This window comes from Elaeis guineensis, chromosome 16 (genome assembly GCF_000442705.2).
Source record: "Elaeis guineensis isolate ETL-2024a chromosome 16, EG11, whole genome shotgun sequence".
In the NCBI taxonomy this organism is placed as follows: Eukaryota; Viridiplantae; Streptophyta; class Magnoliopsida; order Arecales; family Arecaceae; genus Elaeis; species Elaeis guineensis.
The window spans coordinates 38,176,653-38,239,676 of NC_026008.2; the positions used below are offsets into that span (position 1 = coordinate 38,176,653).

A 63,024-nucleotide genomic window follows, 5' to 3' on the forward strand; every position below is an offset into this window, starting at 1 on the left:
ACGATCTCATCGTGCTGATCTGATCGGATCAGATCAAGACCACCAAGAAGAGAAAGAAGATCCTTCTTCTTCTTTTCTTTTCTCTTTGATTTCTCTCTCTCAGATCTGATCTAGAGAGAGAAAGTGCATGAGATGTAGAGGGAACGGAGATAGAAAAGGCCGCAGCACGATCTCATCGCACTGATCGATTTGATCTTCGTAAGATCATCAAGAAGAGGAAGAAGACCCTTCTTTTTCTCTTGTTGTTTCCTTCTACTCTCCCTCTCTCTCTCTCTCTCAGGTCTAGAGGTGTGGCGTGGGATGAAGAATGAGAGAAAAAAAGGCGTTGAGATGTCTCTTATGGCAAGGAATCACTACACAGAAATCTGCACACTATCAAATAGCGCACGCCCCCTCTTCTTTTTATTTTTGTCATACAAAAAGAATTTTTCACGTCTGAAAACTGATAAAGATTTGATCTACTTCCTTATTTGAATCAAATTCAAAAAGAAGTTAAGTCAAAAAGGAAGAGAGAATCTTAGAAAAGTGGGGAGGCACCAACTTGCACCTCGTCACACCTTCACGCACACAAAAGAGAAAGTAGCATGATTTCTCACACCCCCACTCCCTTTTTTTGCATGAAAAATGAGAGAAAAGCTTAGTAAAAAGATCCTAAGACATCTGGTTTGATTGAATTTTAAGTTGGATTCGATTCGAATCTAATTTGAGCCCAATTCGAATCCAATCCAAAAAAACTGTCAACCCTGATCTAATCAGGATTGTAATCCAAATCTAACTTGGATAATTAAACCCAATAAGCCTTTAATTAAGTCAAGCTTAATTAAGATAAATCTGATTTAAATTAATTAGGACTTGATCCATAATTTAATCAGGTTCAATTAAATTGCAATACTTGCAACTAAGTCCTTTATGCTAATAATTAGCAGTTTTTAAATTTGTAACTCTTTATAAATTAATCTAAATTATCAATCTAATTGATAATTTTTGATCATGATCTAGACTATTGATCAGGACGAGCTCTTTTTGTGTATGATCCCTCAGATTCTATTATATCTGGTAGTGAGATATATCGTGATTTCTATCATCATATCATCGAAACTTCTTTTGATGGCTGAAACAATTCCAACTCACCCCATCAAGGATCGTTGATCCAAAAATAATCCTAGTGAGTTTTCACGATCTACCAGTGACGTCTAGCAGTATGTAATGGCAATCCAGTAGAACAAAAGGATGAATCCCTAGGTGTAGTTATCGTAGAATCAAGTTTCTCTATCGAAAGTTCCGATAGGATGCAGATCATGAAACCTCGTCAAACCTTAAGCATCTATCATATTTCAGACTTAATTAGCTCGAGCTTAATCATGAATCTCATGAAAACTTCTTTTTATAACAACGCTGCTATGGCCACAGACTTACGACTCAGCCTCTTAAGTCGCATAGGACTATTCTTCAACTACTAGGGCTAATAGATTCTCCTATAAGTACACTCCTACTCCTACAATGAACCTACTACGGTCAACATCCACTACAAAGATCTATATGGCTAGAGACGATGTTTGTATGTAGTCAAACTACATTAATCCCATTACGAGCAGCCGAGGTACCACAGGTCAAAAAATCACTCACACAACTACAGCATCGAGAAGTCATTGACAAATGAGTAGGTATCCATGTGACTTCTCATTCTTGATCATGCTCAGTATCGTTGTTCTCTAACAACCACCTACACTCTTGCTCCAATTTTTTCATACTGTAGACTCAAGACCTATCTACCCAAAACAAAAGTGATCTGTGTATCAGTCTATCCGCATCTATCACCATCCTCATAATGATCATCGATTGAGAGTATTTAAGAATTAATCTATAATGATACATGTCTTAAATTATTAACTCTTAAGAATATGTGTTATTGACCATTAAGTCCTTAGACGATTCTAGGATATATTATTCTAAAATAAAAATATTATCCATAATTTTAATTTCAATAAATCAAGTACCAACTTATGTATTGAAAAATTATAATGTATCAGCCAACAATTGACTTTTCAGATCACACATCAAATAATCTTCCACTTGATCTAAAGTCAATCTGTCCAAACCTAAGTCCCATCTTCTTAAGATATACTTTAATCTTTTAGTTAGCAAATTGCTTAGTCAGTGGGTCTACCACATTTTCATGAGGTCTACTCTCTTCATCTTGATCTTTTTTTTAATCAAAATATTTACATATTATTTAAAATCCTCCTTTCCAGATGCTGGGTATTCTGGTGAGACCAAGGCTCCATTAGCTAAGGGCTATGGTGCCAATATTGTCATTATGATAATATCTCATGATATCATTTTGCAATAAAGTTATATGGACCAGAAGATCTTATCTAGTACCTTTGAAAATTGTGACTAACTTAGCTTCCTGCAATGATTGGTTATTTGAAACTCTTCCAATTTACCAATTGTCACATTGCACACATCCTGAAGCAGATTCTCTACCATCAGTGCCAGACATAAGATCCGAGCATGTGTACTTATCAATCCTATATTCAAATTTTTTTTTTCAAAAATCAAGAATAAATTCTTAGTGCTTCACAAGTACTTAAGGATGTTCTTTATAGCTATCTAGTGTCATACACCTAAATTCGACTGATCTCTACTCGTGACACTCACAGTAAAATCAAGTCAAATACATTGCATGGCATTTATGAGACTTTATAAGGGATTAAGCTCATGAGCTAAATCTCCTCAGATGTGTATAGACACATCATCGTGGAGAGATACATGCCTTACTAAGGGATTGAAATCCCCTCATAGAGTTTCTATACTGAATCTCTTCAACACCTCCTTTATATACTTTATCTGTGATAAGTCTAGCATCTCATTAGATCTATCTTCATAGACTTTTAATCCAAGATACTTTTCTTTGGTCTTTCTAAATGATTTTGGGATAACTATTTCTTAACCGAAGTCAGCATGGGAACAATTTTTTCAATTAGGAGAATCTCATCTTCCCATTGATCCTTTCGAAAACTCAAGGTTTCTCCTTGTTTTTGATGAAATCAAGCTATTTGATTGCATCAATCCAACTCTGAGATGCTAGCATTAATCTAAAATTGGATCCATGCAGCTTGCAGATCTTGTGATCTCCATCACCAGAAGTGAAACCCATCAAGCTGCTCCATGTAGATATCTTCCTAAGATATCCATTAAGGAGTAGGTTTCACATCCGTCTGCATCTAGTTTCCTTTTGTAGATCCATTAACATCCAATGAGTATAATACCCTCTGATGGATCCACTAAGAATATATTTGGGTGGAATGCATCAAGTCAATCTTTGACTTTATTGCTTTCATCTATTTTTCGGAATCGATATCACACATCATCTCATCATAGATTTTAGAATCAACTATTTGATCCCTATCTCCCACAAGAAATATTTTTTCTTCATTCTCTGAAAGCATATTCAAATACCTTTCATGAGGATGAGAGGCCTTACTAAATCTATAAGGTGGTAGAGGTCCCATACTAATTGGCTGAGAATGATAGGTATAATCAAATCTCTATTTTGTTGCTCTTTAAAAACTTTCTCTTCAAGCTCAATTTTCTCTCACTACTACCAACTTAGATAAACTATTTTCTTAAAATATGATATAATGGATCACAATCACATTGTGATCCACTAGGGAGTATAATTAAATACTCTATTCAACAGATTAAAATATATTTCTAAAGAAGTAAGGGTTAGTAAGTGAATCTCATTATAGACCAGACCATATCTAATAGAGTTCTAATCCTCCTTTTCGATACCCCATCGAGCTGAGATAAATCAGGAGGAGTCCACTGTGAGACTATACTGTTTTCATAAGATAATCCAAAATTTTCATTAAGGTATACATCTCCTTGATCCAATCGAAGAACCTCAAAAAATTTTTCATCAAATAGATCGGTATGTAGTGGTCCTCTCCCCATGTCTCACCGAAGATTGTTTGATCAATTTTTCTTAAAGACAGGATCCACAAACTCAGAATTTATGTATCAAAGAGACGATCTCTTTCTAAGTTTATATATCCTGTCCTGTTTAAAATGACCTTACTTAAGGCACCACATATATTCAGATTTATCTCATCCATAGATCTCTTAGATCATACGGTATACACATTATCCGAATACATCAACATGCAAATAGATCTGACATACCTTCATAAGGTGTATCACTCTTCTTCCTTAGGCTATCTAGGTAGGAGGACATTTTTCATCTGAGTGGCCGTCAATGTTGCAGCGAAAATATTTTTTCTTGCCTGACACCTCCTTAAGAAGATCTTTTCTTCCTCAGTGATCACCAATATATTCATCAATTTTGGTATTGCACTATTATACTTATTCATATGGCAGTTTACTCTAAACTGATCAAATGAACCATTGAGAGACTACTGGATCAAATCCACTTGTAGTTCCACATGCATGGTCATCTTGAACTCATAAGATCTTTGGCTATTGTCAAACAATGATCATGAACGGACTACTCAACATGCAGTCCGATTCTGCTCATCACACAACTACTATAGGTGAGTTATCATAGCCTTGAATTCATGATGTGCTCATTCTGACATTAAGGCCAAGATATAATGCCTAACCTAATTGATATCATCCATCCATTTCTCAATCGCTGAATATTTCAGTGGTTGAACGATTTGGTGACCTAAGAGAATCCTGATCTACAATATCCCCTAATCCTTATCAGAGTCCAGAATCATTCTAAAGTCCTAAGCCAGTTCTTTGTAATTCTATTTGTTCAATTAGTTATATCTTGGACTTGATCCAATTCGATTGGGTTTGGGTTTCCAAATAAGTCAAATGCTTATCAAGTCCAATCATACTAGACTAATAAAATTCAGTCCAAGTCAAACTCAAACTAGAATCTAATCAAACTAAATTTGATTTAATTTGATGAGGATCCAATTCTATTATTTGATCAAATCAAATAATTTTTAGCAACTATTATAATTTGAGAAATTCCCAATCCATTTGAACTTAATTCAGGCTATGGAGTTTGAAGCTGAGTAATAAACTAAAAAGAGAAAAAAAATTCTAATTAAATATTTGTACTAGATTTTAAAATTTATTCTAGAGATTTTAAGAAATAAATTAGATTCCCATTATTTTTTCGGATCCTAACACTCTTCGGGTTAGGAAGTGGAAACACCTATACGGATACTGCGGTCTCACCGATTGACATACTGCCTCATCTGATAGATCTTGACGAATATGTCAACCAATTGGTAGATAACTCTTATCTAAACTTCTCAAATAAATTGTAGTAGATTTGGTCTCTAAGTTTTGAAACCTCACTTGACAGATCTTGATCTCGTTCCTTAGTTAAATTAGACCCACCATTGGTGCGAGTGAAGCCGTTATTGAATCCTTACCTGATAGATCTTAAGCCCAACCCCATCTCCATCCCATAACAGTAGAGTGGTTGCTTCTCTCCTGATGCAACTGAACCACTGTATCCAGTCAAGAACAATCAACATCGGAGAGAGCACCACACTCTACAATGGTGGAAGATCCCTCAACTTAATATTATTGAGGATGTTTTAATTTAGGTCACTTCTACATGGTCACATACAGCTCATACAAATGACTGATCTGGTTCAAGTCAGCACATCTCATGTCTGATCCAATCTAGTTGGCATGGGTGAACTCGAGTCAACAAGTAACTTAATACAAAATATAATCTCTCAAAATAGTCAGATAAGTTAAGATGAGTAGGGATTCCTTCGTTGCTTTGTTTAGATACCAACGAATTGGCCAGATCAGACAATAGAATCAATTAAATAACCACCATCTAAATACTTATCTTAGATATCAAATTGATTGATTAGAATCGATCAGATTAGCCTATTGACCTGGGTCTAAATCACTGAGCCAAATTTGATCTTGAGTTAATCAATTCATATCAAAATGTGAATCGAAACAATCAACTACAACTAAACTCAATTTTGAGTCTCTTTGGCTGAATTCTGATCAATAATTGATCAGATTTGATCAACTACTCAAATCGATAAGGGTTCTAACTTGATCTAATCAATTGATCCTAATTATAGTTTGATCACTAGACCTAATTTATTCAACCCATACCCAAAACCTTATGTATTATGCAATGAAATTAGATCTTAAATTCTCAATTTTAGATCTTTTAATTACATATCTTAATTCTCAATTAAGTACATTATGATCATGGATTTGTTTAGAAATTGAAATAATTTCAGATCTAAATAATTTATATTTTGTATCTCATATAAAATTTTTTATCCACAGTAATGAGTCAACTCACCCTAGACTCGAGTCGACTCATTACAATAACGAACAAAAACTCCATAGCCTCAGCCTGCACAACTGAGTTAGCTCATCAACCAACTAAGCTAGCTCACCAGGATCTCGAGTCGACTCAAACAAAAATTGAGTCGACTCGACTGGCTGAATCGCTACTGATTTCATGATAATCGACCCAATTATCAATCTGATTTATGTGTGATTAAATCATTTTATGGATTAGATGATTTTAATTTTGATTAACAATCGATCTAGTCTCATTCTAGGATAACCATACAGCATAACATAAGTTATGCCAAGACAACCTTATGTCAGGATAATTCTAGATTAACCCTAAAGACTATGGCTTACATAATAGATCTAATCTATAGCCATTAATTAAAATATCTAATATAAATATTATTTAATCAAGATCATACATCAGACATCACACGTATATCAGATCTAAACATCTAATGTTTCACATAAAACAGATTGTAATGATGATTTTCAGATTTATGCATCACATGCAAAAACATGATCCAATACATCTCATGCATTGTTAATATCCAATACATCTAATGTACTATTAATTAGATCTGATCTAATTTTATAATCTATTTTTTAGATCTAAAATAAAAAATTAACTTTTCATGCGTATAAAAATAATGTGGCTCTGATACCGTTTGAAAGAAACCTAGGCGATCAGCATACAAAATTTTCATCTCATGAAAATAGGGCAGGGAAAGCATAAATTAAAATAATTTTAATTTATGACATGCAAAGGATCTAATCCTAATATCACCTAAGGATCTAGTTTAGACATGCATAAAAAGTATTTAGATATGAAAAACAGAAATAAAAAAGAAAGGAAGATCGATTATCTTAATCGCTTTTCCATCTTTCTATCAGATTGGATCCTATGGACGTTCAAGATTTCTAATATAGCTGCACAAGTGTCTAGTCTCTGCTGGTATCCACACGGAGATAATTGAATTGGAGCGTCGAGGCCATCAGAGTGCTAGCACCTTACATGTCTTACTCTTTTTGCTTAGATCTGGACTTCTTCTTCAACACCTTAAAGAACAGGACTACTACGTGATCTCATCGCATTGATCTGATCAGATCAGATCAAGATCACCAAGAAGAGGAAGAAGATCCTTCTTTTTCTCTTCTTTTCTCTCTAATTTCTCTCTCTCAGATTTGATCTAGAGGGAGAAAGTGCGTGAGATGTGGAAGGAAGGGAGATAAAAAAGACTGCCACGTGGTCTCATTGTATTGATCGATTTGATCTTCACAAGATCATCAAGAAGAGGAAGAAGATCCTTTTTCTTATCTTCTTTTCTCCTTCTAATCTCCCTCTCTCTCTCTCTCTCTCTCTCTCAGATCTAGAGGTATGGTGTGGGATGAAGAATAAGAGAAAAGAAGGCGTTGAGATGTCTCTTGCAGCAAGAAATCATCACGCAAAAATCTGCACTCTATCAAATAGCACATGCCCCCTCTTCTTTTTATTTTTGTCACACAAAAATAATCTCCCACGCCCCAAAACTGATAAGGATCTGATCTACTTTCTTATTTGAATCAAATTCAAAAGGAAGTTCGGTCAAAAAGGGAGAGAGAGTCCCAGAGAAGTGGGGAGGCGCTAACCTGCACCTCCTCACACCTTCACATGCACAAAAGAGAAAGCAGTGAGATTTCTTATGCCCCCACTCCCCTTTTCTATGTGAAAAATAAGAGAGAAGCCCAGTAAAAAGATCCTAAGGCATCTGGTTTGATTGGATTTCAGGTTAGGTTCGATTCGAATCCATTTCGAGCCCGATTCGAATCAAATTCGAAAAGACTATCAATCTTGATCTAATCAAGATTGTAATCTCAATCTAACTTGGATAATTAAATTCAAAAATCTTAAATTAAGTCAAACCTAATTAAATTAAATCTGATTTAAATTAATTAAGACTTGATCCATAATTTAATCAGACCTAATTAAATTACAATACTTGTAATTAAGTCCCTTATGCTAATAATTAGCATTTTCTAAATTTGATCCAAGCTATTGATCAGGACGAGCTCTTTTTGTGTGTGATCTCTCAGATTCTATTATTTGGTAGTAAGACATACTGTGATCTCCATCATCGTATCATCGAAACTCCTTTCGATGGGCTGGAATAATTTCAACTCACTCCATCGAGGATTGTTGATTCGACAATGATCTTAGTGAATTCTCATGATCCATCAGTAATATCTAGAAGTATGTAGTGGCAATACAGCAGAATAGAAGAATGAACTCCTAGGTGTAGTTATCGTATGATCAAGTTTCTCTATCGAGAGTTCCGACAGGATACAGATGATGAAATCTCATCAAACCCTAAGCATCCGTCATATGTCAGACTTAATTAGCTCGAGTCTAATTGTGAATCTTATGAAAATTTTTTTTCATAACAATACTGCTATGGTCATAGACTGATGGACTCAGCTTTTTAGGTCATATAGGACTACTCCTCAACTACTAATACCGATAGATCTCCTATAAGTGCACTCCTGCTCCTACAGTGAATCTACTACAGCCAACATCTACTACAAGGATCCATATAGTTAGGGATCATGTTTATGTATAGTCAAACTATAGCAATCCCACTGTGAGCAGTTGAGGTACTACAGATTAAAGAATTACTCATACAACTACAACATCGAGAAGTCACTGACGAGTGAGTAGGCATCTATGTGACTTCTCATTCTTGATCACACTCAGTATCATTATTTTCTAATAACCACCTGCACTTTTGCTCCAGTGTCCCCACATTGTAGACTCAGGATCCATCTATTCAAAAAGAAAGCGATCTGTGCATCAGTCTATACAGATCTATCACCGTCCCCATGATAATCATCGACTGAGAGCATTTAGGAATTAATCTCATGTTTTAAATTTTCAACTCTTGAGAATATGTGTCATTGACCATTAATTCCTAAGACGATTCTAGAATACATTACTCTAGAATGAAAAAACTGCTCATAATTTTAATTTCAATAAAGCAAGTACAAATTTATGTTTTAAAAAATTATAATGTGTCAGCCAATAATTGACTTTTCAGATCACACATCTAACACTAAGATGATCTAGCAGACATAAATTATGCTAGGCTATGCGGTGCAAGAGCATTCCTACAACCAAAAAGAAGAAATTAGAGATCACCAGAACATGTTCAATTGGGGATCTCCGATGCTTAGGTAGAGTTTTAAGAAGAAACAATAGAGATTTGAGCAGAATGATGAGGTGAGAGCAAAGTAAAAAGTCTCTTACCTTGGAGGTCTCTTAGCTTAATATATAAAAAGGCCTTGATTTGTCTCGATTAGCATGGTCTGTTTAGATGAGCTGCTATACTCTTTAACTATCTACTAGTTTAGGCAATTACAGCCTTCCTTAACTGGCATGCCGAGATCATATTGAGTTATAACGTCTTACGCTGATTGTTTGAAGATTTATTCAGATATCGATTTTATATGAGACATGCCATGATCTCATTGGTTGTCTGTGCTGATGGGCATGATTTTTGTGAGCAGCAAATTCGAACTATATTATCAACTGATAATAGAAGGTGTAGAAAGATAGTTTTAAAATATTTTCATCAACTATCTTTGGTCTACATGAGAAGAGGAAGACGAAGATAAAGTGTTCTTTTTTTTTTTTTTTTTTTGCTTACTTATTTTTCTTTGATTAGATTTAGATGAGAAATAAAAATGATTCATTTTTTCTTTAGATCTTTCTATGCAATATTGTCCATGTCTCAATGACCACTTCTACCTTTTGAACTAGTTGCTTAGCCCATGAATAGCTAGAGAGGATGGGAATGTCCCATACAATCCACTTACATATTTTCATACACAATATTCTAGATAAATTACAAAATGTAGCTCATAAAAAATCGAGTTTCCCATGTATGCCATTTTGAGGTCATGGATCCTCCTAAGGGTGAGTAATTATGACTTGTAAATAACTTTCCATCGTGAATTTTACTATCTTTAATTTTTGAGGTTATAAAACATATATAGTAATCCTATCTAGTCATAAATCAAAGGTAATCATGTAGTTCATTCCAAATCTAGGCGACTCTAACTACCATAAGTAAATTTTAAAGAGGGAGGCTCATAAACTGGCTCAAGAGTTGGGTGAAATAACAAAGAAATTTAAAGTATGAATTTAAAATTTCTAATTTTTATGATAGTTGATTGGAAATTGAAATAATTTATTGTTCCAAATTTAACCTCTCTTATGTTGACAGAATATATGACCCTAATCTCTTTTCTATACCGTTGTTATCAACAATTATCTTTAATAGCCATGACTTTTTTTCCCTCATTTCCTTGTCTAGCAAACTAACATCCTATTTTTTCTGCCACCCTTTCGTTTGAGGACATCTTTGGCCCTTTTTCTCTAAAAATTGTCAATGCTAACATCTCCATCCAGCTCTTCACTTTGAAAACTCTATTAGTTATTTATCCTTCATATGCCTCTCCATTTAGCTAGTGATTGTTGGTGCCCTTTTCACCACAACCTTTTGGTCAATCGAAGCCTTCCAACTCCATTTTTTAAATCTATCATTGCCTACCTAAACTGCTATCACCATCAGAAAAGCAATTTTAAAAAAAGACATCTATTTTGGAGAATAACAAGTGTGGTAGTATAGGGGCTAATGAAGATTGCGATAAAAATGGTAAATAACCTATAATATAATGCTCATCCTTCATTCTTAGAGGAAGAAGATGGCAACCATGTGATATTAGTTTTATCACAGTTCAGACATGTCTATAGCTTAGATAGCATTCAAAGTTAATTTAATTTGAACTCAAACTTCTCCTAATATATACCATGGAAATGACTCGATAGAAATTCTAATAAGTTCAACAAAATTTCTTTGTTTTTATTGTTTCAAGAACGTGAATATAATGCATAGAATGATTGTTAAAAAAATTGGTGGTATTAATGCTTCTTAACTTAATTTTTAAAAGAATCTAACTAACAAATACACAACAAGCACAAGTCTCAGTTTGCTAGATGTTAATTTGCACATGCACCGGCTAACAGTGATAATAGTAGCTATTGACAATAAGGAGAGTGGATGGAAAAAATATATTTCAAATGCATACTCAATCATTGATTTTATATCATTTTGTCATAAATATAACATTTTTATTGACAAATTCATAATTGTCCCTCTTGTACTGAAAAAAAATAACTTCCCAGGGAATGTGCAAATGCAACAAAAAATAATATTAAAATTTGCAAATGCGATGAAAAATAATATTGCGATATTACTTTTAACCAATCATCTAATTAACCATTGTAAACCAATGTTTCCATATACTTTTTCCTCGTTTGTCTTCTTCTAGAAATGGCTACCTAGATACAAACAAGATCCAACCAATATTACCCCATATAAAAGGATCCCAAACATCACCACATCTGTAAATTCAATATATCCATGGAATATAACTATATATGCTATCAAAGTGCATTAACAACCAAGCAACATTAGGTTGGAGGTATAATCTCATCTTCTCTATTTTCTAGGATAAGGAAGAAGAAGAAAGGGAGTCTTTGAATCAACCTTCATTGCTAAGGACAAGTAGAAGATATTTTAAACCAAAAAAAAAAAAAATAGAAGAGAAGGAAATAAAAGCTCACTAAACAAGAAAAATATTTTATTTTAAAAATAAAAAGGGTGAAAGTGGATACCAAGAACAGGATCCCACATATTCCTCGGGCTGGCAAGCGCCTGCCAAGCCACCCATGACGCATTCATCCCAAATCATCATCATCCCCATTCTTTTCACCTCTCATATTACAATTTATTTCAGCAATATTCACTAATTAACACTGAATCTAAATCCCCAATTAAGGAAAAAACATGATTAGCTTAACAAAAAAAAAGAAAAAAGGCTAAAGGGAGCGATGGCGTGTTGGTTTTAAGGCCCGCAGGGCAAGTGGAAGGAAAAGCCCCGAGCTACCTCTCCCCTGTCCGTGCGTGCGCGAAAGAACAGTGCTCGAGAGAGAGAGAGAGAGAGGGAGGGAGAAGTCCATCCTTGTACTGATTCGTTCGTTTGGAGCGCATCTCTCTCTCCCTGCCCATCACTTTGCTCGCTCTTCGCTGGTGACACAATTCGGGAAACCTTTTCTTTGGGCCCTGTTTCCTCTCTTCTTCTCAGTTCTCCCTCCTCAACGAATCCGCCTCTCCGCAATGGCTGTTCATGCTCGGTACCCATCCAACGTTCTGCCTCTAAACCGGTGAGTGTTTCTTCGTTCTTCTCCGGTTGATGGGTTTCTTGGCTCTCGTTCCAAAAGTTCGGTTTTTTATGCAATTATGGCTGTGGGGATTCATGCAGAAGCAAGCGGGAGAGGGAGGTCGTGGAGTGTTCCCAAGCGCCCACTGGGTTCCCGGATCAATCCGCCGTGTTCTTCTCCAATGGAGGTGGGTCTGAGCCTGGTTTTCCTCTTGTTTTATCTTCAAAGATTTCTCTTTTATTGTTTCTTAAACGTGGTCGGCTTTGTTTGGTGGCAGCTTGTGGGAATCCACGGAAGCGAGGAAGGGAAGCGGCGCCCATTCCAATGGCCAGCCCGGCGCAGGGGAACACCATCGATGTCCTCTCGCTACGACCACCACCTGCTGCGTCTCTCCCCCCCCTAACGGTGATAAGCCTCGCCCAGCTCCGAGCCCCTCCTCCTCCCCTTGTCTCCACCGGCCTCCGTGTCGCCTTTGAAGACCAGCAACAGTACCAGAAACTCTACCCATTCAATCCCCAGCTTTCCTCCTCGCTCTTCTCCCCTGTTCTCTCCCACGACCTCGCTCCCCAACTCAACCAACACCAGCAGGAGTTCGACCGTTTCCTCCGCGCCCAGGTGCGCTTTGTCGTCTCTCCTATTTAACTTTCTGTGGTTTTCTCAGTGGAAATTTGCTAAAGATGGCTCCTTTTTTGGTGGCAGGAAGCGCAGCTCCGCCGGACGCTGGCGGAGAAGAGGCGTAGGCACTGTGTGGCTTTGCTGTGCGCAGCGGAGGCGGCGGTGGCTCGGACACTGAAGGAGAAAGAGGCTGAGGTGGACCGGGCGGTCAGGCGGGGGACTGAGCTCGAGGGGCAGCTTGCCCGCCTCAAGGCGGAGTCTTTGGCATGGCAGGCCAAGGCCATGGCCAACCAGGCGGCCGCCTTCGGCCTCCAAGCCCAGCTCCAGAAGGCCCAGGCCGCCGCCACTGCCGCTGCGGCCGACGAGAGGGAGAGGGTGTGCCGCGACGCGCCGGCCCAGGACGCCGAGTCGGCCCACGTCGACCCCCACCGGGCACCTCCGGTGCCGTGCCGGTCGTGCAGGGAGGCGCCGGCGTCGGTGGTGGTTCTCCCCTGCCGCCACCTCTGCCTCTGCCGCGACTGCGACTCCACCACCGCAGGCGGCGGCGTCGTCCAGTCCTGCCCTGTCTGCGAGTGCGCCACCACCGGAATCCTCCACGTCGTCTTCTCCTGAAGAGTAAAAAAAAAAAAAAAACGCTTCTGCGGCCCCTCATCATCGCCTCACACAACCCATCACCAGCCGTACAAACTTGCAGACAAAAAATAATAGAAAAATAGAAATTTAGGATAGACCAGACCGTAGTAACAGCGAAGATACTGAAGCAGACCACTGTTTTGGCTTTTTTGTTAAATTATTTTATTTTTTTTGTTGAGAGTACAGAATAATTGGCACTTATTTTGGTCAAATGCTTTTGTTTTTGTTTTTGTTTTTTTTTTTTTTTTTCTTTCTTTCTCGTGTGTGGGGAGTGAAGCCAAGCCGTTCGGTGGGTACCCTCGCGGCCTTTCGACCGCTTCCTGCGTCCGCTTACGTGGGTCACAGTTAAGATACCGCGCACCGGGCCCCGGTACCGCTGGCGGACCACGGCTCGCGCCCACCGTGCGGTCGGTCGTACCGGGTAGCAGGTGTTGGTATCGCGTCTAAAAATATCTCAGAGGATTGATGACCGCATGAAGTCTATCTCAAATAATGGTTCGTCGGTAACGTAATGGATCTTTGCTATAATGCGCAGACGATCGATTGATACCATTCGCATTATCTGTTGCCAAATATGAAAGGTTTGTTACCAATAAAAATATGGAATGTTGGTTGATTACAAAATTATCAAATCAGTAATTTGTAATCTGATAAACTTTTTATGTACCGTACATATAATATAATAGGTATCTCAAATTTTTTTTCATAATTTATATATCCAAATATGATATAAATAATTCGGTCAGAAAAATCAGAATTGCTATCCCTATAAATACTCAATTGCCACTTTGAAGAGAAACGAAAAAAGAAATAAAAAAAAACGACCCCAATAATGTAAGAGTTAAGCATAATAGTGGGATCCTTGGTATGAGAGGGCTTCACCTTCGTTAGTGCAAGGATTTACAACCGCAATCCAATAATTAACATATACCATGACGGTATGGTGTAGTCAGCAATTGTAAAACTAGAGTTGCTTTGGGGTATGAAATTGCATGGCTATGTGCAATAGGTTTATGCCATTGATGTAGTTTGCAGTTCCAGGTATAGATATATTCCCTTTTATTCAATTTGTCCGATTTGGTTCTAGATCGTTAGCCACATTGGGTTAATTTTGGTATATTCACGGCTTAGGTCCTTAGAAATGATCTTTCTTTTGAAATAAGGCCTAAACCAATGGTCAAATTCTATTAAGAATTGGTCTAAGTCATTTCCATGTCCTCAAGTAGATCTAACCAACCCACATTACCTTTTAGTAAGATTGTGTCTTAATGTTTTTATCTGATTTTATCCGGCCATATCCGTTTCAATTAATTTTTGTATCCGTATCATTGTATGTTCATCCTTTAATTTGCCATCTCCTTCAGAGAAAAAAAGAAAAATAGCAGCAAACTCTTGGGACTGGCCGATGCCGAATGCGGAAGTAAAGAGACTGGTGGATAGCACCTAACAACACTTCTCCCCATCAAACATCTCCCTAAGCTTTTGGGTGGGAGATTATATAAATATGCGAAGGCAATTTAAAAAAATTATAAATGGATCACATATTTCTTACTGTGAGTTATCATTAGTCATTACCATCTTGATGAACAACATGGTGGCAAGATGCCGCTTATTTTATTGAAGGCCCGACCATGATGATAACTACCCCTAATTTGCGCAAAGGGGGCCTAAGTTTAGTCTCTAGGTAACTCAAATATTTGTAGCATTTGTGACATGACATGTTGATCTCATTCTTTCATCGACTCTACTCTAGTTCTTGACACGTCTCTCTTAAAAATTTAGGACATTGACTAGTGATGTTTCTTTTAAGATCCACGAGGCATCTGTCGGCAATTAGAATCAATAAATAAATAGACAAGCTAGCATGACTCATGAAGGATTAGCAACGTGATGCTATCATCCTCACTGTATCTCAACCCACATGCAACATGGTGATTAAAATTAAGCATAGATTATATTAATTTGCTAGTCATGCATCCGTCATTTACAAGAAGACAAATGTAGACTCTCAACGAAGACGAATGTGATCTTGTTGTTGGTTGATTGGAATTATCTTTACAGTTCATGTTATTTATTTATTTTTTTCAATAAATGGATGTGCTTGTGGAATGCATCTCGGCTTCTCGACATTTAGCTTCTTAAAATACACCACCAATGGATTCCTTTTAAACTTCAAGAAAACATATTATCTTTTAGAAATTTTCAATAGTGTAGATCATACTATCAACTATTTCCAATTTGAATAATCTCTTATTGATTTGGAATTATTAAATTATTTTCTAATATATAATATTTAGTATGAATTTTCTCTTTCTTATACTGGCATGGATATAGAGTATGAGAACATTAAAATTTTGAATGTTTTTCATCATAAAGTTTGAACTAGTTATTTAGTGCTCCCCGAGGAAAAAAAATTTAGTATTATCTCAAGGCAATCACCTAAAATTCAATGGGCAGGCTAAGTTGGATTTAGGCCCGACTTAACTCAAGATGTAACTAAAATTAGCCACGATCAAGCCCAGACCGGCCCGACTTGGCCTTCGAGCCTATTTCCTAGTCCCGAGCCCAATACCTATTCTAGCTTCGAGCTTTTTGGACATTGTAAGTGAAGGCAACAAAGAAGAGCATGGAGGCATGATAGCATTGAGGTTGAAGAGGGTGGGGTCAGATGGAAGAGAAGATGTTGCAACAGTGATGATGGAAGTGGACTCGAGGTCACCATCCAGCCTTGAGGTCATCAGATTGGATGAGGGACTGGATGTGGTTGTGAAGATTGAGGTTGGGGCCAATGCAGGTGAAGGTTGGGTCTAAGAGGTGGAGGTGTTATATGCCAAGTTTGGGGTGGGTGGAATTTTCTTGAAACTTCAAGAAATTTTAAAATTATAGAATGCTACCTACTCCTACAAATCTACTATAAAAGCAACTAAGGCAGGAAGATAAAAAGAACAAAATAAATAAAAGGAGTTCTCATTGTTTTGAAAGATGTCTTTTTCTCCATTCTACAAACTCTTCCATATCCCTCCTTTATAGTTGCACAATTTTAATATACTTCCCATCACCACTTTTAACCACCTGCCTTCTACTAACTACCTTCTAATAAATTTCACCCCAAGTGTTATGCCAACGTGCCATCTATGTAATTCAAATTAAGCCGGCTCATTAGATCGCCGGCGATAGCTGCGGTCGAGGGCAAGAAAGAGAATTTGGAAGAGTGCGGCGACATAGGGAGTGGTGAGGAGGCGAATATTAAACTCGAGTCGTAGAATTTTTAACCTTAACCTAGCCTCTAACGGTGCTCAAGCAGCTCATACCAAAGATGGAGAAGACAGAGGAGATGGGTTGGATGGCCTGCACAAACAAATGAGCTGAGCTATATAGCATAGTTTTCTATATAAATCTAAGCCAGATTGGGCTTGGGCCAGGCTTCTGCATCTAAGTCCAGCCCAATTCATTTAATAAGCAGGCTTTCCTGGGCCAAAATGCAAGTCTAGGACTTACTGAATGTTTTGGGGCTTGATTGGGCCGGGCGGGCTGTCCAGCTTGTGAACTGATCTGGATTTTTTCTTTTTGGTTGAACTGATCTGGATTCAATGGCCACCAAATGTCAACTGAACTTTTTCAGATGTAAAAGTTTTCTAGCCTTTGTCTAATGGGTTGAAATTTATTTATATGCATTCATACCCCATCTGAAATTTATTTGGAAACAACTATTATAAAATTATACTGCTTAATGCTTCCTACCGTGGGCTATGAAATTCCTTTGAAAAAACCAGAATTATTTGGAAAGTGGAAACAGCCTATGGGGCTCAGGTTTAGGTGGGCGAACGAGTATTAATATCGGTGCTCCTATTAGCATTTAAGACTTCAGGCAATCTTATATTTCTGGTGATGACATCGCATATGATTCTCTATAATATTTAATTTGCGGCTTTTGAACAAACTTGTATCATGTTTTTACTATGCAATGCACTTGTACAAGTTGGGTTCTTTCAGCAATTTTTTTCTTTCCAAAGATAAGATATTATAAGTTTTACCAAAGCCTAACACATGCAATGCCTTCCATGATCTCATAAGACACAGGATATGCATTGTATCTTTCACATGAAAGAAGAATTCAACTTTCTTTATACGAATCCATTATCAAATCATGCAATAGCCATTTCAAGACCTATACAGATGTACAAAGAAGTTTCGAGTGCTTTGAGATCAGTGCAAAATATGGTTCAATCATTTCAATGTTTCAAAAAAAAAAAAAAAATTCAATTATTTTTTTTGCATGAAAGATACAATTCGAACCCTAAAAAGAGTATGCCAATGGAATGCACCTTCCAACAATGGTGATCAAACCAATAGAGCTGAGCCGAAGCCACAAACCATGTGGAAGAGGAATTATTGGTTAGATCTAGTCTAAAGTGGATAACAAATAATTTGGTACTTAGAACAAGAGAAATAGGGTTAAATATAGAATAATATGAGAAAAAAATATTAAATTCATTTTTAATAAGAAAAAATAAAAAAATAACATATGAACTATTGTGGATCCGGTCCAACCAATGATGGAGCCACGTAGAGCCAAATGATAGATGTCATGCCCCTGTATGCATGGCTCTTTATGTAATTGTGTGAAGGCATCAAGAAATGGTCTAACTTGCTAGCTGTTGCTGGATGCCATCATTGTACTACTTGCCTCCTTAGTAGTCAACAGAAGAAGCAAGTTGTGTACTGTTGGTCTGTTACAGCGCTGCCCTGCTCGTAAGCTTGTACCAAAAAAAAAAAAAAAAAAGGCTCTTCTCGAATGTTTTTTCTAGTCGTGCAAGTTGGGACAATAGCAAGAACATCTTAGTTAAAAAACTATTGTTTCGTCGGGTGTGACGTCCTGTTATGGTTGAAAACGGTGTAATGTATGGATGAGATCGGTAAATGGTGGAAGGCACGTAAAAAGCCAAAATAGTACTGTTCCTGGAGGTACTTAAATAAATAAAATAGCAGTTTTGGTTTCCCCATGGTGGGTGGGGCCGCATTTGGTCCGGGAACAAGGGTTTATGGGAATAGCCGGTGTAATACTTGTGGGGACAGGTATGTTATATTTTTATATATTGTTAGAAAATATATCTCAAGATTCAGTTCATATTGAACCCATAACAAGATATAGAATAATGAACGGAGTCCAATGAATCCAAGAACAGCTCAAACGAAATCCAAATAGTGAAGATACGTATAAAAAAAAGATGGTACAATGTACGAGATGGCGGCTATCGGTGGCGAACCGGTGGAGGTCAGCGGTGGCACCATCGGCCCAATGGAGATGTGCGCACGCACAGGCATGCATGGTCCAGCGCGGGTCGGCCCAGCAAGCATGGCGACCCAGCACCCTTGTGCAGTCCATCATGGAGCGCGGGGCGTTAGGCAATCCATGGGATTGGCGTGGACCGAACACGCGGTCCATGCATGGTTCAAGCTGTTTTTTGCACAATCCTATGGTTCAGATCGTAGCTGATCACGATCGGATGGCTGGAACTCAATCCGGACATGATTCGGAGTGATCAGAGGCTTTGTGTAATCGGACAGCTCTAGTGTGAGCCGGTCAAGATCGGACGATCACGGATGATTCTAGGTTTGATTGAAACTCTGTTTCCTAATATAACAGTTTTTTAGAGTTTCTGGAATCTATAAAACTCTGATTGACGAGTTGTCAGTTGCGTTGGGAAGCTGATGACGTCTTGAAGGTGCAGAAAGACTTCAACAGAGGTTTCAGAGAACTTTTGTGATGATTTTGAGGCTTTTTCTTGAGAGATTCTTGTACAAGGGTTGAGTGGTGAGTTCCTCTTGAATTTATTTTGTTTTATTCTCTCATAGTGAAGCTTGCACACCTCGTGGAGGTAGGCTTGAGGTCGATCCATGTATTTGTATTGTGTTTCTTATTTTCTTTTTTCTTTCTTCCTGCTACACCTTGTGGTACCGAATCCTAGTGCAACAATTGATATCAGAGCAAGGTAGTGCCACAGCGTAGATTGCAACGGTGGTGTATGAGATAGAAGATAGAGAAGACGAGCACAATCAAGATGGAGATCAACAAGTTTGATAGAAAGAGTAATTTCTCTTTGTGGCAGGCAAGGGTGAAGGACGTGTTCATCCAGCAAGAGTTAATCAATGCTCTCTTGTGCGAGGAGAAGTCGATCATCGTGAAGGTAAAGGATTGGAGGCGGCTCCAGATGCAGGCAGTGAGTACCATCTGTATGTACCTAGCAGATGAAGTGGTGATCCATATGCTTGACGAGATTTCTCCGACAGTGCTATAGTCGAAGCTCGAGGAGTTATACATGGCGAAGTCTCTCACCAACACTCTTTTTCTCTGGAGGCAGTTCTACTAGCTGCAGATGATTGAGGGATAGAGTGTGCAAGAGCATCTCAGCCACTTCCAGAAGATTCTCACCGACTTCCTCAGTATTGGCGAGAAAGTTAAGAAGAAGACCAAGGCACTAGTTTTGCTAGCGTCGCTTTTCCCTTCATACGAGTCCTAGGTGACTGCTCTTCCAGTGGGGAAGAGCACCATCAAGATGGACGAGGTCACCACGGTAATTCTCCAGAATGAGGTTCTCAAGAGAGAGAACCCAGCTTCGAGCTCAGGCAGCAACTCAACTTTGGTGGTTTCTGAAGGAGCAGAAGGCGGCAGACAGAGCGACAGGAGATCACGATGAGGGCGGTCCAAATCCAGGATGAAAGACTTAAGCAAGATCAAATGTTACTGGTGTGATGAGTTGGGACATCTAATCAGATATTGCCCTTAACTCAGGGATCGGATGAGGGCTATTGCAGCGACGACCAGTAGTGACTCAGAAAGTGATGTTCTGGAGATATCTGACGAGGTATCTACTTCTTTCCAACAGTAGATTTTAGATTCTGCATACACCTATCATGTATATTGCAGAGATGAGCAGTTTGACTCTCTGGAGAGCAATAAGGACACTGTTTATATACTGAATGGATCGAGCTGTGCGATTAGAGGCATTGGGACGGTCAGTCGGAAGACACATGATGGTGCAGTGAGGAGATTGGGGAAGATCCGATACATACCTGATTTCAAACAGAATCTTATCTCACTGAGCAAACTGGACTCGAGAGTCTATAGGACGGTAGTTGATGGAAGAATCCTGAAAGTACTATACGGTGATAGGATTATTCTAGAGGAAAAAAAGAGGATGAGAGGACATTACTACCTGGTGGAGAGCCTAGTGCGAGATGGAGCTTCAGAAGCCAGGAAGAGTCCAGAGTGAGGTGGAGCTTCAGGAATGAGGAGGAGCCCAGAACGAGATAGAGCTTCAGATGGAGGTGGATCAGGCACGAGATAGGAGACTCGGAAAGATGAGAGGCGATGTCACAGGGTGAGATTCCTATTGCCGCATGATGATATCCCGAGCAGATCTTTGGTCAGAGTGAATATAGCCCATGATGGAGGTGGGATCGAGCGGTCTGGCTCAACTCCCACGTTTGTCTATCCATGAGACAGCAGGCATAGGGGTGAGACGGATCACAGGCTCTCAAAGACAGGTGGAAGCCGAATATCGAGTCAAGATGGAGATTATTAAAAAATATGCCTTAAAATTCGATCCACATTGAGCCCATAGCGAGGTCCAAGATGACGAATGGAGTTTAACGAGTCCAAGAACAGTCCAAATGGAGTCTAGACAGAGGAGATTTGTACGAAAGAAGATGGCACGGTGCATTAGGCGGCGACGGCTGGCGAGGTCGGTAGCGGGCCGGCGGGGACCGATGGAGTGCCATCGGGCTCGATGGAGGCACGTGCACAGGCGCACGCGGCCCAGGCAGGCCCAGCACGAGTGTGTGCGTGGGCTAGCCCAGCACACGCAGGCACCCAGGCCAGCGTCCCCGTGCGGTCCACCATGGTCGCGGGGTGTTGGCGGTCCATGGGAGCCACGTGGACCGAAGTCGCGGTCCACGCACGGTTCAGACTGCTTTTTGCACTATCGGAGGATCCAAATCGCAACCGATCATGATCGAACGGTTGAGGACGATTCTGAGTTTGATCAAACTTGATCAGAGACTGTTTTGTGCAATCAGACGACTCTGATGTGAGCCGGTTATGATCGGACGGTCACAGATGATTCTAGGTTTGATTGTCTCTGTTTCCTACTAAAACAGTATTTTGAAGTTTTTGGAGTTTATAAAACTCCGATTGACGAACCATTTTTTTGTGTTGGAGAGTCGGTGATGTTTTGGAGGTACAGAAAGGCTTCAACAGATGTTTCAAATAGTTTTTATAAGGATTTTGGGATATTTTTTTGAGAGACTCTTGTACAAAAGTTGAATAGTGAGTTTTTCTTATATTGATTTTATTTTATTCTCTCATAGTGAAACTTGCACACTCCGTGGAGATAGACTTGAGGTCGATATACGTATTTATATTGTGTTTCTTATTTTATTTCTTCTTTCTTCCGACTGCATCTTGTGATATTGAATCTACTGATAGAAATTTTTTTATTCATCTATTTGTATAAACTTATGGATTTGCTCTAAGGAAGGTGAATGCTTCTCTCATGCAAAAAAAAAATCTGCGTCGCATCAAATTCATTTTAGAGCTTATTTGCATGTATGAATCATTTTTTTTAAGTCCGAGAGAGCATTTTAAATAGCACAAGATATTCCCATCCTTTGTATGAATAGACTTGGTCCAACATCGTGGAAGAAAATTGGTGCGTCATTTGGGGTCTTGATCTAATTTACAAGAGTAGTTAGCTAAATTTTTTAAATAACTATTCATTTTACCATCTCGATATTATATACCTTTTTTCAAAGAAGTGACAGTGGGCTTGCAAGGAGCCATTTCGCCAATTTTTTAAGTATCGATGTGACAAGTTATGATTTGGCTCATCTCTAATCAAGCTAATCTTGATGGTGGTATAAACACTAATGAAATCATGAAGTGAAGTCTCAAAAAATAATCACCTTCCAAAATCATGTATCTAAAAGATCTTGCATCTTTAAGTTTTGCCTTTTTTTTCATTATGGTCATTTGATTCTTTTCTTGACCACCACCATTTTTTTCTTGCATTTGCATTATATATCCTGCATCAAATTTTCTTAACAACAATTACAATTTTACCCAACTATCATGCATTTATTTTTTAGATAAACATAGATACTTATCTTAGAAAATTTGCACCTATCAATATGAAGATACATATGTAGCTTTTGATATTACACACTTAAGATTATACTTGTCACTGGTGATGAAGGCAAGAGAATGATAATCTAGTTAAACTCAAACGATCATCCAAGAGAACATTTTACTACTTCAGTAATTTAAATTTTTTCATAAAATTAACAAAAATCTATGCGTGTGAATATGTATCTATGGAGTCTTTCTTGAATCTTACTTAACGCAACCGCTTCACTAATCCAAACCCTGCCTTAATCCATTGTACGAAAGCGTGTGAGCGGGTGAGAACGAAGTGGGTGTTCATGAGCATCTCCCATGTCCGCTATGATTGCATGTCGCCACACGTGAGTCAGCATGGGCCCCACCATTGGGAAAAAACCGTCTCGCCAACGGACAAATTCCCACGTACGGGGAGGAATGACGACATCCCTCGGAGTAAAAAAGTGACCGGGAAATTTCGGATGGTGAGCCGGCTGCTGCCGGTGGAAAGAGAAGTGACGCGGGTAAAAAAATAAAAAAGAGAGCGACGTAGCGGACGCATCCACTGGTCAAGGGAACCAGGATTCCTGCAGTTGGTTTCGGGTCGTCAGGATTAAGATTGGAGGCTTGGATATGGACTAAACTACGAAGGTGCCACCAATCTCAGCTGTAGTTTTTTTTTTTTTTTTTGAATGGAGCTAAGAGGGTCATAATCATGTAAATTGAATGAAATATAAATTTTACTGGAAGTCATGAGATCTGAATGAGTAGAAAATGGACAACGAGAGTGGGTAGATGGCTAAATGTTCTAGCCAATCTTTCTTCTCATTCCTTTTCCTCTAAGTTTCAACAATTTGGAGGATGGTTTACAACTAGGTTTTTACCCATCCTAATTATTTTTTTAAGGGAAAAAATAGAATAGGTAAAAAGAATGTTTTAACTCTGGATGCATCAACTATCTTAATTAGTATAAGAACATTTTGATGAACTAAAGTTCTTTAGTATCATAATAAATGTCAAATGTTAAATAGATTAAAAACAATTGAGATGTTAACTATTGTTTGATGTCCTAAAAATAAGATTAATATTTTTTAATAAAATAGTAATTTACTTTACAATTTGATTCTAATATTAGTTCTGAGAGGGCTAGGTACAAATTAATCGAGTTAATAAAGTCATTGGATATTAGACATCAGAAACTTTGGTTGATCCTTCCTTTGTCTTAGTTTTGGCTAATCTAGAAAAATAATATTGCATAGTTGTTACCGGAAAAACAACTATACTACGAGAGATAGTATGAAATAAATCTTCTTATTATTCAACATAACATTTATTTATATATGACTCAAGGGAGGTTAAATGAGATGTAAGAGATATTTCCAAAAAAAAAATTGGTGTACAGTTAGCACCATCCTTTTTATGTTTATTCAAATTAACATAGACAAATCAAGACAAAACTATTCCAACAACAAGCTGGGACTGGTTTATCCCGACTCATTCCTTAAATTTCTTCAAAGTTAATCCATTTAATTTGATTAACCTCATTTTATCATCTACAAACCAAATATAATCCATGGCTTTCAAGAATATCTAAGTAATGTAATAAGCTTTTTTCTTTTTTTTTTTTTTATACATGTGGATGATTATATTCCTTTGATATGAGAGCAGTTTAGAAAATCAGAATATACAAAATTTCAGGACAGTCATACCACTGTGGTAACTAGCTTTTGTTACCATCATGTGATTTAAGGTTGATGATGCATAATACTTTATAGGTCTTATGCATGAAAAATAAAATTAATATTCTGCATGTCACAAGATGTCTTTTTTTTTTTTCCCCTTTTTATAACCAACTATTCATATTAAGTAGAATCGTAACCAATCTTTTAAATAAAAAAAAAGATAAATTATGTCTTTGGTCCTTAAATTATATCAAATTTTTTTAAATAGTTCCTAAATTACAAAATCATAACTTTTGGTCTTCGAACTTTATGAACCGTTTTAATGTTGTCCTTCACCCATTTTCGACATCTTTTTTGTACCGAAAATCTTATACGGCAGTCATCGATGCTTATATGGCAGTTATCAATACTGATCTTAAATAAAAAAATAAAAAATCTCTCTCTCTCTTCCCTAACGATCTCTTTTTCCTTCTGTATTGACCCAAAGATTGATTGTGATGATAACAAAACTTTGAGTATATGTACAATAAAAATAAGTAATATATTTCAATCAAATTGAATCATGAAGTGATAGAATAAATACTTATGAATTTTTATTTCATGTATATTTTTAATTAATCTTTAATTTATTATATATTTTATATATACTCATATTAAAGAATGTATCAATCATCAAGTTAATAAGTATCTTAAGCATTAATCCTTTAAGCATATACTCACCATTTCTTTCCTCCTTTTTGACATCATTAAAAAGGATAACTTAAAAAGAAGTAATCAACAAAATAAATTTTTCTTTAACAATTCAAAACATCAAGCTCTCCTTTAAAATTATAGTTAATTGAGTTTACTTTTCATTCAAAATTTGTTCCCCCTTATTATATGCCAAATTTCTTAGTTTCATTCCTTGCTTACTCTTGACATAATTAAATTAATCCTTATTGAATTTTATATCTCATATTTAAATTTATATCATATTATAAAAAATATTACATTATGACAAGATTTCAATAAAACTTGATTTGTTTTCTCCATTTATCAAATTTTCTCTCCCTTTTTTTTTGCAAACAAAGCCATTCAAAATTAAGTAAGATTTAATAAGTATCAATTGAGTGGATTATGTATTAAACTAAATATTTGATTAATTCAAGTATCTATCATGCACATAATATTCACTCAAGTAAGTACCAAATTAATTTCAAAAAAGATTTATATAAGATAATAAAAAAAACATTCAAAAATCTAATAAGTATAGCATACACATCAATCAAACATATAATCTTTTATGAATGTATGTCTTATCTTGATATGCAAATTTTAATATTACTTATAAGCATGTTAGAAACTAATTTATAAGTTTCATATCCAAATAAGATCTTATACAATCAAGCTTATCTTAATTTAGATTTCTCAAATAATTAACAATCAAAATAGTATGATATAAAATATTAAGAGAGTATACAAATAAATAATATATCCAAAATTTTTAACTCATAAAATAAGATCATTATCCACATTAACAAATCATCAAAATCAATAATCAATGATAGTATGATGTAAAGAAAATTTAGCTTTTACTAAACATCATCACCCATTTTTTCAATTTCAAGCCATCCATCTATAAGAATTAGCTATTTTTACTTAATTGGATGCTTGGTCTACCTGCAAAAATTATTTTCTAACTTTTGATACCTAAGACATTTTGGATCCATGGAGGTTAGAGCACATGATTCCTTTTAGAACCTAAATTTGTTTGACTAATATATGGCTAATTCTTTTAATATTGTATTTTAAAATTTTATGGTTAATTTGATTACATTTAAAGTATTTAATTGAGTAATTTTTAAGTGAAATTCTTGTGAACATATTCTTAACAAATTTTTACTTTCTTAAGTAATTAAATCCAATTCTAGCTTTATTGAAAACAGCCTTTTGATTATTTAAAATCGTCTGAAGCTTTTATGATCCATAAATAAATTTTTCAAGCATGAGCTTTAAATCTTCAATTTCATTTCTTGATTTTTTATTTTCTTCCAATAGAGATTTTAATAATTTTTTTTATCATTAACAAAAAATTTTAACTTTTTAAATTCTTCTTTCAATTTTTTATTTTCTTCAACTAATGATTTTTCAGATTCAAAAAGTATATCCTTTTTTTAGCTAAAACATTTCTTGCATTCAAAATATATTTTTTTTATATCAATAATTTGCTCTTTTCATTTGTCAAAAGAAGATTTGATCTTTTAAGTTTTTATTTTCAGCCTTAACTTTTTAAATTCATCCATTAAATCATTGAAAGCTTCTAATAATTCATCAAATATAAATTGAAAAGAATTTTCAGAGTTTACCTCATCCTCAATAGCCATAAGACAAATATTTGCCGTTTTCTCTTCCTCATTGGAGCTTGAAGTATTACTATCTCTTCAAATCCTTAATATTGCTCTTTTTTTTGCTCTTTTGGGGTGCTTCTTGAGCAAAGAACAATCCGACGTGTAATGTCCTCTCTTGTTGCAATTGTAGCATGTAATTTTTTTTTTATCTTTTCTCTTCATCATCCTTCTTCTTCAAGCTTTTCTTTATGAGAAATTTTTTGAACTTTCTTGAAAGTAGAATCATGTTCTCATCATCCTTTTCACTTTCTTCTTCTTTATCTTCCTCCGACTTATCGCTTCCTTCAAGATTGGTGGTGGATTTGAAAGCAATAGTCTTTTTCTTAGGCTCCTCTTCTTCCTCCTTTTATGTCATGTTCAACTCATGTGTTGTGAGTGAACCAATGAGCTCTTCTAGGGATAACTTGATAAGATCTTTAGCTTTTTGAATTACCATCACCTTTGCTTTCCATTCCTTTGGCAAAAACCTCAAAACCTTGCACATAAGTTCATGATTAGTATAAATTTTGTCAAGACCATTCAAAATATTAATAATATTCATAAATTTGGTGAACATATCAGAAATAGACTCATGTGGTTTCATTTTGAATAATTTATATTTATAAACAAGCAAATTAATTTTAGATTCCTTAACTTGGCTTGTTCCCTCATGAGTTACTTCTAATTTATTCCAAATCGTTTAGTCGATATGCAAGTTAATATTCTATTAAACTCATATACATCTAAAGAACAATAAAAAATATTGATGGCTTTAGCATTTAATTGAGCCATCCTTTTGTCATTTGCATTCCAATCTTTTTTGGATTTAGGCATACACATATTATTGACAATCATTGTGGGTGTGTGAGGATCATTAAGTATGATACTCCACATGTCATAGTCTTATGCTTGAATAAAAATTTTCATCCTAATTTTTTAATAAGTGTAATTAATGCCATTGAAAAAAGGAGGTCTAATAGTTGAGTGTCCTCCATCCAATAAATAATCAAATGGATCAGCCATAAGATCTTTAATTCTAAAAAATCAGAGTACCTGCTCTGATAGCAATTGTTGCCTATGTAAAGCTATCAAAGAGGGGGGACGACGAATTGGATATTTTAAAATTTTTAATCAAATTAAAATTCTAACAAGTATGTGCTTCTAACTTGAATGATTGTGTGGTGATTACAATACGTAGCAGTGGAAATAAAACATATAAGTTGCTCTGCAAGAGATGAAAACAAATAATGTAAGAAACTAAGGCAAAAAAGCAAGCACAACACAAACATACAAGATTTATAGTGGTTCGGAGCCATCCGCTCCTACGTCCACTGCCCAAACCTTTCTTGAAAATTTTACTATAATCCTCCTTTGATTATAGTGTATTTATTTTTTTGAACTCACAAATAAATTCAGTTAATTTTTTTGGGATCACTAACCAAAATTCTACACCGATAATTATCCGAACTCACTATTAATCCAGTTGATTGTAACCTTGACTCACCAACCACAACCATACAATATCCAATTTCGAACTTGGACCAGCCTTAACCCCAAGTTTCTTTCTTCCAAAAAATTTGTAAAGAAACAAAAATACAAATTCAGCACAAAAGAAAAATTAAAAAGGAACTCTTTTTGAAACGCGTAGAAGAGGCTGAATCATGCTCTTTTGAAGTTTAAAAACTCTTCTTAGAATGCTGAGAAGATGCTTTGTAGAAGATAGCTTTTGAATGCCCTTTTAAATCAGTGCTTGAATCCTTCTCTTTTCTCTTTTTCTTGGATATTCAATGGAGCTCTTAAATTAGAATAATTTCTTCTTTTAATCCACTTTTCTTCTTTTCTTTTTGATTATCTACCTTTAAATTGATTTGACAATAGCTGGAGAAGGATTCTAGCATTGGAACTGATTAGGGGCAAAAAGCTAAAGTTCTGAAAACTAGCTGTTACAGTCATCTACAGTAACTGGATCGACTAAATTTTTTACTGGATCAACTAAGTACTGGGTCAGCTCAATTTTTCTTTAGTTTTTTACTGGATTGACTAAGTATTGGATCAGCTCAATCTGAAGTTCTGAAATTTCAACTTTCAATTTTCTGTATCCACTTAGACTAGGTCGGCTCAGTCTTCATTGGGTCGACTGAGTTTGCGTGCCAAGCATGCTAATATGTCGGAATTAACTCAAAACCTTTCAAAATCGATTCAAAACCTTCCAATATTATTTTTCTTCATATTGAGCCATCCAAACTTATGAAACCTTGTTCTTTGAAGGCTTTGGCTTATCAATTTAAGGAGATCTTTTCTACAGATGAATTTTTTAATTTAAGCATCCGAAAACTCCTACAATCATAATTGAAACACATAATTAGTATTATCTATACTCAATATTTTGAAATCATCAAAATCAATCTCCCTCTTGGATAGTCGTACTTGGACAACATCCCACGACTACGTCGCTGCCCTTCTCCACTGCAGACCCCTCGGCCACCCCCCACCCTGTGCTCATGCCGCCGCATGCCCCCTTTGCCGCTCCTTTCCATCATAGGCCCCACCCCCCTCCCCACCACCAATGCCCGTCTCCGCCGCCCTTGCCGTCCCTCTCCGTCGTAGCCCCCACCCTCGATGCCTGTCTCCACCCCCTTACCGTCCCTCTCCACCATAGCCAGCCCCCTGTCGTCCCTCTCCATCGTAGTCGCCACCCCTCTCCACCCCCGACCCTGCCCCACCTTTAGATCGGCCGCCCCTCGCCCTCCACTGCTGCCCCCTTTTCTCCTTCTTTGCCTCCTGCCGAGCCCCCTTCCCGCCACCGCCTACATCCTGAAAATGAAAAAAAAAAAAAAGCTTCCCCATTCCTCCAACGTCGTCTAAGCTTTCTTGTTTCGTCGCTCCAAGCCTCCCACCCTATTGAGCCAATAGGGGGGGCGTAGAACCCACCGACAGTGATGAGAGATGGGGTGGGGTGTATCGGGGAGTGGAAGCACGGGGCACATAGGAGCGGAGCCGGGGCACCAGTGCACAACACACCGATGTCGGGATGGGTGGGGGTGCAGTCGAAGGGGGTGCGGTGGGGTGGACATCAAGGCAGGCAGGGGGAGTGAGGGTGCACCAAAGTAGATGGGGGTACGATAGGTGTGCGGTTGGAGGGGTATGTCGGAAGGATGGAGAAGACTCCTGAGTCATTTTCATTCTTTTTTTTTTTATTGCTTTACGATCCATACTTTATCACGTAAGTATGTCAGTGTCATCCCTTCAAAAAATGATCATATAAGTATCGATTCAACGAAAAATATTTAAATCAATGAAAGAAAATTATCAAAAATCGATCAAAAATTAAAAATCAAAAACTTATAATAACATTAAGGTTGTTTAAAAATGTCAAAAATCAAAAATTATAATTTTATAATTTAAAAATTATTTAAAAAAATTGATATAATTCAAAAACTTAAGATATAATTAAAAAAAAAAAGAAAAGCGCACACGCACAGGCACAGAGAAAAAGGTCCCTGTCCATCCAAATAAAGTAGCAGCACTTTCCAACTTTTTTTCCTTTTCCTCACAAACCCGGATGCTGTCATGTTTTCCCAGCCAGCGGATTTCCCATTGCTTCCAACCTCCACCCACAGTTTAACGAAGCCTCGCCCATTCCTCGTTTGTCCCTCTCTCAACAAACCACACACCCCGGCCCCCCTCCTCTTTCCCCACTCTTTTATAACTCCTCCCCACCTTCCTCCAACCCAACCACTCCTCAAACCAAAAAGCAAAAAGCAAAGAGAAATATATTTCCACATCTCCTCTCCATCTTCTGATCACCACCATGGACACCTCCTCCTCCCTCTCATCCTCTTCATCCTTCTCATCATCCCTCAACGCTTCCTCCAGCTTCTCTGGATCGGACGCCAACCCATCCAGCTTCCCCTACACCCCTTCCTCTCTCGCCCGCCGCCGGTGGAGGGGCAGCGACCGGGAAACGCCCAGGTTCTTCTGCGAGTCCATCTCCGGCGCCAGCGCCGGCGGCCACCACTTCCTCGATGCCTGCTTTCTCTGCAAGAAGCCCATCGCTGCCAACGACAACGTTTTCATGTACAGGTTAGACGTAAACACAACGTTATCATCTCATCATTTCACTCAGAAAACAAATTAAACTGCTACAACCACAGCAGAAGCCAACCATAATTACTCAAAATTGGTTCTTTTTATTTTTTGGTTGGATGTTACAGAGGGGATGCGCCGTTTTGTAGCGAGGAGTGTAGGGAGGAGCAGATGGAGATGGATGAGGCCTTGGAGAATAACCGAAAAAATTTCTTCTCCTCTTCTTCTTCTTCTCCTCCTCCTCTCAAGAACTCTTCTTCCTCGGTATCGTCGACGATGAAGCGCAAGCCAAGCCTTATTATTCGTCCAAACTCACGCAACGTTCATGCTGTGGTTGCTGGCTACTAGTATGTGTACTAGTAGAATGAGAGATGTAGAGAGTGAGAAGGAGAGCCCATATTTTAAGGGCTTAAATTAAGAAGAGTGTAGAGTCTTCCAGCAGTGGCCAGAGAGGCTTCTCTGATTATTGAACAAAAAAAAAAAAAAAAAAAATGGAGAAAATTTTAGTACATGAGTTGGAGTTGTTCACATAATTATATCAGATGGAGTTTTTCTGATGTAATTGTGCGCATGCAGGAGTTTACGTTTGTTGGGCTTGTCTCGATGCCAAGAGAACTCTGGGAAAATGAACCTTAATTTTTTCTTGAAATTTTGGAAGTCTAATTGTTTCGTTTCTAAGAAGCAAAATGAAATATAAAAACTCTATGGCTTTTTCCCCTTCTGATAAGCTAAAATTTCAGACCAAGATCACATAATTTCAGAATATGTAGTGGTTCATAATATGTTGTTAGCTTGTTCCAAAGATCATTGCTTAGCCTGCAGCCTGCCTACGCTGAAACAGAAGTTGGGCAGGGACCAAAATCCCCTTCAAACTGGAAATAAACCAAGGTGATGTACTCCTTCACTATGATTAATCCTCACTCTATGAGTTACCGCTCCATAATTTGATTGGATAACTGTGAAAGATGTCAGTTTCTAGATATAAATGCTGGGGATGGATCAACTTAATGCCCATGCCCACTCATAGCGACACTTGAAAGCTCTGGGAGCTCCTCCACTTTTATCTGTTTGTCTTCATATTTCGTTTCAGTATTTCTGTTTCCCTTGCTAATTAGCAATTTAACCTTAATAAGAATAAAATTCAGTAACTATGACGTGGGCTACTAATAAACTTCTTGCAGCGGAACCAGCAGAAAAACTTGGCATAGTTATTGGTCAGTTGTGCGAACTCATTGCTTTATTTGTTTTTTTTTTTCCTGTTCCAAACAACAGGTTAAAAAAAAAAAAATTCCTTTCAAGGATCCAAACAACGATAAAAGTAGTTTCTTTTTCATTTCTTTTCATGATTCCGCTGCCTTGACAGAGGACAAAGTTGATGAGGTTCCAGGGATTTCTCCAAGTGTCATCATGGTTTTGTTGGATTCCCATCACTTTTTGAAGGTTTCTCGTGGTGGTGATGGAAACCGCCGTGCATCAGAACGGTCTCTCTCCCCCGTTCCGTGCCGTGCTACAGCGTGCCACCAATCAATAGATGCGACAAAGTACCCAAAAATATTCCACGGATGCGACAAAGCCGTGGGGACGGCTTACGTGGTAAAGGTCTCCGTTCCCTGGAACGTGTCAGTTTCTCGCTTGCAATCAATAATTATCTCGTGATTGTGCCTACTCTGGTAGCTGATGGAGCACTCCGCGGTGGCTAATATGTACCGTCGAAACACTGATACGAAAAAAATAGAGATTTTTAACGCCCGGTCCACCAATAGATCAGACTTTAATTTGTAAACCCTATTGATTATTTTTATAATTTTTGATTTATTTTTCATAGCAGTTTAAGTTTTAGCTCTCCTGATATGAAATTACCTTCAAATCGAATACAAAAATTTTATTCAAAATGTACGGAGGAGAAGAAAGTAGCAGAATAATAAAATGGCTTCAGTATCTTATCACCTTTGCAGCATAGTGGTGGGCTCTTTGGTCCATCTCTCTAATCACTCTATCTCATATATATATATATATATATATATATATATATATATATATATATATATATATATATATATATATATATATATATATATATATTGCTGAGGAGGTGCACTTCTTTGGACATTATTTATGTATATCATGGGACAAGTAATGCTATTGACTGGATCATTTTCTTTGCTACAAAGCATTAAGAAAATATAGTAGGGAATGATTCGGAGAGGACTCTAACATCATTTTATGATATTTTATTTTTTTTGATTATCTTAATTATATTTATATTAATAGGATATTTTATTTTCTTGATGACCTTGGTTGTATTCATATTAGTTTTATTCTGGTGCTCAAATCTCATAAAAATATATATAAATTTTTATTTTTTTTACATGTATATTAATTAAAAATATTTTAAATATTTTTAGTTTGAATTTCTCATTTCTTAACAACATTAGATAACATAGATATATACGTAAAAGATAAGAATATACAAAAAAAAAATATTATATATGTTGTGGTTCTAATAACGTGAAGGATATCAATTGTCCTATATCGATTTGTGAGTCAAGAGGGACTCGCACTTATAAAAAAAAAAATTTTTTTCACATGAGATGCTTTTTAAAAGACAAAATCATAAAATCCATGGACCAGAGTGGATAATACCTCACGTGACGGACCGAACCCTTGTCCCTATTGTGGTTCTAATAATGTGGAAGACGCTAATAGTCCCATATCGATTGTGAGTCAAGAAAAACTCACACTTATAAAGAGAAAAAAATCTTTTTCATGTGAAGAACCATTTAAAGGATAAAACCGTGAAGTCCATATATCAAAGCGGACAATACCTTCCCATGGATCAAAACGGACAATACCTCACGTAACGGACCGAATTTTTGTTGTCCGCACCAGATAGGGATCGAAATCTACCTCGATTCTCTAAGACTGAGATCCACCTCGACTGACTTTGAGACTCCTCGGACTGTACACATCGGAATCCTCCTTAACTGAAAGACTCTGTTATGATTCTAATAATATGGAGAACACCAATAATCCCACATCAATTGTGAGTCAAAAAAAATTAAATCGTGAGATAAATTTTAAAAATATTTTTATAAAATTAAATTTTTAGAAAGATATTCATAAAAAAATAAAATCTAAATAAAAATAATCATCAAAACTAAGCTGTCCCCACGACCTGCAAACGCAGGTCCCAGTCCATGCCTTGATCTAGACCCATAGGTCTGTCGGTCAGGATGCATCCAGAGATATACCCACATATTTTTCCAAATCCACATCTAGGACAGCTAAAACTTGTTTGCATGTTTCACGTAACATCTATCAATCCAAAAAAAATGGTTTCACGTAACATCTAGGACCTCAATGACAGCTAGATAGGCATACCACACATTCAACGTTCAAAAATTAACTTGCTAAGGTACAAAAATGAAAGGGGTGCAGAACATTCACACCTGCACCTTCCAGAATACATTAAATTGACAATTCTGGGCTGTTATATGATGTCTCCATCACTGCTCTTCAAACTGGAGGTGGATCAAATACCACAAATTCAATACACTTCAAGGAAATGGCAAATGCATCTTTCATATCCCAAGACTTAGATGCGTACATAAAAATATCAGCAGCCGACTATATTCAAAACCATGTAACAACGTTCGTTGATTGCAAATTGAGGGACCGAGCAGATGGAAGTTTTCCACATATTATGAGAAAAGAGCAACAAAACATACAAATCTGCAGTCTGATGAGCTTTCTGCTTGCTGGCCACAGACTAGTATATCTAGTTTGAAAATGATGAAATGCATTACAGACTTGAAAACTGCACCATCTTAGATTTCAACCATTAACCACTCTATGTGCCTCAGATGATAAGTCTCAGTGATCAGGATAAAGATTTCCATCCAGTCAAACAGATGAACCATCTTCTTTCGAGTGCAGCAAAATAACTGTCAAGACCACAAAGAGAACATATTAGTTACACAAATATCTAGGATTCAAGAAGTGACACAAGAATCTTAACACAAAGAAACAAACATATGCACTATTGAGATTTGAAATTGTAGTATCTTCTATATTAGAATTAATGCTAACATTTAGTTTCGTTCCTGTTTCGGTCAGTCTGAAACATCAGAATATATAGCCACACAAGGGATCCTTTGGGTTCTCATCATATGTTTTCATGATTACATCATTAAGTCAGCTTGCAAAATTATTTGACCAAATTTGGAAAAGTTTCAGGAAATTCAAGTGGGGATCGGTCCTTACAAGGAGCCAAGATATTTCAATTTATCCAGAAAGCAATGGAAATCTCGAGGGTCCATGATATTGGATATTTCCAATACTACAAGAAGGTAATATGCCAAAGAAAGTGAATCTTAAAATGCAACAGATGTCATGCGTATGAAAAGTTGGTATAAGATAATTATCATTGGATCTGAGATTTTCAATAGTACAAAAAAGATTGTATTAAACTAGAGAGGATGGCAGTATATGCCAATGACTTGGCATACAAAGTTACCTGCCACATTAAAATTTAACATTGCCCCATCCTTTATTGCTTTGGATAATAAGGCTGCATTTGGAAACCAAATAGTTAACCAGAACGTGAATAGATTAAACTATTGATAACCACTTCCTAATCAGATAACTATATTCACCGTTTGAGTGACATTCTGAAGATCAGTAGGAGTTTTGGAAAAAGTGAAAAAATAAAGAGAGAAAAGAGAGAGCTCAGGCAATTTAATTTTATTTCACCATCTCCACGAAATAAAGTAAAACGGATTAGGCTGCCTCTTTAGGTGTTGACCAATTATGTCTAACAAACCATTTTGGGCTCTTGCTTGGCTGGTTAAACTGCCAAACCACCCCAAATTATCATATAGCGCCAATTGAAATGGGGCTTTAAATGTTAAATTTTATCATCTGACTTGCAAATGTTATCAAGAAAAGTACTAGGTATAAAAATAAGCTAACCCTCCCATGCTCCCTTTCTCCCTCTATTTCCTTCCTTTCCTTGTTTCTCCTCTATGATTTTACGGATACATACAACTAGGCATATATGGGAATGGGTGGGTTCGTAGCATTTAGCATTCCAGCATGGGAATGCTAGGCATGGCTTTCTAGCTTTTTCTCTATTATTTTAAGGTTCAATGTTTTATACACATTTTTCTCTTTTTTTTTTTTTTTTTTAGGACAAGCGGATGCTTATACCGATTTAGCATGAGTATACTCCAAAAGATCAAAAAACAAAATATCCTGCAAGGCTCAGAGGCAAATCTGACCTAGATGTCAGGTCCAATTGCCGGTGTACTCAACCACATAGAAGGCGATGCAGTTAGCGATGATATTCGCCTCTCGAAAAATGTGGTAAACAGAAACCGCGGTGAAGTCATGAAGGCAGGTCCGAATATCCCAAAGAGGGTGTGGGCTTCTGACGGCAATATGTTGTTCCGAATCCAACCTATCATGATGGTAAAGTCTTCCTCAATCATGATCCTTTCTACCTACAACTTTCATCGGACACAGACAATGCTAGCCCAACTGGTGCGAAGCTCAGCTCCAGATATGGAAGGCTCAAAGAGATATGATCCCCCACCACTAGCAATCTAGCATCAGGTTTGCAAATGATAAGCTAGCACCACCCCCATCATCTCTGATGTTGCCGTCGAAATTTACCTTGACACACACCAAGGGAGGAGGCCTCAGAAAATTAGAATAACCTTTTGGATCACTGCAAGAGCAATATAGAGCCCCAGGGATTGGAGGCATCAAGGAGTGGGCTGGCAGCATTGAAGCGGCAATACTCAACGGCCAAGCAAAAGGCTACCTCCAACACTCGATGAGTAGGTACCATCTCTGCTTCAAAAATCTAGCTGTTTTAGGAGAGCCATATCTGGTAGGCGACATATGCTATCCTCCAATCTATGCACAGGTCGACCTCTCAGTAATACTCCAACAGATCGCATCCCGAAAGTAGTCCAACCAAGGACCACTACTCGCCTCCCATGGCTGACCGTCCACTCTCCTCCAAGTCAATCTCACTCTCAAACATCATGGGAGGACATGCTTTGTCAACTTATCCTCCAATCCGCAGACTGGATAAGATACCACAAGTTCCATGCCTGTCTTTGAGTAAAGTGCGCATCGAAAGTCGGTCCCCAGCAATTTTCTAGAGAAATAGCCTCATCTTGGGGTGAGCAGCCACCATTTAGATCTAGGTACCTCAATCCTGATACTTGCCTCATGCCTGCATATCTCGAATAGATCTCTTGTGAGAGCTCTTGGGCAACAAGAATGGCCCCACACCCTTAAGTCATAGCCACGATGGATAGAAATTGAGATGGTGAGAATCCGATCCGCAAGAGGGCCACTGAAAGATGAATGATGTCCTGTGCTATCCAACTCCTACCGTCAACAGTGGGAAGGTCACATACTCAAAGCTGGTCATCCACCTTCGTGCTGATGTAGGTCGGCCACCAGACAAGAATCAAGCTGAAAATCCAGGCATCCTGACTCACATCCACTGACCTCCCATTTTCAATCAGCCATCTGACCTGGATCAAAGCTGCTGGGATGCGAACACAAATCTCCTTCCAGATAAAGAAGCAGTTCGGAATAGCCTGGACCTCAGACCCTTGACTCCATGCTGCATATCGAGCCCTCATCATCCTGCTTCACAAACAATCCGATTGGATGAGAAATTTGGTAGCATGCTTGGTGATCAAAGCCTCCCTTCTGACGAGAAGAGACTAAATCTCAAGATCTCCATCCTCAATAGGCTGACATACCATTTCCCAAGATAGCATGTGCAACCTATGATCATCGTGTCTTGAGCCCCATAGGAAATTTTGGAATAGCCGCTCCAACCATCTAAGACAAAAGTTTGGCACAATCGTGTTTGCCAAGAGATAAACAGATATGAAACTTGGGATCAATCTCATGAACATCATCCTGCTTCTCATAGAGAGAACGTTGACTTGCCAGTCCTCGAGACGATCCTGGACCCGCTACTCTATGGACCTGCACTCCACCCTCCGAAGATGCTGATCAGTGAGGGGAATCCTCAAATAGATCAGGACTCTGGTCTCCTCCTGGATTCCAAATCTCTCTCGAATCACCTACTTCATCTGGATCTTTGTCTTGGGGTTAAAAATGACCATGAACTTCTACAAATTCACCAGCTGGCCGAAGTCCGACGATAGATCTCGACGATAAAAGCAAAGCACCTCACATTTTAGATCGAGGTCCGGTCAATCAAGAGACAGTTATCTGCAAAAAGAATGTGTGATAGAGGCTGGGCTCCAGGGGTGGGCCAGTAGAGCTCCAGCTTCGACTCCTGAACCGCCACTCTCAATGCCCGAGATAGAGCATCAGCATTTTCTAGCTATGGTTTAACCTTCCTCTAGAGGTTCCACTACCTAATAGTTCATTTGCAGCATCTCGATATTTATACATCATAAAAGAAACTGTACAAGCCCCTCAAATCTGTCCACCATATGGGGAGCGAATTTCCCATTTTATAAATGATAACTTTCTATTAGGAGATGATAGAAAATATAAAACAACTGAAGCGGTGTTTGGATGCCCATTGAAAACTTACCTCATAAAACTTGATTTTATGCAAAGCAGATTTTATGGAAAGTAGAGGTGCTTGCATTTTATAAAACTCTTTTTGTTTGGGGTTTAAGGCCTTTTTGGTTTTTCTCCATAACATATTTTATGAAAAGCAACCCCATGTATGTTCTCATAACACTGATTTATTTAGATTTTGCGGACCCCTTTTTGATGAAACCTGACAATGACACAATTCCAAAAAGAATTATAGGTTTTGGTGATTCATTTAAACTTCGTAATCTACAAATAAAAATTCATGTAGTTTATGAGCATGAATTGCTAATCCGCCCCCCTCTACGCAAAATTTAGAACTTGTTATTGCATCCTCCAATTGTACTTATCTGCTTCTCAAGAGCTTCTTATGAGCCAAATTTTTCTAATACTCGAAAGGCCTTGTGCTTCATCTTTTTCTTGCACTCAGGTGTCACAAGAAGGACCATACTTCATGTTATGACATGCACTTCATTTCTATCACGCAATACATGCTGATCTTCCTGTCTTTATGACAAGTTGCTAAAACTAAAAGTATCACTTCACTTTCCTAGTTTCCTCAATGAGGTTTCAACTCCACTTATTGAAATAACACTACCATTCCTCCTCAGGTCATAAGTTGATGTCAAAGGCCACGTGCAAGAGCACCATCCAATAGCCAAAGACAACCCTATTCCCCTATAGCCCAGCACCCTTACCTAGAGCTCCTCATAACCATAAAAAATTTTTGCTAGGCCATAAAGAGTTTCCATGATCACTTAGGTGTCATGATCTAAGCCCTGGATTGCTACCATCCACTCCTCTTGTTGAGGTTTTTGCATTTTCATTAAGGCAACCCATCAGATATAGACTTGATTCACATTCCTATAGATAAAACTGGTATCAGGTTATGAGGATAGATGATTTGATTTTGGTGTCAGGACTTGGTTACTCTGAAAAACTCTACTGAGAACCTAATGTTTGGTTCCACACTCTGAGAACCTAATGTTTGGTTCAACACCCACTGAATGTTTTTGTAAAGGGCAACCCATCAGATATAGACTTGATTCACATTCCTATAGATCAAGGATTCACGTTCCAATGGGACGTACTGCGAGACATCGGGATCGGATACCATCCCATATGTCAGGATAGAACTATCCCGCTAATGTCCCAGCATCTCGATTAGGACATCTTGGAACATCCTTTGTCCCAAATGTCAAGATGGGACGGAACGGTGGCTCATCCCATTCCATGAAAAATCGGACCAGTCCCATCCTACGGAATTTAAAATCTTGCTATAAATAACACTGGTATCAGGTTATGAGGGTAGATGATTTGATTTTTGCGTCAGGCAGGACTTGGTTACTTTGGAAAACTCTACTGAGGACCTAATGTTTGGTTCAACACCTACAGAATGTTTTTGTAAAGATTAAATTATATAATGACATACGTTGTCATAGCTTAATTTGGAACTCGGAAACTCAATAACATTATGCAAAGATAAATACATGACCATTTCTGCAATTAGCTCGACAATAATAGCAAATTCTCATAATCCATGGCTTAATTATTTAACTTTCACCAAGTAGCTTTCTTTTTTCGAAAACTGATATTTGCTGTACGAGGAGGCACAACAAAGAGTAAAAATGTTCTCTTTTCTTGATCATTCCCCCACATTCTTTCAGATACATGCTCCCAGGTCAAGCTCCAAGAAATTATCAAATTTTCCGTACTTTAGAACTATATCTCCATTTCGAAATCATGAATTAGGCTGACTAAATCGACAACACAGCATAATATCGATCAAATCCCGCTTCGCCCCCACTTCAATCGGACCCCAAAACAGCAAAACGAGATAGAATCAGGGACATGTCAACAATACATACCTTAATTCTACTCATGTTTGGGCTCAGAACCGGCGGTGCCTCGACGGAGGTCTTCGATCAGTCCGCCTAGCTCCTTGCGAGCAGATTCCCTTCCGAACATGAAGCCATACCTGGAGATGAACCCAATAGAAAGCATGAGAGACGATTCAAGCCCCTAAAATTCTAACCATAACCCCAACCCTAGGCGGGGGAAGAACGGCGGTTAACCAGAAGGAGACGGCGGAGAAGACTCCCGCCGTAAAAACCGCTTGAAGAAGAGTGAGCTTCTTCTCCATGGCCGCAAGGCGCAAACCTTGGCGCTGCGGCGGAGGAGCGATTAAAATGTCCGATCACGGATCCCATACCAAAATCCAAACCCGAATACCCGAAAACTTTATTGGGTTTGGACTTGAATCCGATCCGACTCCAACTTATAACACCATCACCGTGCTCTTATTTTCACCCGCCTTAGAAATCACTGACCAGGTATTAGACCAGGTATTAAGCTTGAAACTGGATATCCATACCCATATTTATTTTATCCGATGAGTATAAATACAGATACGAATGTCATTCAAATATATCCATATTTATTTTACACAGATAGATACTAAAAATATGAATATAATTATGGATATAATTTAGATAATTAAGCTTTGTGACTATAAAATCAAAGATATTACTAAATAGATGATAAATTAAGTTAATAATATATTTATATTTGTATATTTTTTAAAAAATTAATAAGTAATATATAAAATTATATAAGATTACATTCGGATATTCGGATATAAATCGGATAGTTGTCTATCCATATCCATATTCAGTTTTCTTTGATAGATATGGATATGGATACAGATATTAGTCGAATCCTCAAATTTTTATCTATATCCGGATTGATTCGGATACAAAATTAGATCCGGACGAATAATATCCATACCACTTTCATCCCTACGAGGTATAAATACTTTGAGATTTAAGAGAAAAAAAATGTCAAGATTATTAAAAGTTATTTGGGAATAAAGAAACAAAACTAAAAAAAAAATCTTTCTAAAAATTTTCTTTATTTATTCATCCAAAGATAAGTATATCAAAAGATAAATATGAGAGAGACAAGAACAATGGATTATTAAGAAAAATATCATCACCATCAAAAATATATAAAGATTTTTAGTCATGAATAACTCACGAATAAATCTAAAAATCAATATATAATTAGAAATTAATTTATTAGTTATGAATTTATTAGTTTATGGAGAATAATTTAAAGAATTATTTGGTGGAGAGAAATTTTTAGGTAATTTGAAAAAAATATTATTACTACATGTCATATATGGATGGGGGTCATGAAAAATAGATAATCTCCTTCATATCTTTTGCGGCCAATCCCCCCGTCGCTCGATCACCGGCGTCGCACACCTGCAAGAAAGAGTCCTCACAGACTGAAGATGCCTCTGGTGGGGACCCTCCGACGGTCAAGTGAGAGAGGAGACTAGGCAACAGTGGAAAATCAGAGGCTCAGCAGGAGAGAGAGATCTCAAGAGCTTAGAGGCGCTTCTCGTGACTAAAAGCTTGGGATTTAGAACCTACCAATACTGTTGCCTTACCCGTTTATATAGTGGACTGTGGTATGGTCCCATCATTAATGGTGTAGATAACTGAGAAGTTGTCAAATCGTTAGGGGCCGTCAAATCACCGTGGGCTGTCAAGTTACTGGGATCAATCTGTGTCCTTGGCAGGACAATGCCCCAGGGCGGCCATGCCGCTTGTCCTTGACAGGACAACCGCCCATAGCGGTCGTACGACGTTTGGGTGGGCTGGCCGACTATATGTCGGTATTCAGCTATCGGGTGATGACCCGGAGACACCATCGGCTGGTTTAGTGCCTTGTGAAAGTCGGACGTCGGCTGCCACCTCTGACAGTAGGTCGGTGATTTGGGCTCGGCCGCTTGGCCGGTCGGGAATGGTATGGATCCGTTTGGCCGATGTACCTTCGATCAGACATTATCGACGGTCATCGTCGGAGTCGTCGGTCGGTGGAGTCAGGCGTCGGTCGGATGAGTCCGAGGGTAAGTCGGCATACAGGGGTTGGTCAGTATATCTCAACAGCTGCCCCCCCACTCCTGAGTCGGATGTCGTATTGGCCAGCGTTTCCACGTGGGCGACGGCTTCGGGCGAAAAGAGTGGTTATCCATCACGTAATGCTCCGACTCTGACGATCGTACCAACGAACGACCCGATGTCAGACGTCGTATTGGGAACGCAAGCCGCCGTCCACTTGGGAACATGAACCACCGTCTCCTTAGGGAACACGAACCGCCGTCTCCTTGGGGAACACGAACTGCCGTCTCCTTGGGGAATACGAACCGCCGTCGGTTAGCGAATTTCGAGATGTGGTTTTTCCGTCACATGTCAGCGCACTATTGGGTCGGGACCGTTCACGCGGATGGAGGCGACGTGGCTTGATCTGGGGGCAGGTACGTCGAACCGTCGAACCGAGGAAGGGCCCGGGCGCTGCCATGTGTCGACATCTGGGAAACCTTCGTTCGGCGGGCTTTCATCTCGACCGTCGAAGGGCCTTATATATATGCGGCTACTTGCATCCAAAACTTCACTTTCTACTGCAAATCTTTTCCTAACGCTGAGGCTCTGTCGAGTTGTCCCCCAGTTCCAGGTAGTTGTCTTCGTGCTCTCCCCTCGAAAGCTCTTCTTGAAGTTTCGCCTATCCTTGTCTTCTTGCGCCGTTTCTCCTCTGCCATTTTCTTTTTGTTCTCCTTTTCGGGACTAGCGTTATGGCTAGAACCTCTCCTCGAGGGAGTCAGTCGGAGAACCCTACTGACGACTCCCGATCGACCCCGGAGGTGGAGGTTTCTTCACTTTCGGGGGCAAACATCGAATGGCTCAAGAGCAGTACAGTATCCCGGAGCAGTTTGAGATCTTCGCCCCTGGGGCTGAGGGTCGGGTTAACAATCCGCCTCTGGGCCAGGTGGCCTTCTATGTTGAGGACATTCGGGCAGGTCTTCGTTTCACAATTTTGGAGTTCGTCCGAAACGTCTTGGATTACTACGGGCTTTGTCCGACGCAACTGGCACCGAACTCAGTCCGGCTGATAATCAGCTTTGCCTTGCTGTGTCGGTTTTTGCCGACTTATCCTCGTATCTCTCTCTTCCGGGCGTTCTTTGTCCTCCGACCCCACCCGAAAGCCCGAGGGTGGTGATTCTTTAGTCCCCGAAAGGGTCTTTCGTGTTGTGATCCAGGTGGTGTGCCCAAGGCCCAGGGGACCAAGCCAAGGCCAAGGTCCATCATTCATGAGGGCTTCATGGAGGCTCTAGAGCTAGTTGGGCCCTAGGTTGAAAGGCTGTGGGCCTTTCGGGTTCTTGAGGTCTAGGTTATGTGGGCCTCAAGGGACCAACTCTTTATGGGCCAGGTCTGGGCCCAGGATAGCTGAGATTAGGTCGAGTCATGGGTGTACATGGGCTTGGGTTAACTTAATCTCCCATAGAGTTGGTCAAGGGAGTTTTGGGTTTGGGTCACTTGACCCTGTATTTATATATACATGCACTGTATAGGTTTGATTAAGCCAAGAAATATGAAACTCTTTCTCCCAAGTCTCTCTCTCTCTCTTCTCCCTCTCTCTCCAGCTATTCTCCATGCCCCAGGAGCAAGAAACCCTAGGGTTTCTTGCCGCCAGGTCCCAAAAAGGAAAGAAAAGCAGGGGAGGCGCTAGCCCCTCCCCCTTTGTGCCGCCAACCATTTCCTCTCTCCCTCTCTTGCAGCCACCCAAACATCAGGTCCAGGACCTAGAATCTCTTGCGAAGAGGTTGGTATAAGTTTCTCTCAGATCTGGAGTTGATCTGAGGTCGTTTGAGGTGCGGGTGAGATCTCCATCAAAAGATCTACAGGAAAGGCTGCAACAGGATAGATCTGCAAGGTCTGTCTCCATCTACCTTCTTTCCTATCTAAAATATCTTGATTTGAGATATACAAATTGAAAGACCTCGATCCAGGTCTGATTTGGTTGGGTACTAAATCTTGGATTTTTTAGAGATGATTTCAGAGACGTTCTTCATGTGCAACAAAAGGCTGACGAAGAAGACAGCAACCAGGCTGATTTCATCAAGGGCCTTCAATCGAGTCCAGAAGTCTCCAGATTTGTTCGTTGCTGGTTCTGCTGCACCCAAGGTTCGTGGGAGGAGTCGGGATCGTGCTTCAATAGTTGGTATCAGAGCCACGGTGGTGAGAAAGCGGTTCCAAGCATGAGAAGTTGAAGATCCCAAGTGCTGAAAATTTTCAGCAAGGTACCATCAAGGTATATTCTACACTTCTTGATTTTATATTGCTTGTTTGGCTTGGATCCAGTCATGGACAGCAATATGAAGGTCGATGTCAAAAAGTTTGATGGCAAGAGAAATTTTTTCATGTGAAAAATCTAGGTGGAGGATCTTCTGGTGCAAGCAGATCTGGATCAGGCTTTGGATGAGAAGCCTGAGGGAATGACAGATAGACAGTGGGCATCGTTGGAGAAGAAAGCATGCTCGGTGATCAGAGGATGTTTGGCGGATGCGGCGTTATATTCGGTGCTAGAAGAAAAGACCCCGAAGGGCCTTTGGTCGAAGTTGTACACCATGTATATGAGGAAGAATATGTGCAACAAGCTGATGCTGAAGAAGAGGTTGTACAGTCTTCGGATGCAGGAGGGATCTGATGTGATTGGCCACATTCAGAGGTTCGACCAATTGTGCACGGAGTTGATGAATATCGGGATGAAGCTGGATGAGGAGGATAAGTCCCTGTTGCTTTTGTGTTCGCTGCCAGGATCATATGACTCTTTGGTGACTACACTGCTCTACGGCAAGGAGACTCTGAAATATGAGGACATGGTCTCGGTGCTGAGGTCTAATGAGCAAAGAAAAAAGTTGACCAGAGATCGGGCTCCCCAGGAGGGTTTGACAGTAGGGGAGAGGACAGATAGAGGCAGAGGCAGAAACAAGTTCAGGGGGCGGTCCAAGTCCAGGAAGGGAAAGAAAGAGATGAAATGCTTCAAGTGCAACGAGTTCGGGCACTTCAAGCGAGAATGTCCACTATGGAAGAGCAAGAAGGGAGAAAGAAGTGGCTCAGAATCAGTGAGTGTAGTTGCTGGACAGCAGGTGGAAGATGATCTACTTGTGGTATCAGATGGTCACAGGCATTACACAGAGGAGTGGACACTAGACTCTGCGTGCTCACATCACTACACACTACACAGGTCTTGGTTTGCGACATACACCAAGACAGATGAGGGATCAGTGACTTTAGGCGACAATTATCCTTGCAAGGTGGCTGGGATAGGGACAGTCAAGGTGAGGATGTTTGATGAAATTGTGAGGACATTGACAAATGTAAAGCACATCCCGGAGCTGGAAAAGAATCTGATGTCACTAGGCTACTTGGAGCGCAGTGGATACAGCTTCAGCAGTAGGGCTAGAAGCGGAGTACTGAACATCTCCAATGGAGCTATGGTAGTGATGAGAGGCAGGAGGTTGGACAATAACCTCTATCACATGTAGGGATATATGATGACCGGAGAGTCTGATGCAGCAGCTGCAGCACAGGACCAGCAGGGGGCTTACAGGATGTGGCACTACCGCCTAGGCCACATGGGTGACAAGGGGCTGAGGGAGTTGAGCAGGAGAGGACTCATCTCTGATCTGGAGGATGGTGCTACAGGGGAGATCTGTGAGCCTTGCCAGATAGGAAAGCAGAGGAGAGTTCAGTTCAACATCAGTACAGCCCGCAGTGCAGCCCCTCTAGAGTTAGTACACACGGATATGTGGGGACCAGCCTCAGTTTCAGCTAGAAATGGGACTAGATACTTTATGATCCTGATTGATGATTTTTTAAAGAAACTTTGGATTTACTTCATGAGAGAGAAGTCAGAGGTCTTCACCAAGTTCAAGATCTGGAGAGCTAAGGTGGAGAAGAAGCAGGGGAGGAGCGTGAAGTGTCTGAGGTCAGACAATGGCGGAGAGTACACCAGCAGAGAGTTTCAGGATTATTGTGAGGAGTGTGGGATCAGGAGATACTTCTCAGTTAAGGAGACTCCACGGCAGAATGGGGTGGCCGAGAGGATGAACAGAACACTTCTGAAAAAGGCACGATGCATGAGGCTGCAGGCAGGGCTTCTAAAGAAGTTCTGGGTTTACACAGTTGACGCAGCGGGTTACTTGGTCAATCGGTCACCTCACACCAGGTTGGATGGCAGGCTTCCAGAGGAGGTGTGGTCTGGGAGGACAGTTGGGCTGGGCCATCTACGGGTATTTGGGTGCACGACCTATGTGCACATTGGAGCTGGTGAGCGGAGCAAGCTAGACGCCAGATCACGCAAGATGGTGTTTCTAGGCTATCCGCGAGGAGTTAAGGGATACAGGCTATGGGATCCTTTGGAAAAGAAGGTCATCATTAGTCAGGATGTGACTTTTGATGAGGAGTCAGTCCTACAGAGGCGAGCAGGTATGGAGGAGCAGTAGGAGCAGGAGGAGGTCCAGCAGGGCGTTGCTGGACAGCTTACCTCTTTGATTTTGCCTCTTGCAGGTACTACTGGAGGACATGACATTCAGGTGGAGAACCTACCTAAGGTGTCTCCACAGGTGGAGAGGACTCAGACGGATGATCGAGGCGAAGAGGTCCAATAGGAGCGAGCTGGATCGAGGACTGATATCGATGTTGCCCTACACAAGCTCAAGAGGACCATCAGGCAACCGGACCGATATAGCTTCGAGGAGATGCTGTCATATGCCCTGGTGACAGTGAATGGAGACCCATATACGTATTAGGAGGTTATTGAGAGCTAGGACAGAGAGCGGTGGGTCCAGACGATGTTTGAGGAGATGCAGTCTCTCCACCAGAACCAGACGTGGCGATTGGTGCAGTTACCACAAGAGAAGAGGCCCATTGGCTGCAAATGGGTCTACAGTCGCAAGGAAGGGCCTTCAGAGTAGGGAGGTATCATATTCAAGGTGAGGTTAGTGGCCAAGGGATACTCCCAGAAGGAAGGCATCGACTTCAGCGAGGTCTTCTCTCCCGTCGTCAGACATACTTCCATCAGAGTGTTGCTGAGCATTGTAGCAGCTCAGGATTTAGAGCTAGAGCAGATGGATATCAAGATGACGTTCCTCCATGGGCATTTGGAGGAGAAGATTTACATGGAGCAGCCACCCGATTTCAGGGATCCAGGATCAGAAGGAAAGGTTTGTTTATTGTAGAAGTCGCTGTACGGGCTGAAGCAGTCGCCGAGGCAATGGTACAAGCAGTTCGACTCCTATGTGCGCAGCATTGGACTTTCCAGGTGCGAGTTTGATCCCTGTGTTTATGTTCAGTCTCTTGAGGATGGTTCTAGGGTGTTCCTACTCTTGTATGTGGATGACATGTTTATAGCATGCAAGAGTAGGAAGGTTGTGCAGGATCTGAAGGCATCCTTATCTCGGAAGTTTGAGATGAAGGATTTGGGCCCTGCAAGGAATATCCTAAGCATGGAGATTTTCAGAGATCGAGCCCGGAGGGTGTTGCATCTATCTCAGGGGGGCTACATACAGAAGGTCTTAGAGAGGTTCAGGATGAAGGGAGCAAAGCCGGCGAAGCTGCCACTTGCCGGTCACTTCAGACTCTCAAAGACCATGGTGCCACAGACTGAGGTGGTGGCTCAGGAGATGGAGACGGTTCCTTATGCTTCAGGAGTTGGGAGCTTGATGTATGCGATGGTCTGTTGTAGGCCAGACATCGCTCATGCAGTGAGTCAGGTTAGCAGGTTCATGACGCAGCCTGGCAGGGAGCACTGGAGAGCTCTGAAGTGGATATTTAAATACCTGGCGGGTTCAGTTGGAGTTGGCATCTGCTACGGACAGTGAGGAGGTGCAGTGGGATACTCTGACATGTTCAGGGAGGCTCAGGGGCTGATTGGCAGTTATGTAGATGCAGACTTCGATGGAGATGTGGATACCCGGAGGTCTACGACAGGCTTCATCTTTAGCCTGTATGGAGGTTCTATTTTTTGGAGATCGAGTCTGCAGCCTATCACGGCCCTATCCACTACAGAGGTGGAGTACATCGGGCTGACAGAAGCAGCTAAGGAGGCAATTTGGCTGAAGGATTTGTTGACGGAGATGGGCCTTACTCAGGAGGCCATTAGAGTGCACTTCTATTAGCACAGAACTCAGTCTATCATGCAAGGACAAAGCACATCGACATTCGGTATCATCGGATCAGGGAGCTTGTGGAGGATGGCGAGGTGGAGCTGGTAAAGGTACACACCAAGGAGAACCCAGCTGATGCACTTACGAAGGTACTTTCACGGGACAGCTTTCAGAGATGTGTTGAGCTGATTCGGCTGATGGATAGAGTGGAGCTGATTGAGGCCTTGGGACACCAAGATGGAGATTGTTGTGATCCAGGTGATGTGCCCAAGGTCCAGGGGACCAAGGCTAAGGTCAAGGTCCATCATTCATGAGGGCTTCATGGAGGCTCTAGGGCTAGTTGGGCCCTAGGTTGAAAGGCTGTGGGCCTTTCGGGTTCTTGAGGTCTAGGTTATGTGGGCCTCAAGGGACCAACTCTTTATGGGCCAGGTCTGGACCCAGGATAGCTGAGATTAGGTCGAGTCATGGGTGTACATGGACTTGGGTTAACCTAATCTCCCATAGAGTTGGTCAAGGGAGTTTTGGGTTTGGATCACTTGACCCTGTGTTTATATATACATGCACTGTATAGGTTTGATTAAGCCAAGGAATATGAAACTCTTTCTCCCAAGTCTCTCTCTCTCTTCTCTCTCTCTCTCCAGCTATTCTCCATGCCCCAGGAGCAAGAAACCCTAGGGTTTCTTGCCGCCAGGTCCCAAAAAGGAAAGAAAAGCAGGGGAGGCGCTAGCCCCTCCCCTTTGTGCCGCCAACCATTTCCTCTCTCCCTCTCTTGCAGCCACCCAAACATCAGGTCTAGGATCTGAAATCTCTTGCGAAGAGGTTGGTATAAGTTTCTCTCAGATCTGGAGTTGATCTGAGGTCGTTTGAGGCACGGGTGAGATCTCCATCAAAAGATCTACAGAAAAGGCTGCAACAGGACAGATCTGCAAGGTCTATCTCCATCTACCTTCTTTTCTATCTAGAATATCCCGATTTAAGATCTATAAATTGAAAGACCTCGATCCAGGTCTGATCTGGTTGGGTACCGGATCTTGAATTTTTTAGAGGTTATTTCAGAGGCGTTCTTCATCTGGAACAAAAGGCTGACGAAGAAGACAGCAACCAGGCTGATTTCGTCAAGGGCCTTCAATCGAGTCCAGAAGTCTTCAGATTTATTCGTTGCTGGTTTCGCTGCATCCAAGGTCCGTGGGAGGAGCCAGAATCATGCTCCAAGATTTCGTTCATCACCGATCTTCCATCGTCGATCTACAGATGGAAGAACCAGTTTTTCTTTGCTTTTTTCTCGCTACCTTGGGGGTTCCCTTCCCGCTGGGACAACCCTTAGACTCAGCCGAATGAAAACAGTCGGGTGGAGGCTGGAGACCGAGAGGATTTTCACCGACTGAAGGATGTGTCGGTACCGAAGCAGAGGAAGCTCGTCACTGAGCAAGCTCTGTACGACGCCGGCCTGACTTCAGTTCTCCATTTAGGTACTGCTCGGTCGGTCGGTCGTTTTTATCTTCTTTATCTGTCTTTGGACTTGTGCTGATCCTTTGTTGAAATTACAGGTATGCCATCGAGGATGAGACTAACAGATGCCGACATTCGACAACATGCGGCGAGGAAGGGGCCGGCACCTGGGGCCAGACCCTCGTGGCCTCCCAAGAGGCCTCAAATAGCATCCCCGGTCGACATTGCGACGGCGACAGCACAGCCCGACACCGAATGTGCATCGGGCTATGAGCAGGTTATCGCACTGTCGGTGCCGGCGGTGCCACCCGAAGCACCATCCGATGAAGAGGCGGCTGAGGGGGCAGCCGAAGGAGTGTCGGCTCCTCCACCTACGGAAGAGGTTCGGGCCGAAGCTCATGAGCCCGAACGACCTGCGGTGGCTGCCGTCGGACCCAGTTAAGCTCGAGGTTTCCGTCTCTTTTTGACTTCCAAGCCTGGGCGGTTGAACGAGGGAAGGCTCTGATGGCGTCGGGCGACGACACCAGGTCGGCGGGCCGCACCGCATCGTCCGACGTTCAGCTGCCCGAAGGAGCGTCGGCCCTGGCCAACCATAATTTGGCCAGGATGTTGTGTCAGGCGACCATCCTCTTGACCGACCGGGAGATCATGAAGAGTCGGCGGGTGACTGACATGCTTTCTTCCTTTTATCCGACTATGATCCAGGTGAGTCCCTCTTCTTTCTCTTTCATCTTCATTATTGTTTTCTATCAGTTCAGTTTTCTGACAACTGGCCTGTTACTTGCAGCTGATCTACAACATGTCCGAGCTGGAGGCCGGGTATCGGAGGTTCGGCGATCTCCGAGCAGCCTAGAAGAATATGGTCGAGACCGCCGAAGCTGAGAAGGCGACGTTGGTCGATCAGCTGAAGTCGTCGGTCGACCGTGAGGCTATGCTCGAGGAGGAGATCTCCCGACTTACCAACGGCCTAGCCACCTCAGAGGCCGAGCTTCAGTCGGTTTGCGAGCAAATTCGGCACAAGACCCGCTCCGTTCACCGACTGCGGTGCGAGCGGGATGGCTGCGTCAGGGAGCTCGAGGCCGAGCGTGAACAGCTTCGCGTTAGCCTGGAGAACCTTTCTAAGGCTGAGGAGAACTTGTCCTCCGCCTAAGCCGACACCGACATAGCAAAGGTGGAGGTGGAGTCGGCCAAGGAGGTGCTGAGTCGGGCGGTGGAGGACTTTCGTGGCTCGGACGAATACTGAGAGGAGCTCCTGGAGAGCGACTTCGCCTCCTATCGGGTGGGCTACGAGGATGCCCGGGATGCGATCCAGAGTCTGCACCCGGAGCTCGACCTGAGCGGCATCGTCCCTCCAGGGGCGGAGGACCAAGCCGCAGAGGAGGAGGCCGACCTACTGCCGACGGGACAAGTTATCGAAGGTGAGGCGGCTCCAACCCCCGGTCCCTCCCCGACCCGAACGGGCACGCCGATTGCTCCCGAACTCTTCCCGGTGCAAGAAGTCGACTCCGATGAATAGTCGGAGTGTCTGCTCCGTTATCTTTGTATTTTTTGTTTCTGTTTTGTCTTTGATGTTTGTAATCAGGTTTCGTCCCAATTTTGTAGCTGGACTTCGGCCTAATTTTGTAAGTTATTTCAACTTAACAAAAATCAAAAACTTTTCACACTTTCTCATGTACGGTTCGAAGTGCTTTTTTGCCAAGCCATCCCCGAGTGTATAGGTCGTAGCTCTGACACACGTCGCTAGGACATTCGGTAGGGTGTAGCGTTGCCGATCAAAGTGGTTAGTAGCGTGCACCGCGCTAAAGTCAGCGCAAGCCCCGATCGCAGGCCGGCATCCCGATGGTCGAGTGCCACACCGATTGTAGGTCGAGCGTCCGCCGCCCGGACCTTGGTCAGGTGTGGCCGTTAGGCCGAGCGTCGACCAACCACTGAACGTAGCTCGTCAACACGATCATTCCGTAGAGTCTGGTAGTCGAGTGGTGTCCAACGTATTCGGATAGGATAACGATGATAAGTCGAATATCCATTGTCCGACCTTTGGTTGGGCGTGTACGTCGGGACATATGATAAATGGTGGCAAGTCGAATATCCTTCGACCAGTTGTGACCAAGCCGGTTCGTCGCAAGTCAAATACCCATTGTCTAGATCTTGGTCGAGCGGGTACATCATGGCGTATGATAAACGGTGGCAAGCCGAATATCTTTCGATCGGTCGTGATCATGTCGGCATGTCGCGAACGCGATTGCGGTTGTCCTGGCATTTTGCCCTTCTTAGTCAAAGCTAAGTGGGCAAGCTAGCCGGCCGTGGTAGTCGAAGCCTTTTGCCTTTAGAGTTGAAGGCCGTTGGTTCGGCGATCGAGTCGTAGATTCATCGTAGAGCCGTAGATTCATAGATTCCCAACGAGGCATTGGGACCAAGTCGGGATGTCGAGGCTCGTACTCCTGGCAAGAGCCGACCTCCGACGGAGAGCCAAACTTTATAGACTCCAAAGTTTTGAAATTGTATTGTATTCCGAGAAAGAAGGGCATACAAAATTCATTGATAATACAATTTCAGGTTGTCAGCATTCCAAGTCCGGGGAATGGCCGTCCCTTCCAGAGTTTCAAGTCAGTAGGCACCCGGCCTGCAGGTGTCTGCAATCTTGTAGGGTCCTTCCCAGTTTGGGGACAGTTTTCCTTGATCCTGAGGCTTCGAGATTTTTGCCTTTCTCAAAACCAGATCTCCAGGTCTAAAAGATTTCGGCCTAACTTTAGCGTTGTAGTATCGGGCCACTCTTTATCGGTAGGAAGCCATGCGGAGTTGAGCCTCACGTCGAAGCTCGGGCAGGAGGTCCAAGTTGGCTCTCCGATACTCGGAGTTGCCCGATTCACAGTATTGCTCAACTCTAGTCGATGGTAGCCCGATCTCTAGTGGGATCATCGCTTCCATCCCATAGGCCAGGCTAAAAGGAGATTCCTCGATCGGGACTCGGGGTGTCGTTCGGTATGCCCACAGGACCGAGTACAACTCTTCGATCCAGAGGCCTTTGGCTTCGTTCAGTCGGGTCTTCAACCCATGCAAAATGGTCCAGTTGGTTACTTCGACTTCCATGTTGGACTGTGGATGGCCGACCGAGGTCAGTCTGTGCGTGATATGAAATCTCACACAAAACTCTCTGAAATCATTATTGTCGAACTGCCGCCCGTTGTCGGTGATAATGGTGTGTGGTAGTCCAAACCTAAAGATGATGGCTCTCTAGACAACGTCTTCCATCTTGCGCTCGGTGATTTGCGCCAGGGGTTCGGCCTCCACCCACTTGGTGAAATAGTCGATAGCGACAACTATAAATTTTCTCTGACCAGATGTCGGAGGGAAAGAGCCGAGTATGTCAATCCCCCATTGGGCGAAGGGTCATGGGGCGACAATGGTAGTCAGTTGGTTGGCGGGTCGGTGTTGTAAGTTAGCGTACTTCTGACATGGCTCGCACCTCCGAACTAAGTCAGCCGCATCTTTCTTCATAGTGGGCTAGTAGTAACCTTGCCGTAGGACTTTGTAGGCCAAGAATTTGCCCCCCAGGTGACTCCTGCAGATCCCTTCATGCACCTCCCTGAGTGCGTAGTCCGCATCCGTCGGTCCTAGGCACCGTAGCAAAGGAAGGGAGAACGACCTTTTGTAGAGTCATCCATCCATCATTACATATTGGGAGGCCGTCCACCGGAGTCGTCTGGCTTCCGTGGGGTTTTCAAGGCTGGTGCCGTCAGTCAGATACTGAACGATCGGGTCCATCCAGCTTGGCTCGGTCGTCAGTTGTTGTACCTCCTCAGCCCTGTCGATGCTCGATTGCTCGAGACTCTCCACAAATATCCGGTCCAAAGCATCGTAGGCAGATATTGCAAGCCTGGAGAGTGCATCGGTCCGAGCATTCTCCGACCTGAGAATGTGGAAGATCTCGAAATACTTAAGGTGTGCCACAAGATCTCTCACCTTCTGAAAATATTCCGCCATAGTCAGGTCCCGCGCTTCGAATTCGCCTTTGACTTGCCCCACAATCAGTTGGAAGTCGGAAAAGACTCTGAGGCTGTCAATCCCGAGCTCCTTCACCACCCTCAAGCCGACGAGGAGCGCTTCAAACTCGGCTTGATAATTGAAAGCTTTGAAGTTGAATCGGAGGGCATACTCGGTAACCACTCCCTCCGAATTGGTGAGCAGGAACCCGGCCCCACTCCCTTAGGCATTGGAAGCTCCATCTATGTGTAACACCCAGGTTGACCCGGGGTTAAATTCAGAAGTCGCAGCTTCTTTGGAGCCTCTATCTTCCGATGTTTGGTCGGCTGTCGGACATTCCGCAATAAAGTCGGCCACGACTTGGGCTTTCAAAATGGGTCACGGTCGGTACTGGATATCAAACTCGCTTAGCCTCACCGCCTACTTCGCCAGTCGTCCTGATGTGTCGGGGCGATGGAGGATCGCCCTCAGGGGCTGGTCGGTGAGAACCACGATGGTGTGTGCCTGGAAATACGGACGGAGTCGTTGTGCTGATACGATCAGGGCAAATATCATCTTCTCCATCCTTGAATATCGAACTTCGGCCCCGCAGAGCACCTTGCTGGTATAGTATATGGGCTGGTGGGTTTGGCTTTCGTTCTCTCAGACGAGTACCGAACTAACAGCCTTTGGGACGGTAGCCAGATAAAGGTACAATATTTCTTCGACCTCTGGCTTCACGAGCAGGGGTAGAAAAGTCAGATACTTCTTCAGATCTTCGAAGGGTTGTTGGCACTCATCCGGCCACGAGAAGTCCTTCGTCTGCCTCAGGGTTTTGAAGAACGGGAGGCACCTCTCAGCTGACCGAAAGATGAATCGACTGAGCACGATGATCCTTCCATTAAGCTGCTGCACCTCTTTTTTAGTGTTCGGGTGCCGCATGTCGATGATCGCCTTTATCTTCTCAGGGTTGGCCTCTATTTCGCGTTGAAAAATGAGAAACCCGAGGAACTTCCACGAAGCTACTCCGAAGGCACACTTAGTTGGATTTAGCTTCATCCGATGTCACCGAAGAGTGCGAAAGGTTTCCTCCAAGTCTTGGACGTGATCCGAGGCTTGTGCACTCTTCACCAGCATGTCGTCCACGTACACCTCCATATTGCGCCCGATTTGATCTTTGAAGACTTTATTGACGAGATGTTGGTAGGTGATTCCGGCATTCTTCAGACCGAAGGGCATCACTTTGTAACAGTAGAGGCCCTTGGCGGTCACGAAAGCCATATGCTCTTCATCCTCGGGCGCTATCCGGATTTGGTTATATCCGACGAAGGCATCCATGAAGCTGAGCAGTCGATAACCGGACGTCGCATCCACCAGTTGGTCGATCTTCGACAGGGGGAAGCTATCCTTCGGGCAGGCCCGATTCAAGTCGGTGTAATCGATACAGATCCTCCACTTTCCGTTGGCTTTCTTCACTATGACGATATTTGCGAGCCAGTCAGGATATGTGGTTTCTCTGATGAAGCCCGCCTCGAGTAGCTTGTCCACTTCCTCGTCGATGGCCTTCTACCTTTCGGGGGCGAAAGTCTGTTTCTTCTGTCTCACCGGCTTCACGCCAGGGGCGATGTTGAGTCAGTTAGTCATCGTTTCCGGAGGTATGCCGGACATATCCGCTGCCGACCAAGCGAATACGTCGGTGTTAGCTTTCAACAGCTCTATCAGCTGTCGTCGCTCTGGGTCGGACAGTTGCGACCCGACCCAGACGATCTGTTCAGGATTCTTGGTCATTGGGATGAAAATCAGCTGTTCAGCCGGTTCACCCCGCTCCTCCTCTTCCTGTTGGTCCAGCTTGTCGACCGTTAGGGAGTCCTTCGATTCGTTACTTTGAGTGAAGATTTGGAAGCACTGCCGAGCGAGTTGTTGATCTCCATGCATTTCTCCAGCTCCATTTTTGGTTGAAAATCGGACCAACAAGTGGTATGTCGAGACTATCGCCCTGAGGGAGTTTAGTCCGGATCTTCCAAGTATGACGTTGTAGGCCGAAGGTACTTGGACGACCGTGAATGTCATGTGGATGGTGCTTTATCTTGGTTCGGTCCCAGCTGTCACAGAAAGAGTAATTTCTCCTTCCACCGTGACGGCTTCCCCGACGAAACCCACTAAGGGCATAGAGACTCTCCTAAGTCGGTCGGTCGACAGCCGCATTCGAAAAAATGTCGAGTAAAATAAAACATTAGTTGAGCTTCCATTATCTACAAGAATCCTTTTTACATCATAGTTCGTTATTATCGCCGAGACAACAACAGCGTCGTCGTGGGGGGTTTGGATTCCCCGAACATCCTCATCTGTAAAGATGATTACATCGTTCTGGTGCGGCCTCTTCATCGACTCCCCTTCAGCAGTCGTTTTCTGATCCAGCCATCTGGAGATCATGTTGATGACTCCAGCAGTAGGTTGATTATTCGCTGCCTGCTCAGTCGATTGGGGTTGTCGGTCAGGAAGGGGCTGAGCTGACGGGTTCCTTCGGTACTTTTCGAGATACCCTCGTCATATGAGGGCCTCTATCTCATCCTTAAGCTGGATGCATTGCTCGATGGTATGACCGTGGCCCCGATGGAATCAGCAGTATCTCCTCCGGTCGAGGCCCTTTGCCTTCAAAGGCGGGGGCCGTCGTAGGTATTCCGCTCCTTCGATCTCCATCAGGATCTGCGCACGAGGAGCGGAGAGAGGAGTGTAGGAGTCATACCTGCGGGACGTCGGTCTCGGACTCCGGCATCGGGGCGATCTCGGGCTCTGTCATCGGGGCGAGACCCGTTTATCGATCGGGGGTCTGCTAGGTTCGGCAGCAGTCCGATTTTTCTTCTGCTTCTCCTTTTGGCCCGCACCTTCGGTCAGGCGCCGGTCGGAAGCTCCTTCGTCCGCGCGCATGTATTTGTACGTGCGCTCCAGCAACTCGGCATACATCCGGGGGAGGGTCTTGTCCAAAGAATATGTGAACCAGGACCCCCTTAGCCCCCTCTTCATGGTCGAGATAGCCATGTCTTCGTTGAGGTCTCAGACCTCAAGCGTGGCAGCGTTGAATCAAGCCACAAAGTATCGGAGCGTCTCGTTTTCTCTCTGTTTGAGGAAGAAAAGATTGTCCGAGGTTCGTGGTAGTTTTCGACTGGTGCTGAAGTAGGCCACGAAGGATTGCTCGAGCTGCTCGAAGAAGTGGATACTCCCTAAACGGAGGCTGGAGTACCAAGCCCGAGCAGCTTTACGGAGCGTGGCGGGGAAGCCGATGCAGAGGAGGGAATCGATTGCCCCCTGAATTGTCATGAGAGCCTTGTAGCTCTCTAGATGGTCAACTGGGTCGGTGGAGCCATCGTAAGGCTCCATGTGAGGTATTTTGAACCGACTAGGGATTGATTCGTCGAGAACGAATCGGGAGAGAGGTTGGATGGTCCGAAAGTCGACATCGTTCGAAGACTTCTGGCCATCCACCTGAAATTGGGCAAGCCGACGGTCGATTTCCTCAAACCTGCATTCGTAGTCGTCCAACCGTCGGTGTTGAGAAACCCCAGGGGTCGAACCTCCCGACGAACTTGAGAGTGAGGTGGATGGTGTCCGCGGCCACTTCTCCTTCCTCGTCCGCTCCAGCTGGGAAGGAGAAGGACGTCGAGACCGGTGGATGTCGCACTGCGGCCGTCTCACCCTCTCTTGGTGGGAGTACTGAGACGGTTGCTCTTGAGGAGGAGACGGAAGCTGACGCGGACGTCTGCGGCTGCTTCTGGACGGCAGGGGGTGCGCCGTCGGTTGTTCCACCGACGGTTGCGACAATTGAGTCGGTTGCTGTCGGAGGCTTTTGACCGTGTCCGTCAGAACGGTCATTTGCCGCACTATTGCCGCGATTTGTGCCTCCGTAGTTACCACCGGATATGAAGAGCTGGGCTCCGCCATGGAAGGTGAAGGAGGGGCCTCTTCCTGATGGAAAGAGCGCCTCGCCGATCCGATAGCTCTCGATCGTTGAGCTCTGGTTTTCGTCATTTCGAGAGATTTTTTGAGCTCTGTGGAGCCCACTGGCTTACCTCTGTCGAGTGCTCCCCCTTCCTAGCCCGTCAAATTTGTTGCGGTCAATCCCCCTGTCGCTCGATCGCCGGCGTCGCACACCTGCAAGAAAGAGTCCTCACAGACCGGAGATGCCTTCGACGGGGACCCTCCGATGGTCAAGTCAGAGAGGAGACTAGGCAACAGTGAAAAATCAGGGGCTCAGCAGGAGAGAGAGATCTCAAGAGCTTAGAGGCGCTTCTCGTGACTTAGAGCTTGGGACTTAGAGCCTACCAATACTGTTGTCTTACCCGTTTTTATAGTGGATTGTGGTATGGTCCCATCATTAATGGTGCAGACAATTGAGGAGTTGTCAAATCGTCGGAGACCGTCAAATCACCGTGGGCTGTCAAGTCACTAGGATCAATCTGTATCCTTGGCAGGACAATGTCCCAGGGCGGCCATGCCGCTTGTCCTTGACAGGACAACCGCCCATAGCGGTCGTACGGCGTTTGGGTGGGCTGACCGACTATATGTCGGTATTCAGCTATCGGATGATGACCCGGAGACACCGTCGGTTGGTCTGGTGCCTTGTGAAAGTCGAACGTCGGCTGCCACCCCCGACAGTAGGTCGGTGATTTGGACTCGGCCGCTTGATCGGTCGGGAATGGTATGGGTCCATTCGGCCGACGTACCTTCGGTCGGACAACATTATCGGTGGTCATCGTCGGAGTCGTCGGTCGGTGGAGTCGGGTGTCGGTCGGATGGGTCTGAGGGTAAGTCGGCATACAGGGATTGGTCAGTATATCGCAACAATATCATTCCCCTAAGTAAGGGCCTCCTTCCTCCCAAAGTTATAATATGCGAGAATAATAGGGATCCACCCTATGATGATCTGATGCATGACTGCATGAGAACAAGAGGACAAACCCGTGTGGCACTAAAAATCTTGCCTTTTATAGCAATAATTGATTCACATATATTATGACTCAAGGGAATGCAAAATTTACACTTGAGGCTATTGAATAAAAAGTTTTAGTTGAAGATCTATAAAAAAGTTACGAGCCATGTCAAGAAATCTATGAATGAAATGATAGATGGTATAGAATTTCTTTTGACCCAATATGATTTTTTTTTTTCTTTTTCATTTTTCTTTGGATAAAAAGCATGGTAAGCCCATCTCATGCATATAATGTTGAGAGTGAAGAACCACCTGTCCTCTTTACTGCTAACCTAGTATGCCTCTCTTGAAAACAGCTCACCCATGCTAATCAAATTGTTATTGATCATCATTGCATGTCCACTTTTGGAACAGAAAATATGCAAAAAAAATTAATACTATTGTGCACATAAAAGTAAAATTATAATAAGTAAACTCAAGTTCAATTCTCAAGTTTCCCCTGCAAAGCTGGCATTTACTGATGATGTAGATCAAAATACAACTTGTAAGGCCGAACTTTACCGAACCGAAGGATTGGTCATCCATCACAAACATACATATTGATTTGTAAAATTTTGTTGCACATTGAGTAATTTTAGGATATATAACACTTCATCAAAAAGAAAATATCAGAGAAACAAGCTGCTAGCTTTCAACCTACATACTCAAAGAATCAGGCATAAGTTGATGCCACTTTATTATCCTAATGTACTCCAAAGCATATTCAGATGTTGGACAGGCAGCAAGTGATGCCCAAAAGAAAAAAAACGGAACAAAAAAAAAATCCTCTCCTACAAACCATATTCAGACCTTCCCTCCATCAAAATGATCACCTTCTTGAAGGCTCAGATCTTTTCTGCTTGTCCAAGTTACTTGTTGAAGAATGTGCTTCTGTCGAACTTATTTGAATGGCTTGCTTCAATCTTTCAACGGCCTCATGCATCTTTGGACGATCTTTTCTGTTCTTGACAAGGCAACTATTTGCTAACTTAGCAACTTCACGCGCCGCTTTCAGAGAATACTCACTTCTTAGTCGTGGATCGATGATCACACTAAACTTCCAAGTGTCCACAGGAAATTGTCTCACCCATTCCAAAAGCTTCTGTTCATTCGATGGGCGGTTTCGATCGAGTGCCCGCCTGCCTGTAAGGATTTCATACATCACCACACCAAAACTCCACACATCACTCTCGACCGTGAGATGACCAGTCTCAATGTAGTCCGGTGCTGCATACCCATGAGTCCCCACAACCTGATCAGCACAAGCAACCACCATGAATATGAGAAGGTGATTCAAATAATATTGGTGATGAGGGGTAAGTACTATTGGATAAAAGCATCAACTTTAAAAATAGGAATTTTGTTCTCAATGAACAAATTCTGGAGATCATAGATTTTACACCTTACTACTGTCAACATTTGCATATACAGTAGCAAGGATGGAATAAAAGCAGAAATGAATTGGGCAAAATTTTTAAAAAAAAAAGACTTATCGCTTGGAGATAATGCATTTGATATTATGATATGCAGGAATCATTGGTTTCAAATGATGAAAGTGAGAATTATGTGTCACACCTTTATTTCTTCTAAGTTTCTTTTTCCTAGTAGCAGTTGTTACCAAATGGATACCAGGGAGTCCATAGAGAACCACTTATTACAAATCTTCGGTATAAAGATCGGTGTGGGAACCTGGTCCCATGAGACTACTGAGAAAATCTCTCCAATAGGTCCCGAAAGTTCATCCTCCTACTACCAACATGACCTAATATGAAATTTTATGATATTAAGGAGGAAAAGATTGTTTGTGAACCTTCTTAAGTTTTCAGAGTTATTCCATTTCATCTGCTTTGCATTATTATCTATATTATCTTTTTAAATTTTGTCTCCACCTTCTGGATTTTTTTTTTAGAAAAAAAAAAAAATTGTTGATTTACAAGTTTACCATTGTACCACCTGAATTAAACCTAAACCTAACTAATATGACAGTGCAGAGAAGGCACATGCCTTATGAAGTATCGGCAAAATTGAGTACCCTGTCTTTCCATTATTCTCTCACTCCACTGCATGACATGCCATTACGCCTCTTATTTCTTTGTGATTTTAAACAGTTATACAAGCAATTAACTCCTGTTTCATGATGTCTATTCTGTACAATATCTAGCTGATATGCATCGTGGTGGTTATGTTTTACATTAGATATCATCGACTATAGAGAACATGTATAATATGGTTAAAAGAATGGTCATATATATATATATGCATGAGTCACCATTTTGAACTATTATCAAAACATATCAAGTTTAGGTAGAATCTCCTCTTGAACTAATATGGAGAATTGCATAAATAAATTAGCATAGATGAATGGTTCAACAAATCTTGACATTACCCCTGTAGATACATGGGTGAGCCCTGATGTTGGTCCTTCTCTTGCGAGGCCAAAGTCTGACAGCTTGGGCCTAAATTCCTTGTCTAGTAGAACATTAGATGCTTTGAAATCACGATAGATCACCTGCACAAATAATATAGAGGGCTATGGTTAAAAGCTGCAAACAAGTAAAATTTATATGATGCTTCCCAACAAACAAAAAAGAATTAGTAAGCAAACAGGTAATTTTAAAACAGAAACAACCATTATAATGGCCAAGGCATTATTGTTATTATCTAGTATCCTATGCTTTGCACTGTATACATTGAAGAAGTTGTAATCTGGTAATAAATTTGTATCACATGAATGAAAGCTGCTCCACTGATTCTTGCTAATAAGATATATCTATGCATAAGACTTCTTCTGATGACAAAATTGTAGGTGCTTAAGCATATAGAGGCAAGGTTTTGCCTCTTGGAACAGTGGGAATATAGTAACTGCTATTGAAGACAATAACTCCCAAGCAACATTATTCAGAAATGGGATAACATCAAAAAAGAAACTGAAATAACCTGAACTTCTAATCCTTCATGGAGATATGCCAATCCTTCTGCTGCACCCAAGGCTATCTGCAGTCTTAAGTTCCAGGAAAGAGTAGGATAATTCCTGTTGAACAGGTGATCTTCTAAACTCTTATTAGGCATGAACTCATAGACCAATAATCTTTGGATCCCTCTTTCACTGTCTACGGCACAATATCCAATGAGCTTTACAAGATTTGGGTGCTCAAGAACTCCAAGAAATTGAACTTCTGCCAACCATTGCTTATGCCCCTAAAAAATATAGAGAAGATATAAGCAACAGAGACATTCCAGGAAATATTGAGACTGCTCTGAAACTACAAAGATGTGTCAACATATGGAGAACAAAGAAAATATCAGCAAAAAACATCATATACTTATCAGTGGTAGAAAATAACAGAAACCTCATGTAAACCTAATTTTGATACTTCATGCTTTAGATGATCAGCTTGACACAATTAATGTTTCTGAAGGAAAATGTCTCTTCCGATGAATACATTTGATTAAAGATAATTAGCTAAAGTCTCATAGTTTGACATGCCATCGCAATTCTTGAGCCAAATGAGTGCAGTATTCATTTTATTTTCACAACAAGTAAATGCAGGTTCATTGAAGGAAAATATGTGCGCGCATCTGTGCATTAGTGAAAAAAAAAGAAGCCAATCTACTCTTATTTGAGACTCTATAGTAGCGTTGTGTTGAGCCTGATATACATTCCTTTCCCCATCAGCTTAAGCTCTTGTGGTCTAGTGGTAAGTTAACATGGTATCAGAAAGCCAAGAGTTCAAATCCTCTTGAAGCCATTTATTTATTTAATTAACCTGGTTGTCATTAGCAGTTGCAGCATGGTTCTAGCAAATCCATGCAAAATCTTTGAGACAATCTAACAAGCAGATTAAAACCCAAGGCTTCAAATTTTCAACTAAATGATCTGGATTATTTCCTTGCCTAACAGTTGAGAAGC

General features: G+C 41.4%; 4 protein-coding genes across 5 annotated transcripts in view; 2 read left to right on the forward strand and 2 right to left on the reverse strand.

Annotated features, from left to right (window-relative positions):
- Positions 1 to 12,358: 12,358 nt before the first annotated feature.
- On the forward strand, positions 12,359 to 14,040 carry LOC105059597 (BOI-related E3 ubiquitin-protein ligase 1). The gene is made up of 4 exons (XM_010942948.4): positions 12,359 to 12,583; positions 12,682 to 12,767; positions 12,858 to 13,195; positions 13,280 to 14,040. Exons 1-4 carry the CDS (start codon positions 12,537 to 12,539, stop codon positions 13,805 to 13,807), a joined length of 999 nt encoding a protein of 332 aa, XP_010941250.1. The 5' UTR covers positions 12,359 to 12,536; the 3' UTR covers positions 13,808 to 14,040.
- Positions 14,041 to 30,737: 16,697 nt separating this feature from the next.
- Positions 30,738 to 31,768, forward strand: LOC105059598 (uncharacterized). Its single transcript, XM_010942950.4, has 2 exons — positions 30,738 to 31,116; positions 31,248 to 31,768. The coding sequence occupies exons 1-2, from the start codon at positions 30,845 to 30,847 to the stop codon at positions 31,465 to 31,467; spliced, it is 492 nt and encodes a 163-aa protein (XP_010941252.1). The 5' UTR covers positions 30,738 to 30,844; the 3' UTR covers positions 31,468 to 31,768.
- Positions 31,769 to 34,506: 2,738 nt separating this feature from the next.
- Positions 34,507 to 40,905, reverse strand: LOC109506733 (uncharacterized). The gene is made up of 3 exons (XM_019855391.3): positions 40,797 to 40,905; positions 40,590 to 40,699; positions 34,507 to 35,063 (listed from the first exon to the last, which is right to left on the reverse strand). The coding sequence occupies exons 1-2, from the start codon at positions 40,862 to 40,864 to the stop codon at positions 40,597 to 40,599; spliced, it is 171 nt and encodes a 56-aa protein (XP_019710950.1). The 5' UTR covers positions 40,865 to 40,905; the 3' UTR covers positions 34,507 to 35,063; positions 40,590 to 40,596.
- An 18,726-nt stretch (positions 40,906 to 59,631) lies between these two features.
- LOC105059599 (probable serine/threonine-protein kinase PBL19) overlaps positions 59,632 to 63,024 on the reverse strand; it is a 6,725-nt gene continuing 3,332 nt past the window's right edge. For both annotated transcript variants that reach the window (XM_010942952.4, XM_010942951.4), the window contains 3 exons: positions 62,052 to 62,312; positions 61,501 to 61,623; positions 59,632 to 60,366 (listed from right to left, as the gene is read on the reverse strand). In XM_010942952.4, coding sequence (XP_010941254.1) covers positions 59,944 to 60,366; positions 61,501 to 61,623; positions 62,052 to 62,312 — 807 coding nt within the window. In that variant the 3' untranslated portion in view covers positions 59,632 to 59,943. The remainder of the gene's footprint in view (positions 60,367 to 61,500; positions 61,624 to 62,051; positions 62,313 to 63,024) is intronic.

Coding starts and splice junctions, on each gene's coding strand:
- LOC105059597 (XM_010942948.4), top strand. CDS start 12,537: ATGGCTGTTCATGCTCGGTACCCATCCAACGTTCTGCCTCTAAACCG. Junction 12,584..12,681: donor AACGTTCTGCCTCTAAACCG/GTGAGTGTTTCT, acceptor GGATTCATGCAG/AAGCAAGCGGGAGAGGGAGG. Junction 13,196..13,279: donor ACCGTTTCCTCCGCGCCCAG/GTGCGCTTTGTC, acceptor TTTTGGTGGCAG/GAAGCGCAGCTCCGCCGGAC.
- LOC105059598 (XM_010942950.4), top strand. CDS start 30,845: ATGGACACCTCCTCCTCCCTCTCATCCTCTTCATCCTTCTCATCATCC. Junction 31,117..31,247: donor GACAACGTTTTCATGTACAG/GTTAGACGTAAA, acceptor TGGATGTTACAG/AGGGGATGCGCCGTTTTGTA.
- LOC109506733 (XM_019855391.3), bottom strand. CDS start 40,864: ATGGAGAAGAAGCTCACTCTTCTTCAAGCGGTTTTTACGGCGGGAGTC. Junction 40,700..40,796: donor TTCTCCGCCGTCTCCTTCTG/GTTAACCGCCGT, acceptor GTTCATCTCCAG/GTATGGCTTCATGTTCGGAA.